This window comes from Cnephaeus nilssonii (genome assembly GCF_951640355.1).
Source record: "Cnephaeus nilssonii genome assembly, chromosome: 3".
NCBI lineage: Eukaryota > Metazoa > Chordata > Mammalia > Chiroptera > Vespertilionidae > Cnephaeus > Cnephaeus nilssonii.
Window position 1 is genome coordinate 65,660,506 of NC_137074.1, and position 72,089 is coordinate 65,732,594.

Below are 72,089 nucleotides of genomic sequence, written 5' to 3' on the forward strand. Positions count from 1 at the left end.
TGATTGATCTCTTATCTCCCCCACCTCTCCCTAACCTTCCCCTTGTAATTTGACAGTCTGTTTGATGCTTTACTGTCTCTGTATCTATCTTTTTGTTCAAGATTATAATGTTCTTTATTATCCATAAATGAGTGAGATCATGTGGTATTTTTCTTTCATTGACTGACTTATTTCACTTAACATAATGTTCTCCAATTCCTCCCAGGTTGCTGCAAATGATGAGAATTCCTTCTTTTTTATGGCAGCATAGTATTCCATTGTGTAGATGTACCACAGTTTTCTGATCCAGTCATCTGCTGACGGGCACCTAGGCTGTTTCCAAATCTTAGCTATGGTGAATTGTGCTGCTATGAACATAGGGGTGCATATATCCTTTCTAATTGGTGTTTCTAGTTTCTTCGGATATATTCCCAGGAGTGGGATTACTGGGTCAAATGGGAGTTCCATTTTCAGTTTTTTGAGGAAACTCCATACTGTTCTCCACAGTGGCTGCACCAGTCTGCAATCCCACCAGCAGTGCACGAGGGTTCCTTTTTCTCCGCATCCTCGCCAACACTTGTCGTTTGTTGATTTGTTGATGATAGCCATTCTGACAGGTGTGAGATGGTACCGCATTGTTGTTTTGATTTGCATCTCTCGGATAATTAGTGACGTTGAGCATGTTTTCATGTGTCTCTTGGATAAGACTACTAAAGGATAAAAACTCAGGTGAAAAACATTTCATTTATATATCACCAGTGTCTGAGGATCCAAAATTCCTGGTGTACTGATGCATACCTATAATGGTTTATCTTGGAGACCCTGTGCTCTATAAGCTTTTCCTTCCATATCATGACTCAGTCTCTCCCTTCTAAATAACTTGTGCCTTTAAAGACAGATTCAATTGTCTAGAATAAAGTAATCCTATCACTCAGGAAGTTCCTCTTGACTACAGCCTTTTGATGTATCTGATGCCTTTGTAATTTCCACTACACCCACCATGATGCAATATGCATACAGTAAGTGATGATTTAAGCACAAAAGAAATTTATTAAGGAATATTGGGTAGCTCACAGAATCTCTGTGGCTGGAAAACCAGTATTGGAAAATGAGCAGGAACAAACCAGTCCAACGAGGAAGGCCACTATCACTATAGTTGTTGGACCATAATAGTCACCATAGCTTACAGTACCACCATTACTGTGAGCAAGTGCCCCTGACAAACCATGCCTGGGTACCTGTCCAGCAGCTGCCAGAGGAACTTGCATTTTCTGGGCCTACAGTGGGAAAAAAATGCTCTGTCTGTCACTGAGATTCAGAAGAAGAGACTTCACAAGCACAGGAAGGAAGTTAAAAAGGCTAATGAATTGTTAAAATATAATACATGCTTATCACAAGATTGAGTTGTCCTTCCTTCCTTCCTTCCTTCCTTCCTTCCTTCCTTCCTTCCTTCCTTCCTTCCTCTCTTCCTTCCTTCCTGTCTTTCTCTCTTTCTCTTTCTTCCTTTCTACATTTATGAGCCTAGAGAAGCTGATAAACAATGGCTCTCTGAATATTGGTTTTCACATGCCTACCTGGGTGTATTCGTTTTCTATTTCTATATAACAAATCACCCCAAAACTTAGCAGTTTAAAACAAAAAAAATTTATTATTTCATACAGTTTCTGTGAGTCAGGAATTCAGAGAAAGCTTAGCTGCCTTGGGATTTCTCATGATGTTGCAAGCAAGATGTCAGCTGGGGCTGCAGTCATCTGAAGGCTTGACCAGGACTGGAGGATCCACTTCCAAGGGGCTCACAGCTCACTTACATGCTGACAGCTGATGTCTGGGGTTGGCAGAACTCTGTTCCTCCCCTATAGACCCCTCTAAAGGCTGTTTGAGCACTCTCATGATTGTTAGTGAGTCAGGAGAAAGCAAAGCAGAGCTTCAGCCTCTTCTATGACATTTCTGCACGATATTCTGTTGGTTATACAGGCCAGTCCTATTTAGTGTAGGAAAGGACTACACTAAATAGGCAAATGGAGGCACGAACACTAGGAAGACAGGATCAATGGAGGCTGGCTTATCACACTAAAAAAAAATTGCAAATTATCTACTTAATTTCATAATCAAAGTAGAAAGTCTAATGGATCCACTATCTGAGATATGTAGGTACATATTTAGAATGAAGTTATCATAATTACTTTATTTGAAGACCAAAATCTTAGCTGAATGTACTGTTATAATGATTAAACAAACTCCAGAAATGGAAAGCATCCCACAAAATATATTAAAGACTCCTTTTTCTCAATGAAGCCAATTTGGAATTTTTTCATCAAAAGGTACTTTCTCTTACTCTTCCAAAGTTGTCAGAATAGCCCTGGCCGGTGTTTCTAAGTGGTTAGAGCATCAGCCTGCCCACGTAAGGGTCTCAGGTTCGATTCCTGGTCAAGGGCACTACCCACCTCCAGTCGTGTTGCCTGTGGGAGGCAACCAATTGGTGTGTCCTTTAGGTGTGTCCTTGTCTTGTCGACATTTCTCTCTCTCCTTCCTTTCCACTCTCTCTGAAAAGCAAGAAAATTAAGGATATTTATTTTTCTTGATGCATTATTTGGCTGAAGTGCTATCTGATTGAAAAGTCCTTAAATTTTACTAAAACATTAAATTTTTTCACCCTAGAAATATGAGGAGTCATGAAGTTTTGGGTATTGGTAAAAGATAAGGACTGTTATTTTTTATGTTAGAATAACTCTGAGCCTTTTTCTTGTTTAACACTCACAAGATTGACTCACTTTCTTCTTATCCTACTGCTCTCCAAGTTGAGATATAGAATTTTATAAGTTTTCTCTTCTTTGGCCCTAAATGAATTTATTTGTATATAGATTCCTTTTGGTTTAAATAAGTATCACTGAATTTAAGATGCTAAAAAAATAAAAGAAAAGAAAACTAGACTTCTCAGGGAGATCACTTTGTAAGTTATATAAATGTCTAATCACTATGGTGTATACCTGTAACTAATATAACATTGTATGCCAACTGCAATTGAAAGATTAAAATATTAAATTAAAAATAAAGAAAGAAATGCTTCTTGATAGCCAGCTTTTCAGGGGTGAATGGCTTACCATCCTGAGGAGGTGAGTGGATTTATACTATAATCCTGGAAGGGCTTGGGAATTTACTTAGCGATAGGTAATGTCAATCATTTCAGCACTGCAAATGGGCTTTAAACTAGAAGTGTCCATTAACTGGAAAAAGGACATAATAGAAAGTCCTACAAAGTTTCTTGATGGCTACAGATACAGGGAAACCCCCTTAAACAGGGAAGAAGCTTTTGGCTGGAATCTATACCAGTCATGTGCTGAAGCCAGCTCTTACAACTTGTGAGAATGATTAATAAATGTTCAGGAAATTTATGCTCTGGTTGTTAAGCTATTGGTGCCTTGAAGTAGGACATAGTGGGACTATTGGCACCATTCTGTGAATCAGGGCTCCCTTGCCACAGAACCAGTTGTTATGGACTGAATTGTTGTCCTCAACATCCATATATTAAAACCCTAACTCCTAGTACCTCAGAATGTGATTATTTAGAGACAGGGTTTTTTTTTTTTTTTTTTTAAGAGGAAATTAAGTGAAAATGAGGCCATCATGTTAAGCTCCAATCTGATCTGAATGGTGTCTTTATAAGAAAAGTGAATTGGACTTACAAAAAGACACCAGAGGTGTGCATGCAGAAAGGAAAGACTGTGTAAGGACATAGTGAGAAGATGGACATTTGCAAGGAAGGGAGAGGTCTCAGGAGAAACCAGACTTTCTGACACCTTAATATTGACTCTCTAGCCTCTAGAACTGTGAGAAAATTTATTTCTGTTGTGTAAGCCATGAAATCTATGCTATTTTGTTAGGGCAGTCATAACTAATTCACCAGTTTACCAGGACGCATAGGAGGCTCATAGTGGAGACCGCCTGAAAATGTGGTACTATGATTTAGAGTTTGCACAATGGGTGGTGGTGATGGTGGTGGAGGTGGTAAAAGGTGAGCTTCATCTGAAGGGAAAGCTGCTTGGGCCAAGTGAAGGCAATGCTCACAGGACAAAGAGAACTAGTTCAGAAGTTATTTAGGGGCCAGAGCCACAGAGAGTTTTGTAAAAAGTAAAAAAGGTTACTGTCCAGTGGTTCTCAACCTTCCTAATGCCACGACCCTTTAATACAGCTCCTCATGTTGTGGTGACCCCCAACCATAAAATTATTTTCGTTGCTACTTCATAACTGTAATTTTGCTACTGTTATGAATCGTAATGTAAATATCTGTGTTTTCCGATGGTCTGAGGCGATCCTGTGAAAGGGTCGTTCGACCCCCAAAGGGGTCCCGACCCACAGGTTGAGAACCGCTGACCTAGACCTTCTTTTAGAAAATTGGGAAAGCAGAAGGGAAGCATAAGGGTAATTGTTCCAGGACCAGACATCTCCAGAGGAGCAGGAAGCTATCACTAGTTAGTTAAGAAATACATAAAATTTAAGGAAGGAATATCTAAGAGACGAAACCTGCCTCACCAAGAGAAGAAGGTTGGCTGACCTGAGAAATTAGTTCGTATCTAAGTTTCTACTAGAGAGCCAGGAAATTGTGTGTGTGACAAAGAGAACTGCAGTCTGACAGGGGCCAAAGGAGCAGTTTCATAAATTAGACCTGAGCCATCACAGGTAGTTTACAGGTCTACAGCCCTTATTGAAGGGCCCAGAGACAAAGCGCACATGCCCCTCCCCCTTTAGTAGGCTTGAGACTTACTAAGGGGGGGCAAGCACACTCGCTTTCAACTTGACTTTACTCCCATTACCTTTTTTAAGCTCTAGTTCTTCAAACTGATATTCTCTGTGCATGAAAAAGGGGCATGAAGAAATGAAACTTTTTCTTTTTAATTTTTATTGAATTTATGGGGTGACATTAGTTAACAAAATTATATAGGTCTATAGGTGTTATATAAATTATATAACAAAATTATATAGGTCTAATTAGGTGTATAATTTTATAATACATTATCTGTATATTATATTGTTTGTTTCCCATCACAAGTCAAGTATCCTTCCATCACTATTTATCCCCCCTTTACCTTCTCCTTCCTCTCCCCTCCCTCCACCCTACATGCTCCTGGAGGATAGGAATGTGATCTTCTTTGGTATGTTACATGACAGCATGACATATTGGATAAAAAAACCCTACTTTTTAAATAAATGTATTAAACAGACAACTAAAGTTTCTGCTAAAAATAAAATTAGCTTTAAATTCTGTAGTTCTACCTCTGAGGATTACAAATGGAACTCATGCAGGCTGTAAGATGGCTAAGTTGTGGACCCAGGAATAATCAGGAATTATTCATTTAAGCTATGTGGCTCTTAGCCCTGTAGAGTACTTTTCAATTCCTGCTATGTAACTTACCCTGCAGAGGATCTGAGAACTTAAGCTCAAACTTTATTAGGACTTCAAGCATTGTTTTTCATTGTGGTTCAAAATCCAGAAGACATTGAGACAAGAGCAGCCTTTGTTTGTTTATTTCAGTATTATTGAGTTATAATTGACAAATAAAATTGTAAGCTATTTGAAGTATGTGATATGATGATTTGATATATGTATATATGAAAGGATTCCTCCATAAAGTTAATTAACACATACATCACCTCACATATTTACTTTTGTTTTCTTTTGATAAGAACATTTATCTTTCAATTGAAAATTTCAATTATACAACTTTATCAACTGTAGTCATGTTGTTATATGTTAGATCCTCAAACCTTACTTATCTTATAAGTGAAAGTTTATATCCATTGACCAACCTTTCCCTATTTCCTCCACCTTGAAGTCTGGCAACCACTTTTCTTTTTTCTTCTCTCTTACTTTTCCCCCATTTACTGATTAAGGTATTACAAATGTGTCCTTATCCCCCCATTGCCCACTTTTCTACTCTGTTTCTATGTTTGACCTTTTTTTTTTTTAAGATTGTACATATGTTGTGGGGCCTGAGGATGGGGGTGGGGTGGAGGAGGTCAAAGGTGGTGGGGGGGAAGGGGACATCTGTAATATTTTCAAAAATAAAGATAAATTTTAAAAAGGAATATGTCTATGAATTATTTAGAATTTAAAGAGAGTTATTTTTTTTTCCAATGGAAGAAGATAAATTAATTTGAGCATTTGCTTTCCAAGTAAACTAATTATTCTCCTCCAGGCAATGCTACATAAACTTTCATGTATACCTCATGTTCTAGAATACCACCCAATTTACTGGTTCTGAACTCTTAAAATACTCAGGGTTTCATGAGCTTAAGCTTGATTTATCTAACAATACAGCCATTTGGCTATAATTTGATTTGTAGAGTGTTCTGAAACTATTACTCAGATTCTTAATAAAGGTAGTTCTGGGATTTAAATTATTATGGAATTATTCCATCTTATTGAACTTGAAAGTATAAGATCACAAAAGGTGGTGGCATTTCTCCAAAGATGAATAATTATCTTAACCATGGCTGTTACCAGTGTTCTGTTGTAAAGTTACTGTTTGCCTTTGCATATAAAATGCTCCCTTACAGAAGACTGTAGAATTCCAGAACCTAGCTAAAATTCTTTCACTCTGTTTCCTTTTGAAGGCAATCAACTCCATTAGAAGTTGGCAATTTGAGGGAACACATACATACTTAACAACGGTCATTAATTTTAGGAACAGAAGGAATGTAGAATCTGAAGATTGGGAAAACAGACAAACTTTTGCCCTCGCAATAATCCTAGAATGTACAGAGAGAATATATTATTATTATGCTCCATTTTGCACATTAAGAAAATAAGACTCAAAAAAGTTGAGGAACTGCACAGCAACTAGTAGCTACAATTTGTTATTTTATCTTGGCTCAAAGTCTAACACTTTTCCTACTATATTATCATCCCAACCATCTTGATTTGAAACTGGGATCTGAAATCTAAAAACACATGTCCAAATTGATCTGCTGAGTCAAATAATATTTCATTTAACATTTATTGAATGCATGACATGCATCTGGTTCTGTCCAAATTCCTTCATAACAATCCCTAGATAGACCATATATTGGGACATAGGCAAAGTCTCTTCAAATTCAAGAAGCTAGAAATCATATCAAGCATCTTCTCAGATAACAATGGCATAAAACTAGAATTCAACTACAATAAAAAAAAATCAAACACCTGGAGGCTAAATAGCATGTTATTAAACAATGTATGGGTTAACAAAGAGATCAAAGAAGAAATAAAAGGCATCATGGCAACAAATGACAATGAAAACACAACAATCCAAAATCTATGGGACACAGTGAAAGCAGCCTTGAGAGGGAAGTTCATAGCTCTACAGGCCTACCTCAAAAAACAAGAAACAATGGTAATGAATTATCTAACCCTACAACTCTAAGAGTTAGAAAGAGAGCAACAAGAATAGCCCAGTGTAAGCAGAAGGAAGGAAATAATAAAGATTGGAGCGGAGATAAATGACATAGAGACCAAAACAACATTACAAAAGATCAAAAAACCAAGAGCTGGTTCTTTGAAAGGATAAACAGGATTGATGAACCTCTAGCCAGGCTTACCAAGAAGCAAAGAGAGAGGAACCAAATAAACAAAATCAGAAATGAAAGAGGTGAAGTAACAACCAATCCCATAGAAATACAAACGAATTTGAAAAAATACTATGAACAACTCTATTCCAATAAAATGGACAACCTAGATGAAATGGACATATTCTTAGAAAAATACAAGCTCCCGAAACTCAACCAAGAAGAATAAAAAAACTTGAATAGGCCTATAACTACCAAAGAAATTGAAACAGTGATCAAAAGTCTTCCAGCAAACAAAAGCCCTGGTCCAGATGGCTTTACAAGGGAGTTCTACCAAGCATTCAAAGAAGAACTAAAACCTATCCTCCTCAGACTATCCCAAAAAATTCAAGAGGAAGACACACTTCCAAGCTCCTTCTATGAAGCAGGCATTACCCTAATCCCCAAACCCGATAAAGACACCACAAAAAAAGAGAACTACAGGCCAATGTCCTTGATGAACATAGATGCTAAAATCCTCAACAAAATTCTAGCAAATCAGATTTAGCAATATATTAGAAAGATCATACACCATGACCAAGTGGGATTTATTCTAGGGATGCAACAATATCCTCAAATCAATAAATGTGATACATCACATAAACAAATGAGAGACAAAAATCACATAATCATATCAATTGATTAAGAAAAAGTATTTGACAAAATCCAACACCCTTTCTTGATAAAAACTCTCAGCAAAGTGGGAATAGAGGGATCATACCTCAACATAATAAAAGCCATATATGACAAACCTACATCAATATAAAAAGCTTCTGCACAGCAAAAGAAACCATCAACAAAACAGCAAGAAAGCCCACTGCATGGGAGAACATATTTGCCAATGTTATCTCCTATAAGGTTTAATCTCCAACATTTACAGGGAACTCATACAACTTAACAAAAGGAAGATAAACAATCCAATCAAAAAACGGGCAAAGGACCTAAATAGACACTTTCGAAAGAGGACATTCAGAAAGCCAAGAGACATATAAAAACATGCTCAAAGTCACTAATCATCTGAGAGATGCAAATCAAAACAACAATGAGGTACCATCTCACACCTGTCAGAATGGCTATCATCAACAAATCAACAAACGATAAGTTCTGGAGAGGATGCAGAGAAAAAGTAACCCTTCTTCACTGCTGGTGGGAATACAGACTGGTGCAGCCATTGTGGAAAACAGTATGGCGTTTCCTCAAAAATTTAAAAATGGAACTGCCATTTGACCCAGTAATGCCACTTCTAGGAATATATCCCAAGAAAACAGAAACACCGATCAGAAAGGATATGTGCACCCCTATGTTCATAGCAGCACAATTTACAATAGCTAAGATTTGGAAATAGCCTAAATGCCCATCAGCAGATGAGTGGATTAGAAACTATGGTACATCTACACAATGGACTACTACGCTGCTATAAAAAAGAAGGCATTCTTACCATTTGCAGCAGCATGGATGGAACTGGAGAGCATTATGCTAAGTGAAATAAGCCAGTCAGTGAAAGAAAAATAGCACATGATCTCACTCATTTATGGATAATAAAGAACATTATAACCTGATGAACAAAGATAGATAGATACAGAAGCAGAGAAGCATCGAACAGACTGTCAAATTACAGTGGGAAGGATAGGGAGCGTTGGGGGGGGGAGGTAAGAGATCAACCGAAGGACTTCTATGCATGCATATAAGCATAACCAATGGATGCAAGACACTGAGGGGGTGGGGTTAGGGCATGTGCAGGGCGTGGGGGGGGGGTAAGGGAGGCTGGGGGTAGGTCAATGGGGGTAAAAAGGAGACATATGTACTACTATTTGTAATACTTTAAACAATAAAATAAAATTAAAAAAATAAAAACGATTCAAAGGATAAAAACAACAATCCCTTAAATATTACCAGAACTCTGAGATATATATTATTATCCCTGCTTTATAAATGAAGAAATGAAGACCTAGAAATTAAACAGTTTACTCATGCCACATTATAAGTTAGTGGCTCAAGCACATACTTTTCCCATTAATGTCAGAATTTTAGTATTCCCCCAAAAGAGCTCTCATCAGCAGACATGTAATCCTTGAACAAAGTTTAAACCCAAATAAGACACATGCACTTCAGTTAACTACCTTGTTGTGGGACACTTGTCAAGCAAATTGGTGTGGGTTAGAATGTTTTTATATATGGCTGCGAGCCATCTGGTCATACTACGAAAACAAGCCATTTCTAAATAATGTCATGTGTGAGCCAACAAGAGATCCATTCTTTCACTCCTGCTCAGGGGCCTCTCGACCCCTTCTGTCGGAATGAGTGTTAGGGCTCCCCTTACGCTGACCCAGAGTAATTTGTTTTAATAATGTCTGAGCACTCTGAGGTAATGGTTTCATGACCTCACCTAGGGCTTTTAAAGAAGAAAGAAACATGAATAAGTACAACATTTTTACTTCTTTTATTCCAAAGTTCAGAAATAACTAGAAAATGGATTATCAGAACAACAAATTAGAATGCATGTATTACCATAAGCCTCAGGAAAGTGATTTGAATGAAAGGATTTAATTACAGGGCACACTTGAAAATGGCAGCCATCTGGGGAAAAGTAAGAGTAAGAAAGAGAATCAGAACTAACTTTCCTAGATTGGTGATTTATATAAATCTTGACGACATGATTTTTGAGGGTTTATTGCACGCCAGACACTTTGCATGTGGTAGTTTCCATCCTTGTAAAAACCCAATGAGGCAGATTTGTCTTATTAGTTCCATGTTACAGATGAGGAAATTGAGGCTAGAAAGTGGCAAGGTTAGAATTCAAACCCAAGTCCATCTCTCTCTGGAAAGCCAGTGCCCCTTCCCCACTGTCTGCTAGGCTGAGGGCAAGAGCATGGAATAAATACCAGTGAATTTCTGAGTGTTGTTGAAGAGGGGCCTGGGTTGTACATTTGGGGCAGTGTGACATTCCTCCAGAACGAGACATTGTGAGTTGCTTTCATTGTTTCATCTGAGATATAAGTTCTCAGGAGCTCAGGCACAAGATGGTCAAAAGAAGGCAATGTGTTCCAAAGATGATGAGCAGGACTTTGCTTTAATCATTTGAAGGAGATATATTTAAAATTTCTGAACTCCAGTTTCTGTGTCTGAAAGTGTGACAAATGCTGCCTTTGAGCCCTTCTTGTACATTAAATGTGATCATGTCTGTATGGTACTTGTGCATAGTAAGCCGTCAGCTAACCGTTACTATTACATGGTCATAATGAAACAGCATCCAGTTGAAAAGTGTTTTAAAATGCTACAACTTCTCAATGGAAATTTACCCCCCCCCCCCCCCCCGCTTTTAGAGGAATTTGTTGAGGACTGAGAATTTTTCTGAAAAAGGTACAGTTCAGTGAAAATAGCAGAAAATTAGCTTCATAATAATCCCTTACATACTACCAAATATTTGGTAATATTGGAACTGTTGGTCTTGTTGGGTAACCCAGGTACACAAGAACAGAGTTTATTAGGCTGGGCCTTGAAGACCAATAGAGCCTGAAAATAAAACCTGTTCACATTGAGATGATAGAAGGCTAGCCCATGTTGCCCCTGGCAGAACATTTTGTTTGGCCACAATGTTTTTCAAAACCACAGAACACTCTCGTTGTATACAATGTGCTTATTCTTTGACTTTGCCCAGCTCTATATCAAAGCTTATTTGTTTACCCCATGGATACCTCTAACACACACACAAACACACCCACTGTACACACTAATGCTCACAGCTTATAAATAGGAAGTAAATCTTTGTAAAATAATTGAGAGACTTGTTTAGACTTCCCTTATCAACTGTGATCTATCGGTGTCTACCAGAGACAGATAATTTTGCTTAGAATGTCATGAACAACCTGTCTGGTCTTTCTAACAAGGAGTCAGCCTCTCTTAATGTTTGGAAGTTTAGGTCTTCTTCAAGCATCTAGCTTAGAATAACAAGTAAACCTAAGTGTTTTTGATGAAATATACATATTCAAAAGGCCACACATGGGTAAAGACAACCAGAAATCTTAGTTTGTAATCCTGGAGTGTCCAGTCTACTAGCTGTGGTACCTGAAATGAGCCACTTAATCCCCCGAGCCTCAGTTTACCTCTTGTGTAAAATGAAGCTGCTAAAAAGAATAAGAAGCCAGAGGTCCTTTCAGCCTTCCAAGTTTGCCATTCTGGACAGTAGAACCCCTCTGAAATCACATGTCAGAGCATAAGCCTCCCAGGCACCACGGCAGCGGACCAAAGCGTCTGCTTCTGAAGACCATCTCCCAGGTCCCTGGGCCTGGAAAAGAGGGAAGCAGCAGCGGCTCCTTGACCTCATTTTCCCTACGCCCTGCTGTCTGTAAACAAGTGGCGTGCAGGAAATGGGAGGTCCGGTCAGTGCCACGGGTCCTGCTGCTTCCTCCCGACACAGAAAGCTCTTGTTGCTGATTTCAAAGGCAGCTGCTCCTGGCAGGAGTCAGGTAGACCTGGGCCTGCCCTTGGCTAACTCACCAGAATTATTGCTGACATTCTTCTGGAGGGCAGGGGCCGGGGCAGGAAAATGTCTTCCTAAATGTTTGCTTCTAAGAGATGGTTCAGGACTGTGTCCTCGCAGGCTCCTCTCCTCTCCCAAGGGGTGACTCCAAGAACAACATCCCTAAACTCGGGATTTTCTCAAGTGCATTGTGCTTCTCAGGTGGTGGAGTCATTCCAGACACGGATCACTGTCCAGAACTGAGGAGTGCTAGAGGACTTATTTTAAAAGCCCATTCCTGTGGGTGAAAATATTACTACTTCTGGATATCTTTTTTAATTTTATTGGGGTGACAATGGTTAATAGGGTCATATAGGTTTCAAGTGTACATTTCTATGATACATGATCTGTATATTGCATTCTGTGCCCACCATCCAAAGTCAAATCATCTTATGTCACCATATATTTGGCCCCCTTTACCCTTTACTATCGCCCCACTCCCTTCTCTCTGGTAACCGCCATACTGTTGTCTGTCTATGAGTTTCAGTTTTATATCCCACATATGAGTGAAATCACATGATTCTTAGCTTTTTTCTGACTATTTTATTTCACATAGCATAATATTCTCAAGGTCCATCCATGTTGTCAAAAATGACAGTATATCATCTTTATTTATGGCTGAGTAGTATTCCATAGTATATATGTACCACACCTTCTTTATCCAGTCCTCTATCAAAGGACACATTGGGCCCAGCCAGTGTGGCTCAGTGGTTGAGCATCAACCTCTGAACCAGGAGGTCACGGTTCAATTCCAGGTCAGGGAACATGTCCAGGTGGTAGGCTCGATCCTCAGTGTGGGACATGCAGGAGGCAGCTGATCAGTGATTCTCTCTCATTATTGATGTTTCTATTTCCCTCTCCATTCCTCTCTCTGAAATCAATAAAAAAAATTTGTTTTAAAAAGGACATGTTTGTTGTCTCCTCATCTTGGCCACTGTGAATAATGCTGCAATGAACATGGGAGTGCATGTATTTTTGGGAATAAATGTTTTCGAGTTTTTTGGGTAAATACCCAGAAGAGGGATTGCTGGGTCATATGGTAACTCTATTATTAAATTCTTTTAGGAACTGCCATACTGTTTTCTTGTCAAATACATGTGTGAGTGTTTTGTGGAAGCATTAATTTGTATTTTCTTTTCATAGCATGTTTTCCTTTCACTTTTTCAGAAGGTAGCTTTGCCCTCTGAGCCCCTGCCTTGCCTCAGGGGAGATTTGTGTTGTGGGTACAGAAAGCAAAAATGACTATAGACAGTGGCTCTTCCTGGCTTTTATATCCCCAAGGACTCATTGATCTCCTTGAAAGGATTGTACTAGGGAAATGGGGAGAAGTGAGTATTCTTTGAGAAGGGTGGCTCCCCAAGCTGGAGGGAATGGAACTGTGCATGGAGAATCCCACACCATGGAAAGCAGGACCCTAGTTGAAGGCAGGACCCAGGAAAGCTGCACCTAAGGAGGCTGGATGGATGCTAGCTCAGCACTCCAGCCTTAGCTACAATTTCTCCACCTGCACCCAACAGAGGAAACTTTGGAGTCACCAAACTTGAGAGTAAGCCAATCAGTGCAATGTACATCAGCAAGTCAGGATGGGCTGAGGCCAGTGACTTTTGTCTCTATTTCCAGGAACCACAACAGGCTCCTAGATTACTTTTGGCACCTAAAAAAGGAGAAGACATTTTCCCACCAATCCCATTAATGATGAAAGTTGAAATTTTTTACAATTCCAGGAAGGAAGAGGCATAAACTTGGATTTAATTGGAAGAAAATAAAGAAATGGTAAACTTTCCTCATACCCAAGTTTGTAGGGCAAGGTTCCTATAGGCTATAGATGCAAATGACCCAGGGATATAAAATACATAAATACGTTCACTTATTACTAGTTATTAACAATTTAGGGAAGATTTGTTCATCAGAATAGAATCACAGCAGAACTTGTTTCCTACAAGTGGAACAAATGAGAGGAAAGTTGTGAAAGGGTTGAGAGAGATAGCAAGAGACAAAACTTCCTGCCAGCAGTTAGTAAAATCTTTGGGCCATTTTAATGGGACCCTTTTTGTATATTAACAGCACAATGTGGGGAAAAAACAGACTAATGAGTTTTTAGGAATTCCTGTGTGTACCTGTGCTTTCTCTCCATGGGCATAGAAGTGTGTATAAAGCTCTTTATTTAAAACTAGAGGCCCAGTACACGAAATTCAGCCCAGCCTGCATCCTCTCACAATCCATGACCCCTCGGGGGATGTCTGACTGCCGGCAGAAGGACATCCCTCTCGCAATCCGGGACTGCTGGCTCCTAACCACTCACCTGCCTGCCTGCCTGATCGCCCCTAACCACTCTGCCTGCCTGCCTCATCACCCCTAACAACTCGCCTGCTTGCCTCATTGCCCCTAACCCCTCTGCCTGCCTGCCTCATCGCCCCTAACTGCTCACCTGCCTGCCTGATCACCCCTAATCGCCTCTACCTTGGCCCCTGCCTCTGCGCTTCGTCCAGAAGGTCCTCCGGAAAGACATCTGGAATGACGTCCTGAAGGTCATTACGCTGTCCGGTCTAATTAGCATATTACACTTTTATTATTATAGACTAGAGGCCCAGTGCACAAATTCATGCACTGGGAGGGTCTCTCGAGGTGGCCTGTGCGGATTGGGCCGAAACCTGCAGTTCAATGCCACCTGCAGCTTCTACCTGCCACTACTGCTCATCCTAGCCCTACTGCACCTGCCGTGGGCTCGTGCCCAATCAGTCCTGATTGGGAAAGGCTTGCACTGCTGCAGTGAGCCCTGCGTCTGGCACCTTCCCGAGGGGAGTGGCCTGCATCAGGCCGAAACCCACTCTCCAACATCCCCCGAGGGGTCCCGGATTGTGAAAAGGTGCAGGCCAGGCCGAGGGACCCCACCGATGCATGATCGAGGCCGGGAAGGACTGCGGGAGGGCTCCAGGGCATGTCCAGCCCTGTCTCGCCCAGTCCCAATTGGGGAGGGATGTAGGAGGTTGGTCAGCCGAGGAGGGGCCATGAGAGGGCTCCAGGATGCATCTGGCCCATCTCGCTCAGTCCCAATCAGCCGGACCCCAGCAGCAGGCTAACCTACTGGTTGGAGCGTCTGCCCCCTGGTGGTCAGTGCACAACATAGTGACTGGTCAACTGGTCAACTGTCTGCCCCTTGGTGGTCAGTGCATGTCATAGTGGTTGAGCGGCCTTAGCATATCATTAGCATATTACGCTTTGATTGGCTGAATAGTGTACTGGTCTCTGGATGACCGGACACTTAGCATATTAGGCTTTTATTATTAGTATAGATGAGCCTTTCATTACTTGGTGATACCTTACGGTAAATGTTCTTTTCAGTTTCCTTTTCAAAAAAATGTTCTTTCCTTGCTATATCTTTACCAATGTGCATGTAACTTAGATATCTGCCGGTCTTCTATGTAGCCTTTTTTTTCATTCCCTTGCTAACCTCAACATTTCTATATTTCTGTAAACCAGTAGCAACATGAAAATTACCAAGTGATGTATAGCTTACCAAATTCTGGTAAAGAGAATAGGGGATCAAGTTATCTTTACACACTCAATAGCAAACTCTTTCAAGACATTGTTAAATAGCTCTGTTCCCCAAAGTTCTCATTTTGGCTACTCAGCAAACAGGGTGTTCTCCTTTTCCAAACATGATTTGGTTTCCTCTATTTTGCTGAGCAATTCTATTCTTGTCCTAAATTTGCATTCTCTACTCAGCTAGGCCCTCAACAAAGCCAAAAAGCCTGTAGTGAATAGGACCTCTCCCCATAGAATATTTATTACTATTTATTTGAACATGGACTTGAATGTCTCACTCTGCCCTACTCTCATCTCATCCCTAACATGTAGTTGATAAAGTATATTTTCCTAAACATACCAAGCAATCTCTCTTAGAAGAGTTCTGGTAAATATACACTGAGTGGCCAGATTATTATGATCTCTGAATGCATAATAATCTGGCCACTCTGTGTGTGTGTGTGTGTGTGTGTGTGTGTGTGTGTGTGTGTGTGTGTATAATTAGAGGCCCAGTGCATGAATTTGTGCATGGGTGGGGTCCAGCCAGCCTGGCCAGGGGGAGGGGACATGGGCAGTTGGCTAGCCTGCCCGCTGGTCGAACTCCTGGTCAAGGGGATAATTTGCATATTAGCCTTTTATTATATAGGATATACACTGAGTGGCCAGATTATTATGCGTTCAGAGATCATAATAATCTGGCCACTCAGTGTAATTTTCTCTGCTTGATTACATATTGTGACTGCTTATCAGGGCTATTAACTGTTACCAAATTCTAGGAACACCAGGATGTTGGAATGTTTGAGGTAAAGTGTTTAATAAAAGATGGTCCTTTCCTGAAGGTGTCCAGAAACTTCTGATTTTCTTAGATTCTGAAACAGACTAAAGAATAGGAAGTAAAAGTAATTCTGAAATAATTCTATTCTGGCTACTATTGTATAACCACTTACCACAAATTTCATGACTTAAAACAGCAAGTTTATTTTACTCATTATTTTGGGGGTCAGGAATTTCAGAAGAGCTTGGCTAGGAGGTTCTGGTTTGGAGTCTCTCAAGCAGTTAGAATAAGATGTCCCTGGGGCTGCTATCATCTGAAGGCTAGACTGAGCTGGATGTTTAAGATGACTCAACCCAGAGACCACACTTGGTATTGATTATTTGTTGGGAGTGCCACTGGGATGTTGAATACAGAATCAGCTTGTGGCCATTCCATGTGGTTTGACTTCTTGACAGCTTGGTGACCTCATGGTAGCTGGACTTTTTACATGGCAGTTATGGGCTCCAAGTATATGTGTTCTAGTGGAAAAGACAAAAGCTACGTCACCTTTTATAAATAATAAGAAGTCACACATCACTTCGCTCTACTTTAATAATAGAAGTAGCCAGAAGCCCTGCCTAGGTTCAAACCAAGAGAAATTGCCAAAGTTATAAAGCTAGAAAGTAGGAAGGATGGGAGATATTGTTACAGGTATTTTTGGAAAATATAATCTTTCTCGTTATGTGAAGGTCATGGCCAGAGGCTCAACCAAGCTGATTTAATAGCCACAATTTAATAAACAAAATGCAGTGTAGAATGGGTTTATCAATGTCCTTCCAGAAGATTCAATTTTATAACCCTTTTTCATCGCCTACTAAATCACTCATCATTGCACCATTGGAAATTCACCTGAGTAGATGTGGCATGAATTCTTATGTGTGTCAGTAGAAAGATAGTGTTAGACATCTGAAGATATAAAATAGATGGCCTCCTTGATATTTAAGTTCATAGTGTGGAATCCCTTGTCACGTCCTGCGTGATTCAGGGTTCCTGTTCAGGTCCAGTTTCTGGAAAAGGCCGCAATCAAAATGAAAAGAAGCTAGAAAAGAATCAATTTGGGTAAATGGGGGCCAGGCGGGAGCCCACCTCTAGTGGGAGGACTACTCACTGCTCTGGACTTTGCCATCCCTTTTATTGGGGTTCTGAGATACACACCCATATCCTTTAGGCAGGAAATTCCAATAATAGATAATCAGCAAAAATTTACATATGATTAACAGGTGAGAGTTGCTTTAACTACCAATGTCTCAACTAAACAATGAGTGACTAGCTCTGACCATTCAGAGCTATTAAGGTTGACCAAAGCATTCCGGATTCCCTTTTTCATATTTAAGTTCCAATGTCTCAACTAAACTATGAGTGAATGGCTCTGACCATTCAGAGCTATTAAGGTTGACCAGCCTTCCGGATTCCCTTTTCACATTTAACTACAAAGTGTCAATGTTCAGTTTCCGACACATAGAAATAGGAATAATTTTGTTTGGGTTAAAGTGGTTGATTTGATCTAGGTGTACCTGGACATGGTCCTTCTATTTCATTACATTTGTCTACTTAGGATGCAGGCAGTATTAAACCTTTAGTCTATGGAAACCTACTTAGTAGAGATGTGCCACATTATCTATAATATATTTCTCAAGATATCTATTACTAAGCCCAAAAAATACCATATTCTCAGATTGCCTGAGCTAATTGTGTATTGGAAAAATGGTTTAGAATTGTTTCTGCGAAGTTTAGTACCAGGTTTGTCCTGTGCTATGAATGAATATTTAATGTTCTCACTAGTTTATCCACTGAAAAACTCTTCAGGCATTATTGATTATTAAGTGGGCTACATGAATAGCTAGGATACAGAAAAATGGAAAAATCTGTGTGTGTGTGTGTGTGTGTGTGTGTGTGTGTGTGTTGTTTTGAATATGTAGTGCTTTTTTTCACTAAAGAAATTTTAGAATTTCCTCCTTTATCACATACAGATTTCTGAGTTATAGCGGGTCAACATTGTTTAGTATTTGATCACTATTTTTCCTAAGTGAAAATATAACTCCAAATCATAGTGAGAGGTCTTTTTATGTTTCTGCATAACTAAAGAGCTCAACTTTATTTAATGGGATCTTTGAGCTCAGCATAGTGGGAAAACAGGATACTGTCTCTGGCAGAGCTATGTGGCAGCCTTGCAAAAGAAACCACTGATAAGGCTGTAATCCCTTTGTTGGTTTAACCATGATTAGAGTTGAGACTCTGGAAAAGTCCACAAAGGATTTTCATGTAACATGGGGGGAAAAAATTATTACTCACATATTCATAGGGACATCAGAGGGAAATATGTTGGTCCTTTGCTAAATGCACGATTTCAGCAAAGCTTTAAAGTCAAATTGATGTACCTCTAATTCTTAGAAATTTGAAGTCCTCATCGTACTACTCCTCTTAGAGTCAGATGCATGTGGTTGGAATAGCAATAAGGGAAGAGGTAGTATATCTTTTAGGTCTACCTGAATTATGGGCAGAAGGTGTATTCTCATGATTTGGTTATGAGTGTGAATTCAGTTTGACTGAATATGATGTCCAGGAAACAAGTAGCAGATAAAGAGGCATTCATCCTTGGCCCATGAATCCTACCTACTTGTTAGTTGGAGGATGGAGAGGTTTTGATAAGTCTTTGCAGTTTTGATCCAAAATGTGGGGTTTTGTATTGCTGGAAAATAAAGCATACTAGGGTGAATGTCCATCCTCAAGCCCCAGTCATTATTTAAAGAAGTGATGTTCAGAGCCACGGTAGGCCTTACATGGGCAAGACCATATTCACTGGCACCTGTTCAATCCTGCCCCATGTGTCCTCTGGTCTGCAGGTGTGGACCTCAGATGTGGCATTCTCTAGCAGTGGGTCTCAGTCTTGTCTACAACTAGAAAAACCTGGGAGGAGTTTTAAAATTCTGATTCCTAAGCTCACCTAACACAATTAATACAGAAATGCTGGGGGCTGGCGCCCAGGCATCAGTAATTTTTAAAACTCTCAAGGGATTCTAATATGCGTCTCAAGTTGAGAAACATTGTTCTCAAATTTTACATTCAACGTTAGTGAACCAACACTATTCATCTCTAGACCTGTGGTATGTGGCATTTGTTGGAGGCCTTAATAAGGTCTGGGGAAATGTACTATAGTGAGAGTTTGGGGATTTAGAATAACACTGATCTTCATTGTAGATTGAGCACAGCTGGAATCTGCTGAACTCACAGATTCCATCAATAGCGGTCAGGTCACAGGCATTAAAAAATAACAAAGAAGCCAGGCCCCCTAGAGCTGAGTGTGGCCATTCTCTCTAGCTCCCCTTTTTAAAATAGTGTTCTTCATCCTTGCATTTACCACCCTAGGCCCAGACTGCTGTCTGGCTATGCTTTTATTTTTAACTAAGAAAAATAAACTTTTGTGCCGCCTATTCCCTGCTCCGTCTGATAAGGCAATCAGCACCTGTGTTCACAAAGATGTGGAAAATGGATCTGTCCCAATAATCAATCTAAGAAAATTATGTTTTTGGACTCTATGTGATGGGGCCAAATGAATGAGGGTGATAAAGTCCATGGTATTTCCTTTTTTGAAACTGGATGAAGGGACGTGGAAAAAGGGATCAAAGATTCTTAGGCAATGATATTCATAGTTTTGTTGCTACTTGTCTCCTAACTTAAAGATAAAGAAATTAGGAAACAAGGGCCTTCAGAGTTGAAAGCTCTTCAGCCTCCTCTCAGCCTTGAGGCTGGCCCCTGGAAAGCTGGCTAATGGGAAGATCATGAGTGAGGCCTGTCTTCAAGCGCTTTTGCGTTAGGTTCTGGAACCTTGCAGTTCCCTTCATTATTTTTACATCAGTTTCACTGGCAGAAAGCATCTTTCTCACTTAGAGAGGAAGAAATAGTAAACAGCTCAAGATCTGAAAAGCCAGGAAGTCTGAAAATCCTGTGGGAAGCAAAGTGGGCAGAAGTTTCAAGTGGAAGTAATTGCTCAGATTCTTACGGCTCCTTGGAAGGCTGGAAAGAGTATTCTACTCTGTTCTTAAACCTCTCCCAGTGCTAATGCTCAAAGCATACAAACCGTGATCCTGTTCTTAGAACACACACACAGAAAGTGGTTTGTGTCATGTAATGGAAAGTCCAACTAAGATGCTAGATCAGTCAAGATCCAGTCAGGAAAGCCCAATCAATGCCAGGTAATCCAATAGCAATAATTTAATACAGGGACTAATGACAAAAGGGCTGAAAAAGCTGAGAAGCCTAATAAAGCATCTCAAAGGTCAGCTGTAGCAGAAAGCCACTAATTCACAGGGCTCCAGGAATAAAAGAAGGAAATGGTGTTGCCAGAGCTTAGGAGCCACTGCCACTTGACCCTCAATCTACAAGATGGCCTCTTGTTGAATGATAGGACCATGGAAGAGGGACAGTCAGCAGGTATTGAGATTACGGAGGAGACATAGCCGATGTGTAGATACTGCCTGAAGCAGAAGAGAAGATAATTCCCTGGCTTTCCCATTCCTCTCATGCTCCAATTGCGGGCTACTGCTGCCAATGGACTACATTAGTTTAAAGCCAGCTGGCGAGGGAGTTTGGAAATGTCATTTGCACAGAAGGATGTGAACTAAATCTGGAAATTAACAGGTAAACGACCAGTAAAATGGATGAAATAGAGAAGATTTATGCTTCTTATTTAGTAAGAGATCCTGAGTTTGACACTTGTTAGTATTAGTTCAGTGTCTATGAAATAAAGGCTGATGAATCTGAAATAGCCTTGAAATGGCCTGTGGACCTCTAGTTCTTATGTCCTATGTTCAAGGCAAAAGGAAAATGGAAGGACCATGCCAATTCTTCATGTCTCTCTTCCCCCTCCTCCCTTCCGAATATGCCCGGTTAACGTCTACTTATTGGTAATTCTCCCTGGTCTAGACTGAGGAGCTGAGAAACTAGAAAAAGAATGGTCATAATTGCCTTACACAATCATGGTTCCCTATCTGAAGTTGTACACAATGTCATTATAAATAAAATAGTATTTCAGATGTTAATTCAGAATGGGGAATAGAGAGTGCATAGGCAGCTATTAGTTAGGGTCAAAGGTCTTTTGGACTCCCATTCACTGCTGATGTGGTTCTGGTTTCAAACCTTCACAGCAACTCATATTATTGGGGCTCACTGAATTTCAACCCTTGGTCCATTTCTCTTAGATATTTCACTACTTGCTCATAACTTACTTTGAATCACTAATACTTATATTTTATTTTTATATATTTTTTAGCAGGCTTAAATCATCACTTTACTTTTCTTGTATGAAATTATGTGGTGGCCACCGCTGGAGCCTGGGTCCTCTGCACAGAAACTCTGGTGTGGGTCTTTACAAGATGGTCAGTGAATTCCTGATAGGGAGACTTGGTGAACACAGTCTCTTTCCAGAGATCCGGGGTGAGATAGCTGTAGGTCTTAGAGATGGCATCAAAGGTGGCCTTGGCGAAGTTGCCCAGGGTGGCAGTGCAGCCCCTGCCCGAGGTGTAGCAGTCATCAATACCAGCCATCATCAGCAACTTCTTAGGCACAGGGGCCGAGACAATGCCCGTACCCCTGGGGGCAGGGATGAGACGCACCAGTACAGAGCCACAGCGGCCAGTCACCTTGCAGGGAACCGTGTGGGGCTTGCCGAGCTTGTTTCCCCAGTAGCCTCGCCGCACGGGCACAATAGAGAGCTTGGCCAGGATGATGGCTCCACGGATGGCTGTGGCTACTTCCTTTGAGCGCTGAACACCCAGACCAACATGTCCATTGTAGTCCCCAATGGCGACAAATGCCTTGAACGGGTCCTCTGGCCAGCACGTGTTTGCTTTTGCACAGGCATGATCTTTAACACCTCATCCTTGAGGGATGCCCCCAAGAAAAAGTCAATGATCTCAGATTCCTTGATGGGCAAGGAGAATAGATAGATTTCCTCTAGGGATTTGATCTTCATGTCCTTGACCGGGCGGCCCAGCTTGGTGACAGGGATCCACTCCTTGTCCTCGGCCTTGCCTCCACGAGCTCCGCGGCCTTGGCCCCTGCCCCGACCCCGGCCTTGACCCCGGCCCCGGCCCCGACCCCGGCCCCGGCCCCGGCCCCGGATGCCGCTGCCAAATCCTCCACGGAAGCCGCCAGGACCTCCTATTTCGGGGCCCCGGGGGCCCCCGGGCCCTCCCGCAGCACCAGCGTCATCCGCCATTTGGTGTTTGGTCGGAAAAGAAGCACTAATACTTATATTTAACATGCTGACCTTCCCTACAGGTATGCTGTCTTCTAATTCTGTTTAGGTAGGACTCAGACAATACATATCCAACACACATTTACTCAGCATCTACTGTGTACCAGGCACTGTTCTAGCAAGTTGAGGTACATCAGTGAACAAAACTGGCAAAATCTTTAACCCTTGTAGAGTGTCCATTCTGGTGAGGAGAGATAGAGGATAAAAATTAAATAATAGTCTGTTAGGAGGAGATCATGTTATGAGAGAAAGCACAAACAAACAAATTAAAAAAATAAAACAAACAAATAAACAAACATGAACAGAGCAAAGTGAAGAGGGTTAGAAATTCCAGGACAGGGGTATTTGCTATTTTCAATTGGATGTCCTGGCTAGCATGGTTTTTACTAGCATGGTTCTATTTCTTTGAGAAAAAGTCATGCAGGCTTTTCTCATATTTAGGGATCCTCATACGTCCTCTGGATCTAGGTCAAAGCCATGAGAGTTTTTTGATTCAGAGTTTCTCTCTCTTTCAAAGAGTAGTAATTCTCTGTTCTTTGAAGCTAGAATTTATGTTAGATTGCTGAAGAGAGCATACTAAACAGAGAAATCATTCAGGATTTTTTTTAAAAATCTGCTTTCACTAGGAGTTTCAGAATTTGATTAGTTTTCATCAACGTATCCCTTAGCTAAATATTTCTGAACTAAATAGTTTTTAAAATAGATATGTTATTGTGAAATAGAGATATACCTTAAGTATTTCCAACTATTGACGTCATACAAATTTTATGCTTACCCACATAATTCCTCTGATTTAACATCATGATCTTCTGAGTATACTTTTTCCCCCAAGAAGGTGGTACTATATAAAAATGACTATAAGGCTGCAAGGCTAAGTGTTGCTGACTTTTTGCATAGATATCCATCCCTGATCTGTTATTCCATCTCCTTTCATCAACTCCAACTGGGCCAGCCCTCATCTTGCTTCCTATTTCTATCCTGCCCAGTAGTCACAATTAGTCAGTGCTAGGTACCTAGATGCACCCTACTGTATACTGAATACATAACCAGCTGCCTCCTGCTGAATCCTAAACAGAACAGCCCAGATTTCCATGTAATCCATTTTTCTCTGAGAAGATTAAGTTCATTTCTTACATAAATCAAAGCCATAGTGTTACCTCAATTTGCTTTGTCCTTTGTTTACTGATTACAGTCTCATTTCTAATTACACTCTCTTATAATTTCTTATTAGAAATCTTCTTCCTTCTATAATTCTAGTAATAAGTCAGGACTACTTGTATGTTTTGAAATAATTTAGGATTTGTGTTTAAGGATAAAAACAAAAGTAATTCAAGTTCTGCTCTATTTTCCTGGTGATGGATAATATTTTAAAAATTGGACTGCTCTTCAAGTCCTCAATCATCTATGTGCTGATGATAGAAAAAGCCATTGGCTATTTCAATAGAGAATACAGTTGAGGAATTCATTGGCAAGCTTTGTGTTTTTGAAGTATTTAATTATGAAATGTAAGTGAGTCATTGCCAGATTATTGCTACAAGACTATAATATTCTAAAAGGATTTTTATATAAGATTTCAAATTGGGTCAAAACAAAGACCTGGGAAGAGACACATGTAAATCAATGGTGGCATCATGTGGTGCTATGTGGGAGAATCCTGGTACAGCATTATTCCCTCTTGGAAAGTACTGAATTTATGGAACATGGAACATTTTTGTTAGAGCCTGCATATTCATTCTGAATATAACACCACCACCTGACTGAGACTAAAGTTTGCTCCAGTATTTGCTATGGGACTATAACACTATCAATACAACTATACATCATATGGAATTATTAGCAGAGACAAGTCATTAGCAAGCCAATGCAAAGGTGGAACCCTTGAATAAAGGTTTACTGACAGAATTACTCTGTGTCAAATACTTTCCCAGGTATAGGGGATGCAGATATGAATAAGCACAGTCCCTACTTTCAAGAACTTTACAACACAGGCCAGGAGCGCCAATAGATGGCATGTGTTCTGCTGTTTCACCCAGGGCAGACATTATACTTTTTTCCTTCCAAGCCTATATGCTCAGCGGACACACTCTTCCACACAGCCTTCTAGGAAACAATTACCAAACTATTGGTGTGGGCATGCAAGATAATCCTAATGTTCTGTTACTACTACTAAGTTAATGGTGATGAGGCTGACACTCTAGCCAGGGTGCTATGATGCGAACCCACAACCCAGGTACATGCCCAAGACCAGGAATTGAACCTGCAATCCTTCAGTGTCCAGGCTGACACTCTAACTACTTAGCCACACTGGCCTGTAAAGATGATTCTATTTTTTTCTATTCTGCAAATGGGAGAATGTGTCTCATGGAAATCAGCTAGCTTGTCTAAGTTCACAGAGCTAGTAAGTGGGCAACCTAGATGTGAGCTTTCTAGCCTTCTTGATGCATGAATATTTAGGTGTTTGTAAAAAAAAAATAATCTTAGTGTGGAAAATAGATTTATTTTATCAGATGATAACATAAATAAATAGTTTTTTTTGCAGATTCTAGATATCACCTCTCCTGGCACCCCCTGGTTCACTGCTCTAGGACAAGATGGATGGGAGAAGCAGAATGTGAAATTATTCCCACCCACATTCAATGGGAATATACGAGAGAACAGTCCCCGCCTCGGGGAAGGAGGCCTATTGGTCTAGCAGAGAGGGATCAGCAGGCTCTAACTATGGGACTAGACATACTTATGGGCTTTCCTGAGATGAGGGCAGACCTAAATATACAGAAAGCAGGTCTCTTCCTGGAAGAAGTTCAGCAAGAGCAAGTCAGAGCCTCCTTACAGGAGCTACTGACATTGTAGGCAGGCCACTTCGGTGAGGCTCAGTACAGAAAGTCAGAGATCCAAATACTCTTTCATTTAGTTTATAAGTAAAATGATGGTCTGAATTGGTATGCCAGAACAGTGTCAATTTATAACCAATGAGTCCTCAATTTTGGACAATAAATACATATGGTCACCTAAGTTACAAGGCCAGTCATGATCTGGATCCTACTTACTCCTTGAGTCCCATCTCTGTGGCTAAAGCCATATTGAAAAGTGTTCAGATCTTTGATCCTGTCCTGCTTTCTTTAATCTCTGAGCCATTGAACTGATCCTTCCTTCCTCCAACATCTCTTCCCACCCATAACCACAGTCCTCTTCTTTGCTGGGTTTACTCCTACTCGTCCTTTGAGTCAGGGCCTAGCTGTCACTTCTTAGGAAACCTCCGTGTGCCACCCTCCCTCCCACAGTGTGCGTTAGCTGCCCTCCGGCATGCCTTCATTTCCCCATCCCAGTATTTCTCACAGTTCACTGCAACTTCCTCTTTACTGGACCCTATCTCTCATCAGCCTGTAGTCTCCGTAAGATGAGGGCCAGTAACTTATTTATAACTGTGTCCCTAGTAAGGACTTGAGTGTCCAGTTCATACCAGGGGTTTAATAACTGTTTTTGAGCTAAGGCAGGGGCCCAGGTTTTACAGTTAAGAATCAAAGTTGGGGACAGAATAGGGGCCATAGTAATTGGACGCAGGTGGCTGGGCAAGAGTGGCTTAAACTTCTCCTTTTGGGCCTGTTTCCTGTGGAGCAAGGCAAACTTTTAGATGGAGATTGAGAGAGCCCCCTTGGAGGATGGGACTCAACAGGGCCCAATTTCAGAAGGCAGAGAAGGGACACTCATCAATATCAATTTGGCACCAAATTTGGGAGATAAAACCTCAGAAGATGCATTCATTCCCTCCCCTGGGTCCAGTGGGCTCTAGGTTCAACTTTGCTCTCCATATGTGGGAGTGGGAGGTGGGATGGAATGGAATATGCTATAGAGGGAGAAAACATGCATACAGAGAAACTAACAGAACCACCCTCTCTGGCCTATAGACCCGGTTCTCAAGTCTCAACCTCTTATCCTTTACTATTTTACTCATCCCAACCACTCCCATCCTTGCATACCTAATCCCTGCCCATGTCTTCTGCCCCCAATCTACCCTCACTATCAGCATTCAATCTGGCTCTTCAGGCAGATTCTCCCTGTTTAATTCTTCCTTGCCATTGCAACATCAGCCCTTGCCTTCTACGGGTTCATTGTAAGCATCATTCCTCAGGCTGACCCAGGATCCACTTTCTAACAATGGAGCTCATAAGGATTTGGTCTCTCTTTTTCTCTAGCCTGCTGATGACCCCACATCCAGCCCCTCAGATCCCCATCCTGCCATGCCTCATGCTAGCTCTCCAGCGGGGGCTGGACCCGCCTCAGCTGGGATTTTAATAGCACACTCCAATATGTTTTTATTTTGACCAGTATGCACTGTATAGAATCAGAGGTTATGTGGAAGGTGAGGCTGGTCTCCGCCAGAGTGACATCTGGAGAACAGCGTGAGGAGCTCTGTCTGCTCTCTCCTGACTAGTCACTTATGCAACAAATATTTATTGAGAACCCACAAGGTGTCTGTTTATTGGTCCCTGGAAAAAAATCACAGAGTAAAAAATAGTAAGGAGGACACAAACAATATTTAAAAATTAATTACCTGTCACCATGCCAATTTTAATATTTTTCTACTACCTTCTCTAGCTTCCAAAAATTTGAATTCCTTGGCAGACATTGCTGAGAGCCTCAAGCAAAATTTCATCACCTAATCATTACTTCCCAGAGCAGAAAACTGCCCATGGCCTGGTTCAGAGCTTCTTTCAACCCTGTGGGCAGCAAACCTGCACATGGTCAAGTGCCAATTTCACTCTGGAACAGCTTCAGTGAAATTGATAGCCTGTGGTTTCTTTTTAGAGGGAGAAAAGGAACAACTTACCAGTGAAGAGGCAATGGATGAATTACATACTTGATTTCTGCTTTTGAAGTTCAATGAACACTTGTGAGGGAGACACAGAGAGACAAAATTTCACTGACTCGACTCTCATAAAAAAAAGAGTATTTTGGAAGCTATTAAATTCCAGACCTAGATCTGGCATTACTGGCAGTCAGTAAGTGTACTGTTTAGCCTCTTTATGATGATGTGGGTGCCAGGCTGGATTTAAATGACACATTTAGGAGGCCTGAATATCTTCCCTGTAGTTGTGCTCACTATCCCTGGGGAGCCTGAGACACTCATCTCCAAAATCCATCAAACATGTGTCACACTTTGCCTACCCAACATTTCTCATACATCCAAGATTTTCTGGGACTCCTGCTTAGACGCTTACACCTTCCTGTACTAACAGGTATTGGGCTTTGAGTCCAGGTAACATGTTGATAGTGCATAGTCTTCCAGAGAAAAGACAGTTCAAATTCAAATGATGGTATTAAGTAGTGACATTCCTGGTATTATCCAGGCCATAGAGAGATCTTTGACAATAGAAGACTTTTTTAGACAAGGGGACCTCTCTGCTCCATCAGGTTGCATCCAAGGCCTCCAGCAACACCAGAACCCTGGGTCACTGCAGGCCTTCCTTCCCCCAGTGGTTCTCCACCTTTTGTCCTGTGCTGACATCTGTCCATCAGTGAAAGTGGTTCACAGAGGCAGGGACTCTTACTTGGGGTTAGGGAGAGTGTTAGGGTACATTCTCTCCTAGGGTATGTGTGTGTGTGTGTGTGTGTGTGTGTGTGTGTGTGTGTGTGTGTGAGAGAGAGAGAGAGAGAGAGAGAGAGAGAGAGAGAGAGAGAATCCTCCCCTGGGGAAGCACTTTGAATGTCCTTCAGGGTGATTCTGATGCCCCCAGGTGGTAAACCCACTGGTTGATACACAGAGCTTAGGGTTCTGGAGTGCAAAACAGCACAGACTCCTAAATCGGCCATGTGTCTTAGAGCTCTTTCCCCACCCAACTTGGACAGAAGTCTCCCAGACAGATGATGTCAGTGCAACTGGAGAGGAGACTTGTTAAAGTCTGTGCTTTCACTAGCTGAGAAAACTTTTCCCAGAGCCCTCAGGAACTGATGGTGGGAATGTAGACTGGGGCACTCATTATGGAGAGCAGTTTGTCAGTACCTCATAAAATTAAGTGTGCTTACACCCTATGACCCAGCCATCCCTCTCTGGTGTCTACACCTCAGAGAAACTCAGTCACAGGCACCTTATGGGATGTGTATGAGGGTGTTCAGTGCAGCACTGGGTGTGGGAGTAATTATAATGACAATGATCATAATGATGGCTAACACTTGCTGGATGCTTCTGTGTGTTCAGCACTTTATAAGTTCTCAGTACTCTATATGAAGTAGATACTATTGCTATCTCTGTTTTACAAATGAGAACACTGAGGTATGGGGAGGTTGAGTCAATGGACTAAGTTCACACAGTTGTAAATAGGATTGATGCCAAGCAGTCTGGCTCCCGAGTGTGTACTACTAACAATTATGCTTTATCGTCTACTTCTGGGGAGTGAGTAGGTGAATGTGGAATATTATTATTTTTTATCTCTTTAATATCCTGTTTTTATTTCCTTTGGATAAATATCCAGAAGTGGAATTGCTTGGTCATATGGTAGTTCTATTTGTAATTATTTTAATTGCTTAAAGTATTACAAATAGTAGTACATATGTCTCCTTTTTCCTCCATTGACCCCCCCCCCCCTGCCGACCTCCCCCAACCCCTGACACATGCCCTAACCCCCCTGGTGGTTGTATCCATTGGTTATGCTTATATGCATACATACAAGTCCTTTGGTTGATCTCTTACCCTCTCCCCTAACCCTTGCCTGCCTTCCCACTGAAGTTTGATAGTCTGTTCAATGCTTTTTTGTTTCTGTATCTATTTTTGTTCATCAGTTTGTGATGTTCTTTATATTCCACAAATGAGTGAGATTATGTGATATTTATCTTTCTCTGACTGCCTTATTTCTCTTAGCATAATGCTCTCCAGTTCCATCCATGCTGTGGCAAATAGAAGGAATGCTTTCTTTTTTTATAGCAGCTTAGTATTCCATTGTGTAGATGTACTATAGTTTTCTAATCCACTCATCTGCTGATGGGCACTTAGAATAAATCTTAGCTATTGTAAATTGTGCTGCTATGAACATGGGGGTGCATATATCCTTTCTGATTGGTGTTTCTGTTTTCTTGGTATATATTTCTAGAAGTGGTATTACTGGGTCAAATGGCAGTTCCATTTTTAACTTTTTGAGGAAACTCCATACTGTTCTCCACAGTGGCTGCACCAGTCTGCATTCCCACCAGCAGCGCACGAGCTTTCCTTTTTCTCTGCATCCTCGCCAGCACTTGTCATTTGTTGATTTGTTGGTGATAGCCATTCTGACAGGTGCGAGATGGTATCTCATTGTTTTGATTTGCATCTCTGGATGACTTTGACCATGTTTTCATATGTCTCTCAGCCTTCTGTATGTCCTCTTTTGAAAAGCGCCTATTTAGGTCCTTTGCCCATTTTTTGATTGGATTGTTTATCTTCCTTTTGTTAAGTTGTATGAGTTCCCTATAAATTTTGGAGATTAAACCCTTATCTGAGACAATATTCATAAATATGTTCTCCCACGCAGTGGGCTTTCTTGCTGTTTTGTTGATGGTTTCTTTTGCTGTGCAGAAGCTTTTCATTTTGATGTAGTCCCATTTGTTTATTTTCTCCTTAGTTTCCATTGCCCTAGGAATTATATTGGTAAAGATATTGCTACAAGTGTCTGTTATTTTGGTGCCTATGGCTTCTTCTAAGATTTTTATGGTTTTCCATCCTAAGTTTAAGTCCTTTATCCATTTTGAGTTTATCTTTATGTATGGTGTAAGTTGGTGGTCTAATTTTATTTTTTAACGTATCTGTCCAATTTTCCCAACACCATTTATTGAAGAGACTGTCTTGACTCCATTGTATGCTCTTGCCTCCTTTGTCAAATATTAATTGAGCATAATAGCTTGGGTTGATGTCTGGGTTCTCTATTCTGTTCCAGTGGTCTATATGTCTGTTCTTGTGCCAGTACCAGACAGCTTTGAGAACAGTGGTTTTGTAGTATACCTTGATATCTGGTATTGTGATCCCTCCAACTTTGTTCTTCTTTCTCAAGATTGCTGCAGTTATTCGGGGTCTTTTTTTATTCAAGATGAATTTTTGCAGAGTTTGTTCTAGGTCTTTGAAGTATGCCATTAGTATTTTAATGGGGATTGCATTGAATTTACAGATTGCTTTAGGTAGTATGGACATTTTAATGATGTTGATTCTACCAATCCATGAACATGGTATATTCTTCCATTTGTTTATGTCTTCCTCTATCTCTTTTTTCAGCATCCTGTAATTTTCTGAGTACAGGTCCTTTATCTTCTTGGTTAAATTTATTCCTAGGTATCTTAACTTTTTTGTTGCAATGGTAAGTAGGACTTTTTTTTTTTTTTTTTTAGTTTCTCTTTCTGTGAGTTCATTATTGGTGTATAAAGAAACCATAGATTTCTGGGTGTTAATTTTGTATCCTGCTACATTGCTGAATTAATTTATTAATTCTAATAGTTTTTTTCTTATATTATTATTTATTACTCGTTGTATTATTTTATTTTTCAGTTATTTTTATCTTAAGAAAAATGATTTTAAATATAATAATGTTACATGCAATAAACACCAAATATTCAAGAAAAATAATCTTACATATAATATTACATGCAATAAACTATAGTATTTTTTTTGATGGAGTCTTTAGGGTTTTCTATTACAATATCATGTAATCTGCGAATAATGACAATTTTACTTCTTCTTTTCCAATTTGGATACCTTTTATTTCTTCTCCTTGCCTGATTGCCATGGCTATTACTTCAAGTACTATGTCAAACAGGAGTGGTGAGAGTGGGCATCCTGTCTTGTTCCTGTTCTTAGGGGAAATTGTTTTAGTTTTTGTCCATTGAGTATGATGTTGGCTGTAGGTTTGTCATATATGGCTTTTATTATGTTGAGGTATGACCCCTCAATTCCCACTTTTCTGAGAGTTTTTATCAGGAAAGTGTGTTGGACTTTGTCAAATGCCCTTTCTGCATCAATGATATGATTATGTGATTTTTTGTTTCTCAATTTGTTTATGTGGTGCATCACATTTATTGATTTGCAGATGTTGTACCATCCTTAAGTCCCTGGAATAAATCCCACTTGGTCATGGTATATGATCTTTCTAATGTAATGCTGGATTCAATTTGCTAGAATTTTGGCATCTATGTTCATGAGGGATATTGGCCTGTAATTCTCTTTCTTTGTATTGTCTTTATCTGGTTTTGGGATTAAGGTAATGTTGGCTTCATAGAAAGAGCTTGGAAGTGTTCCTTCCTCTTGAATTTTTTGGAATAGTCTCAGGAGGATAGATTTTAGTTCTTCTTTGAATGTTTGATAAAACTCCCCTGTGAAGCCCTCTGGTCCAGGGCTTTTGTTTGTTTGGAAGTTTTTTGATTACTGCTTCAATTTCCTCCATAGTTAATGGCCTATTCAGATTTTTTTTATTCTCTTGGTTGAGTTATGGAAGGTCATATTTTTCTAGGAATATGTCAATTTCCTCTAGGTTGACCAGTTTGTTGGAATAGAGTTGCTCATAGTATTTTTTTATGATTCTTCGTATTTCTGTAGGGTCTGTTGTTATTTCGCCTCTTTCATTTCTCATTTTGTTTATGTGGGTCCTCTCTCTTTGCTTCTTGCTGAGCCTGGCTAAAGGTTCATCAATCTTGTTTATCCTTTCAAAGAACCAGCTGTTGATTTTATTGATCTTTTGTATTTTTTTTTTTGGGGGGGGGGGTGTCTCTGTGTTATTTATTTCTGCTCTGATTTTTATTATTTATTATTTCCTTCCTTCTGCTCATCTGGCCTTTTCTAGTTGCTCTCTTTCTAATTCTTCAAGTTTCAGAGTTAGATGGTTTATTACCAGTTTTTCTTGATTTTTTGAGGTAGGCCTGTAGAGCTATAAACTTCCCTCAGAACTGCTTTCACTGTGTCCCATAGATTTTGGATTGTTGTGTTTTCATTGTCATGTGTTTCCAAGTTGTTTTTTGTTTCTTCTTTGATCTCTTTAGTAGCTCAACCATTGTGTAATAGCATGCTATTCAGCCTCTAAGTATTTTAATTTTTGTGATTGTTTTTATTGTAGTTTATTTCTAATATTATGCCATTGTGATCTGAAAAGATGCTTGGTATGATTTCAATCTTCTTGAATTTGGAGAGACTTTGCCTGTATCCCAATATGTGGTCTATCTTTGAAAATATCCCATGTGCACTTGAGAAGAATGTATATTCTGTAGCTTTGGGGTGGAATGTTCTGAAGTTGTCAGTTAAGTCCATCTGATCTAGTGAGTCATTTAGGATTGTTGTTTCCTTTTAATTTTTTGTTTAGAGGATTTATCCAGTGATGATAATTGGATATTAAAGTCTTCTACTATGATTGTATTGCTATCAATCTCTCCCCTGATATCTTCCAGAAGTTATTTTTAAATGTATTTTGGTGCTCCTGATTTGGGTGCATATATGTTTACCAGAGTTATATCCTCTTGTTTTATTGATCCCTTTAGAATTATGAAGTAGCCTTCCTTGTCTCTTGTTATGGCTTTCACTTTGAGGTCTATTTTGTCAGATGTAAGTATTGCTACAACAGCTTTTTTCTCATTTCCATTTGACTGAAAGATATTTTTTCATCCCTTCACTTTCAGTCTGTGTGAGTCTTTTGTTCTGAGGTGGGTCTCTTGTAGACAGCATATATATGGGTTATGTTTTCTTATCCATTCAGCCACTCAATGTCTTTTGATTGGAGTATTTAGTCCATTTACATTTAATGTTATTATTGATAGCTACTTGTTTGTAGCCATTTATAATCTTTATGACTGTGTTCCTTCTTCCTTTTCTATTTCTTCTTTTTACAACAGTCCATTTAGTATTTCTTGCATTGCTGGCTTGGTAGTGATAAATTCCCTTAACCTTTTTTTTTGTCTGCAAAGCTCCTGATTTCTTCTTCAATTTTTATTGATAGCTTTGCTGAATAGAGTAATTTTGGATTCAGTCCCTTGCTTTGCATCATTTTGTATACTTCATTCCATTCCCTTCTGGCCTGATGTGTTTCTGTTAAGAAATCATTTGATAATCTGATTGAAGATTTTTTGTTCTAACTCTCTGGCTCTCTCTTGCAGTCATTAAGATTCTCTCTTTGTCCTGAACATTTGCCAACTAATTACAATGTGTCTTGGTGTGGGTCTTTTGGGGTTCATCTTGCTTGGGACCATCTGTACTTGTGTGAATTTTTTCTTCCCCATATCAGGGAAGTTTTCTGTCATTATTTCTTCAAATAAATTCTCTAATCCTTGCTGCTCTTCTTGTCCTTCTGGAACCCCTATTATACATATGTTACTTCATTTCATGTTGTCATAAAGCTTCCTTAGGCTCTCCTGCTTTTAAATTTTTTTTCAATTGCTGTTCAGATTGGGCTTGTTTCTCTACCTTATTTTCTAACTCACTAATTTGGTCCTCCACTTCTCCTAGTCTACTCTTGGAACCTTCTGTCCTATTTTTGATTGTAGCTTTATCACTTTTGATTTCCTCCTGATTCTTGCATAGGTTGTTGATTTTCTTGTCCTTCTGTTTTATGAACTGTGTGACCATCACTCTGAATTCCTTTTTTGACATATTGCATGCCTCTTTTTCATTTAGTTCCTTTCTTGGCAATTCCTCTTTTTCTTTCCTTTGGGGATTGTTTTATTGTCTCCTCATTTTTGCTATCACCAGAAAGTCCAAGTGCTGAGTTGTAGGTGCCTGAGCCCTGTGCAGCAGTAGTGTCATGCACACTGAGCATCACTGAAGAGTTCAGGCACAGAGACATGTGGCTGCTGTGGGTCGGTGGGAGTAGCACCCACTAGAATTAGAGTTCTCATGCGCATTGAGAATGAGAATTCCCACGGGCGTGCACCAAGCATCAGAGTCATGGGCGTGGGTGCAGCCTCACACATGCACTGAGAATCAGAGTTCTTGCATGCTCGCACCAAGCATAAGAGTCACTGGCGCTCAGTGTAGCCTCACATGCACCCCAAGAATCAGAGTTCCCGCATGCACTTGCCGAGAATCAGAGTCACTGGCACTTATTATGGCCTCACGCACACACTAAGAATCAGAGTCCCTGCACGTGTGTGCCAAGAATCAGAGTCACAGACCTGCTATGTGGCCAGGTTGCACAGCTGCCCTGTGTTGGTGGGAGGCTTGCTCATGTGTCACAGGTCACTCTGATCCTATGCTACTGTGGCGGGCCAGTGGGCAGGGGGATGTGCTCTGTGACTCACAGGAATCTGCAGCTGGGATGTCTGGAGTCTTGGTGTCCATGGGTCTGCAGCTGTGGTAGCAAGTCTTTGTCCAGTGTGGCTGGAGGGTCCTGGTTTGCATCTGAGGCCAGTCTGGGTGGTGGTGAGGCTGGGTTACCAGTCACAGCAGTTCTGTCCTTCAAGATAGCATGGTATCTGTGCCAGTGCTGCCTTCCCAGGAGTGTTTGCAATGGCAGCGAGGTCTTGCACTCTAAGACTGTCCAATCTGCCAGCCCTCGAAAGTCCTGCAGGATCTAACTATCCCTAGTTCGTTTGCTTTCTCTCTCTCTCTCTCTCTCTCTCTCTCTCTCTCTCTCTCACACACACACACACACACACACACACAAGCACACACACACACACAAGCACACACACACACACCACATCCACACACTCCCCTTTCTTTGCCTCACTCTCTCACACTCTCTTCCTCCCTTCCATCCTGCCGGTCACCATCTTTAATCCCTCAAATGTGGAATATTATTAATCAAGCACATGAACAAATCTTAAAAGCATAGAACTGAAGTGAAAAAAACAACAACAAAGAAAAACAATAAGTCCATAGTCTACTATTTTACACACAAACACACACACACACACACACACACACACACACACACACACAAATGTATGCAAAGACAATAAAACATCATAAAATTTCAAATATATACACACATCCAAGTACACATTAGTGAGTATCTGGGGTGAGGTAAGTAGGAGCCAGGAGTGAAGAGGAAAGGTATAAAGCAAAACAAGACAAAAACAAAAACAAGAAAAGGCCTTGCCCAGAATGGTGATGATTGGGTACTGTGAATTGAGGAGTTGCTTAACTCTGTTCTCTTCATATTTCTCCCCTGTAGTTCCCTTCATAAAATTACATGCAAAGCTCCACTCCACCTTTAGGGAGGACCAGAGAAGGCAAATTCAGTCTCATTCTCTTCCTCAGGCCTCCATCTGGTGAGCATCTGAGCCTTGCAATGTATGTGGTCTACCTGGTATTTTACTCCCCCTTAAGGTGATGTGAGTTTACTTCTTCCTATTTCACAGATGCAAAGAGAAGCAGTTCAGAGAGGTAGTGACCCTGCAGGTTACCAGCGGAAGTGGCACTTGACCCAGGTTCCCAGTGTGGAGGTTCAGCACTGTGGTTTATTTCACACCCACTGTAGTGGTCCAGGTAACCACCAGTTTCCTCTGTAGAAACAGCCATTATTTCCACGAATCAGAATAATTTCCCTAGAATTGTTTAATGAAGACCTCAAAGCAAGAACCATATATTTAGGGATGGTAATACAATAGTTTAATGAAATTTTTCCTAGGGTTACATAAAAATAGGGTATTGTTGCAAGGCTTTGAGAAACTTATTTACATTTCATGTATCTCTGGCAGGGGCTGATCCTAAGACTTGGCCTTGTTTGGGTCATGCCCACAATTCCGAGGCTTGTTGTTCTGTAAATGAGCATCTCTCTCTGTCCATTCTTGCTGGAGCATCTTAGACATGTGAATTCAAGATATTCTAAATGAGTTTAATATGGGCATAGCTCACATTACTGCCTATCATTGTTTCCTATACAGATGGAGAATTAATTCATAGTTAACACCGTAATCAGACCGACCTCAGGAAATGATTCAATAAGACGTTATTTGGCAAATGCACAATGACTATAAAATGCAGTTACCTCATTTGTGCTCTTTTGAGAGTCTGGTTGGCATAAGAATTTGGCTTCTTTCAACCCTTGGAGGTTTTATTCTCAAAACACTTATTCATAATTTGCCCACTGTCTGACACTGACAGAGATAATTCTCTGATTGGGGAAGAAATTGGCCATGAAACTGACAAGACAAAAAAGTCTATGGGGACGAACACACAGAATTGTGCATCCCAAACTATGATTGCTGGTTAGAGCATGGATCTTCATTAATTATGTATTTGCCCCTCCCCCTTAAATTTTTATTTATTTGGGTTGACTCTCTTTTTCTTATTGACATGTATGATTTCTTAAAATACTTTTTATCTAAATCCTTTGTTGAATACATGAGTTGCAAATGTCTTTTCCCTGTCTGTCACTTGTCTTTTCATGCTCTTAATGATGTCTTTTTATGAGGAGTTGTTAGATTTAATGAGGTCTAATTAATTTTTTCCTGTAGAGCTAATTATTCTTGCAATCTTTCTGAGAAATCTTTGCCTACTTGATAGAGACAGTTTAAATTTTACAACTGATACCTCAGTGCTGGAGACTAAAAACTAACAAGAGTTTGCCATATTAGCAATTCTGGTAAACTATTTGACAATCCAAACCATTTGTGTTATCCTTGTAAATGGCATAAATTATCTCCTCTCCATTCTCCAAATCTTTTTAATCTCATTAAAAACTTGTCACCTATCTACTAGCACATTTTCAGATGAAAACAAACAAACAAAAAAAGCCACCGAGGATTAAGGCTGCCAAGGTTCTAGCTAGAAAGCTACAGAACCAAAATTCAAGCTGAAGTCTACCTAACCCAAAGTTGATGCCCTGCACCTTTACATCATACACTCCCTCCTGGCCTTTAGGTTAGCCTTTTAGCTCTGATGGGAGCCCTACATCTTCTATCTAGGACAGGAAGGTCATATATAGAATTGGTTGTTTTTCCTCGCAATAAATTTAACCAAAGAGGTGAAAGACCTGTACTCAGAAAACCATAAGACATTGAAGAAAAATATTGAAGAAGATACAAATAAATGGAAGGTAAGGATAAACCATGTTCATGGGTTGGAAGAATTAATATCGTTAAAATATCCTTACTACCTGAAGTAATATACAGATTCAATGCAATGCCTATTAAAATGGTGTTCTTCTCAGAAGAACTTCTCATAAAATTTGTATGGAACCACCAAAGACCCTGAATAGACAAATAAAGCACAGGTGGGAGGTATCGCTCTCCCTGATTTCAAGCTATACTACAGAGCTACCATACCAGAAACAGAGCATGAGGAAGGCTCTCTGAGTGACTTGCGGAACCATGCTGTGGAATGAGGGGACATTCCTTTAAAATGGTCTTTTACAGCATAAAAGCATTTCTATTGTTACTGCACCAAGAGTGGTGCAAAGGTCCCATCCCTGGCTTCCTGCAATCCCATCCAGTCCCAGACATGGATGTAAGAGAAAGGATTCTGATAAAACCAGTTTTATGTTTGTCTTGAACTTTCCACTCTGACATGCTTTTATGTCATAACCTCATCTGACCATTAGAAGGATCCTTGTGAGGTCAAGAAGGCAGGTGCAGAGGGGTCCATTTTATAGTTGTATGAGGTGATGTATAGAGAGGCCAAATAACTTGCTTGAGTCAGTTCAGGTAAATGGCAATAGGCCCAGGACTGGAATTCCAGTCTCCATATTTCTAGTCCAGTGTTTTTCTACTGGACCTTGCTACCTCTATAACAAGGGACACTAACACTTAAATGAATGCCTCCTAATAACTCTTTAAGTGCCAGGCATTTTTTTATAAGTTAGGGTGAAAAAGAAACTATTGTTCTCAGGAAAAAAAAAAACGTCTAGTGGAAAAGATAAGGCATATTTAAAACTTTATTGAAATAGAACTAATGTACAGGAAAACACTCCAATCACAAGTACTCAGCTGAATGGACTATCACACACTGAACACACCCATGAAATCACCACCCAGATCAAGAAAAAGAACAATATTGACACCCAGTAACCTCCTTTAGGTTAGTGATGCTAATTGCTAAATATGCTAAGGTCGACCCAAATTAAGGTAAATAGTTGTAGATATTAAATTTTCAGAGGGCAGTTGAAAAACAGAAGGTCATTGAGGGAGTTTTCCAGGTGAAGTGACCTGAACAGCAGCCTCGTGCAGAGAACTGTCACAGGAAATTGACAAAGGGTTGGTAAGGAAGGGAGTGATGGCAGGAAAGAAGCTCAAAGAACAGGGAGAAGCTTCCTCAGCCTCATAGAGGTAGGGAAGGGCTGGGCATCCCACACCCCACTGAGGGCCTGAGCATCCCAGCAGCTGAGGAGACCCAGGGAGCTGCTGTAACCTCTCACCCTCACGGCTCCTGGTATGAGGGCAGTGTCTCCATGGCTGAGCGCTTTTCAGTTCCCCTCTTCCCCAGTGCTCTCAACCTCATTGTCACACTCTCTCTGTGGTGTTCTTATGTGGGCAAGAAAGGTGAGAAAATGTCAACTGTACTCTAATGAGGGGAGTTAGAAGAGATGCTTTTGGCTTTAGCCGATCTGCTCAGGCTGCAGCCTCCCTAAGGTACTGTCTGAGATCAAGCACAAGGTGAAGGACTTACACACACACTCTGTACACAACTTAGAGAGAACTGAGTGGTGGATGTGGTTTAACTGGACACTTCCTTATGAAAGACTGTTGCAGTTTTTGTAAAACAAGTGATACAAGTAACTGAGAACATAAAACTTCAGGTTTTCTCAAGTTTGAATAGCAACTACTCATTACCTAACCTGAAAGTGGGGGCTCTGTCTATGTATGCTATTATTAATATAAATATTTCGAAGCAGGAACTCTTACACTAGGAAGCTATGTGAGGAAACAGGTCGGTTGATCACCCCTTCGTTAACATGTTTACATCCAACGCAGGAAAGAAACAAAAGATCACGTTGTTCTTGATCTTCTTCCTGTGGACATCCAGCTGGGCTGAAATTTTCTAAGAAGACTCCTTCAGATCAAGGGTAGAATCTATGGCATTTATGCCAGAGGCAGCAGTTGGGAAGTTTTTAGACATTTAGGAGAGAGATGGAAAAATGTGCATGCAGGTTGTGGTGTGGTTTTGTGTGTGTGTGAGTTTGACACGAACTCTGAAGGACTAGTCTATTGTTGGTACCTGCCCAGGCATCCACGTTTCCCCATCATTGCCCTACTCGTCCCAGCCTGCCTCTTTCAACTTTCTAGTATTACTCCACTCTCACCCTGGACCAGGTTCCTTTCACAAGGATTTTTGAACATTTCTAATTGTGATCACAAGAAAAAATGATTTGCTTACAAAGACACACACACACACACACACACACACACACACACACACACACATATTTGCACACATTTTTAAAACTTTGTGAAATAATATCTACCTGTCCCATCTATTTCATACTTTGATATTTTCTATTTTATTCTATTCTTTATTTTAGAAATGTAGAACCCCACCCCCAACCCCCCAAAAACCTAATTTTCACAACCCATGGCTTTTCATCTCATACCAGGAAAAATATTGATAAATAAGGTAAATTTTTGCTTTGCTTTGCTTTGGTTTTCAGTAAGCATTAAGGTTTCTCCACTGCTTGAGCTTTCTGATTTCTACCCATGAGCTCCACAAGGCTCTCTCAGCAGCCTGCATGAAGAACAGAGGTTCTGTGCCGGCCCTCAACTCCCTCCCATCTAGGAAGGTGGTCCCCAGGACTCTTGGGTCTTGCAGATATAGGGGGTGCCATCCCAAAACATGTAGAAGCCAGATAAGAGGGTATAATGGATAGGTGATGCAGTGGTTTTTCCAGTATTTAAATTCTGACATAATCATGTTGATATAATACTATAGTAAGTTTTTTAAAAACTCAGCATCAATATGATTCATCATAGCCATTTCTATTTTTAAAAATATATTTTATTGATTTTTTTACAGAGAGGAAGGGAGAGGGATAGAGAGTTAGAAATATCAATGAGAGATAAACATCAATCAGCTGTCTCCTGCACACCCCTTACTGGGGATGTGCCCCCAACCAAGGTACATGCCCTTGACTGGAATCGAACCTGGGACCCTTTAGTCCGCAGGCCGATGCTCTATCCACTGAGCCAAACCAGTTAGGGCCATTTCTATTTTAACCCTCATTTACTTCAAGAACAACAAAAGGCTTAAAGGCTCATATTCAAGGGTTGCCCATCCTCTTTCTAAATGGAGAGTGAGACGTGACTGGTGTGGCTGAGACGGGGAGATAGAGGTTAAAAATACAGCTTAAAGGGTTAAAGGAGGGCTTCTGCTGGAGAAAGGTATGTACTAAAATCAGAGGAGTTATGGCAGTAACTAAAAATACGGTTGTAATGGGAGTGCTAAGGCACAAAACTAGGAATGTGGAGTTTAGCTCATAACAATGAAAAAGAAACAAGCCAAACAAGAGCATTAAAGGCTGATCCTAAACTAGTGCTGTATATGAAAAAGAGGGGGGAGTATCTTTGCCAGTGACTGTAATATGAAAAAATAATCAGTTTTGTACTTGCTGTCCGATTTGCATCTATTAAACCTTTGCTGAAGTTAAAGGGATTTGCCCAAGGTCACACAACTTAGAACAGAATTAAATTCAGGTCTTCCTGATCCCAAATACCATGTCCCTTTCACAAAATCCCACTGATTCCCCAAATGACTTCCAATCCAGGAGGGCTGTAGATGAGTCTGTTTTTGTGGGTTGTTTTCCTCCCTCCTTTATAACATTTTCCAGGGGTTTTTTTTTTTTTCTAGTGATCATGAGTTGCTTTTATAATAAAAGCAAGTTTATTATATTTTATTAAAACAAAAAACAGTACTCACCAGGGAATTATTACCAGTCTCATAAGAAAACATTACAACTATCTCAAACTACTTTGCCAGCTCTAGTTTATTCTGTTTCTAAATATGTTTTTCAGGTTGAAATGCATTTTATATTTGGGAAGTTCCTTCCTCTAATAGCCAGTCACCTGGTCCATAGATTGATGCTCAACCACTGAGCCACACAGGTCGGGCAACAGTTATGATTTGAAAAGCCTATGTCCATAGGACAGCTTGCTCTTTGTAATAAAAGGTGCTATAAGAAAGTGGATCCAATAAAATTGAATCTAAAGTTCAGAAGAGGCTGCAAAAACAGAGAAGCTGGGCTTGACCTTAAAACTTACCTTCATTACTTTTTTTTAATAATTGGCCTCAGTTCTGGATGATTCTTCTCACTGCTATCATCTTCACATGTGAATTGAGCAATCATGAATTCATGATCTTTGGGTCCAGAGGTCATCCAAGAAGACACTTGCCTGTCTAAATCATGTACTCTGAGACAAGCTCACTAATGTGAACACAAGGAAAGCAAGTGTGCCTTAACTAAACTGGCATGTATGAGCATGATAATTGGGTCAAATGAAACCATCTTCTTCCCCTCCCTATGTCTCCAATGGAACTCTACTTTTAAAGTTTTATTCTGTCTGTACTATCTTGGTCCTCAAGGTATAACAGGGACAGAGGGATTGATAGCCTATTCAAAACTTTGTATGCTTTTTGGCATCAGGCAGGGATGGGTAAGGAGAGTACCCCTGTGGCTCAAGGTTTACTGATTTTCTCATAGACAAAGAGACGAAAGAAAAGACTCCAGACAGGTTTTGTGGACTGAACAACCAAATCTGAGGGCACAAATCATCTGTAAAGGATCACAAGAAAACTAAGCATTTGGCAACGTATATTGCAGCATTTTATTAAGTGAATATCAAAACTGCATGCATAAGAAATGCTGCTGTAGCTTCTTGTCTAACGAGGGTGTTGGGAAAGTGCCATAGAAGTGGTCAGGATCTGGGTAAGTCTCCCATATTTTTGTGACCTTGGGGATAAACAATCCTAAGTAAAGAAATCTCAGAACCAAGATGGTGCTGTAAGTAAACACTAGTACTCACTACCTCCCATGACCATATCAAAATTACAACTAAAATATAGAACAACCATCATTCAGAACCACCTGAAATCTGGCTGACTGGAAGTCCTACAACTAGAGAAGTAAAGAAGAGAGTACATTGAGACTGGTAGGAGGGACAGAGGCGAGGAATGGGTGGCATTTTTTTAATCGGAAAGGATATCTCCAAGGCCTCCTGTGAGAAGCAGGGGAATTCCAGCCCCACACCAGCCCCCCAGCCCAGGGTTCCAGAGCTTGGAAGAGAAGTCTTTGTAACTTCAGGCTGTAAAAACCACTGTGGATTATGGCTGAGTGACATGGAGGCTGCTGAGTCCCAGGTATTCCTCTTTAAGGGGCCCCACATGAATTTACACAGTCCCACTTCCTCTGAGCTCCAGCACTGGGTGGCAGCTTTGTGGGACTCCAGGGACATACAGGGAGGAACTGGACTGTCTGGCATTGGGGCAGGAACTCAGAGGCAATTTTCTCCCTGACAGGGGTGCTTGCAGGGTTTATTGTTCCTGTGCTGGGAACAGACCTAATTGGCAGCCATATCTGGGTTTCCATCAGCATGGCCCATACTGTTTGCTCTGTCCTGGTGATTCCCTGTGATCCCTGCTCCATCCAATTTGCAGCCCCACCCAAATTGTTTGCAGTTGCTTTTCCATATGAATGTCCTGTCCTGTCTCAGGTTTCAGACTTTCCTAAAATCTCTTATACAAGCAGCAGCTGGAGTTAGCATGCTCTAAACCAATAAAAGACCCAAGGCCTGGCACTAGCACCAGACTGCCTTGCTTCACAGCTGGGCCTTACCTGGGCACTTCCTAGCCCAATACAAATAGCAAATAGCAGTCGTCTGCAGATTCTCCTGTAGCTCCTACACCTACTACACAAGGCCACTTTAGCAATTTCAGGAGACATAATAGCTCTACCTAATACATAGAAACACAGGAAAACAGCCAAACTGTGGAGACAAAGAAACATGTTACAAATAAAAGAAACAGAAGCAAGCAACCTACTGAATCCAGAGTTCAAAACAATGGTTATAAGGTTACTCAAGGAGCTTAATGAGAGCTTCAAGTAACTTAGAGACTTTCAAGGATCTTAGGGAGAATGTCAAATACATGAAAAGGACCAATCAGAAAGTAAGCATACACTAACTAAAATAAAGAATAATTTACAGGGATTCAACAGTAAAGTAGAGGATTCTGCTAATCAAATCAATGAGTTGGAATACGAGAAAGCAAAAAACACTTGATCAGAAGAGCAAAAAGAATAAAAGAATATGAAGATAGTGCAAGGATCCTCTGGGACAACTTCAAGAGTACCAACATTCACATTATGGGGGTACCAGAAGAAGAGGAGACAGAGCAAGATATTGAAAAAATAATGAAGAAATAATGACAGAAAAGTTCCCCTACTTGCTGAAATAAATAGACTTACCAGTCCAGGAAGTGCAGAGAGTCCCAAACAAGAGGAACCTGAAGAGGCCCACACCAAGACACATCATAATTAAAATGCCAAAGGTTAAAGACAAAGAGAAAAATTTAAAAGCAGTAAGAGAAAAGCAGTTAGTTACTTACAAGAGAGTACCCATATGACTGTCAGCTAATTTCTCAACAGAAACTTTGTAGGGAGTGGCAAGAAATATTTGAAGTGATGAATAACAGGGACCTACAACCAAGATTACTCTACCCAGCAAAGCTATCATTCAGAATTGAAGGTCAGATAAAGAGCTTCACAAGAAAAAGCCCTCCCCCCACCCACAAAAAAACAACTCCCCAAAAAACTAAAGGAGTTCATCACCACTAAACCAGTATTACATGAAAAATTGAAGGATATTCTTTAAGAAGAGGAAGAGGAGGAAGAGGAGGAGGAGGAAAAATATTAACAATAAAATGTTAATAAATACATCTCTATCAACAAGTGAATCTAAAAATCAAAATAAACAAACAAGAAATCTAATGAACAAAATAAACTGATGAATAAAATAGAATCAGAGGCATGGAAACATGGAAGAGACTGATAAATTTCAGAGGTAAAGGGGGGTGGTGGGAAGAGATTAACCAAACATCTTATATGCATATATGCATTACCTATGAACACAGACAATAGAGTGGTGAAGGCCTGTGGTAGGGTGGGAACCAGGTGGAGGGGGGGCAATGGAAATAAAAAGGGGAGACATCTGTAATATTCTCATCAATAGAGATTAAAAAAATATCTCCAGGTAACTACTTGGAAGCCTTCTACAATATGAGAGAAGGCCAAAGAAGAATTATAAGGGAGATAAGGGCATAAGAAGACTTGCTTTGGGGGGATGAAATGCACTGCTATAGAAGGACTAAAAACCACAAGGCAGCTTCATATTTGGTGTAATGCCAAGTTCCCCCAGAGAACCATTCTTAAAGGATATAATTATCTAGTGAATTCATGGCCTCACATCAAATACAACCAACCACTTAAACATGGATGAGGACCAGAGGCATTCTGGTCATGATAAAAGCAGGGAGAATCAACCAGGAAGGCATCGTCATCTGTGTCTAGAAATGCAACTTTAAGTTGGAATCTGAATCAAGGTCTTTCTCTGAAACACCCAGCCCTGGCTGGCTGCTTTGGCAAGTTAGGCCTTGAATCAGGCCAGACATTTACCTAATTCAAAAGGTATAGACTCAGTTACAGAGAACAGACTGACAAGGGGATGGGAGGAGCGGAAGGGGCTGGATTAAAAAGGTGAAAGGATTAAGCAAACAAAACAAAACAAAACAAAAAACTCATAGACATAGACAACAGTATATTGATTACCAGAGGGAAAAGGGATGAGGGGAGGTAGAAGAGGGTAAAGGGGGAATAAATGGTGATGGAAGGCGACTTGACTTGGAGTGGTGAACACACAATACAATATACAGATGATGCATTATAGAATTGTATACCTGAAAACTATATAATTTTATTAACCAATGTCACCTCAATAAATTAAATTAAAAAATGAATTACTCTTTTATCAAATAAGAAAAAGCTTCTCTTTTAGCTAGGAGAGAACGTGGAGCTCTATGGGAATTAGTCCTTATTTCTCGGGGCTCCTTAGTTAGCCTTACAGGAAAAAAGAAGTGCTAATTTTTCTATAGGGCTTATTAATTGAGTCCAATTTTTGGATTCTTCATTGTCTTTTGGGAATTATTTGGGATGTTAATTACTTGATACAGTGAAAGTTTCTTTTATGCTCCACATTCACTTTAAGAGTGTCTGGCCATAGAAATCAAAGAGAGATTAAACTGGCCAAAGTTCACATTTATGTATATTACATAAAAAGGTTTTAAAGGGTCAAGTGTCACATGTCTTAACTCTGCTACGTTCCTGTAATGTCATCTCCCACACTGTGCATCCACACCAAAGGCAAAGGAAATGATGGCATTTCCTTTAACTGTGAGTGGGATTTTAGGAGACTTCTTGCTGTTGTTAAAACTGCTCATATATGCTAAGTACATCTCCAAGAGGGTGATGGCATCACGTCTGCTGCTGGGCTTGTACCTCACCAGTGTCCTGGATCAGTTCCCCATGCACCTGTTAGTAGGTTACAATCAGGTGGGCCGTGGGATATCATCTGTTGTTGTGTCACTAGCTCCTAGTTCATTTTTTTTTTACATAGTATAAACTCCACAAGCATTTTCTTAATTAAATTAATTATGGACTGTGGTATTCTAACCAGCCCCAGTATGTAGGAAGCTGAAGATGACTCAAATAAATCCAAAGGAATAGGACACAGATCTGTAGTGGGGTGAAAGGTGCCCCTGACCCGCTCCCCCCCCCGCCCCCTGCCCCCCCAAAAAAGATATGTCACATACCTGTAAATGTGACTTTATTTGGAAAAAAGGTCTTTATAGAAGTAATTAGGTTAAGGGTCTTGAGATAATATCCTGGATTATCCATGCGAGCCCTCAATCCAATAAGTGTCCCATAAGAGACACAGAGAGGAGCGGCATACACAGAAGGGAAAGTGATGTGAGGACAGAGGCAGAGGTTGGAGTGATGCTTCTACAAGTCAAAGACCACCTGTGATTGCAGGCAGCCACCAGAAGCTGGGAGAGGGGTATGGAGCTGAGCCCCCAGGCAGAACCAACCTGCTGACACTTGGACTTCGGACTTCTGGCCTCCAAAACTGCGAGAGAATAAACTTCTGTTACTTTAAACCGCCAAGTTTGTGATCATTTTAAGTGGCAGCCACAGCAAACTCATGCAGGACCTGCAGAAGGTCCAGAGAAAGCAGAGCATCAGAGGTCGAACATCCCCGAGGAGCTGACAGTTCCTGCTCCATTGTCTGGGGGGGCAGAAAGGCCAAACTTTCAGGCCACACCCCGGGTGCCACACTCTACTGAGCAGTTCGCTCAGTGAGGACTTCCTGCTTCTGAACTGTGGTCCAGCTTCACCCTGGGCAAGTTATCCTCTCTCCCTGGACTTCAATAGCCCCGTTATAACATGGAGGTTCTCTCACTGCCTCCCACACACCTCACAGAACTGTCTGAGACAGGGTGGAGGGGCCTGAGTTTGTACAAGGGGTGTATGTGAAAGAGAATAACTTGAATGGCACAATTTGAAGCCTGCTGGTAAAGCATTAAACAGTGCAAGGCATTTAGGTGTAGTAGTTGCCTCCTGAAGAGTGGGTTTACGGCTCCTATGTAATTTGGGGGGAGGAGGGCACGTTCTCACTTATTTTCCAGACAGACTCAGACTGAAGCTTATACATCATTTCATTTATGTGAGGAATTAACTGTCTTCAGCTGACAACACAGCTGTGGCAGCTAGAGGACCTGCAGCTGAGTCAATATAAATTGCTACCAAGAATACTCGAAGCCAGAAAAAGGGCCTTTCCGGAAAGAACATCAGTCCCAAGAGAGGCCACCTGGTGCCTTGGGCTTTCCCAGGGAAGGTTAGTTTCCTTCCTGGCCCCATGGACTGAATCGTCTTTCTGTTCCACAGTCACGTTGGGCCCAAGCAGTCGCACTGTGAAGTGATAGGGATGCTGTGGAGCCTTCCCTTCCTCATCTGGGCAGGACCAGGGCAGGCCCAGGGCCCAGAGCAGAAAATGATTCTGAGCTCCTGTGAGAGCCCCGTTCTCGCCCTTGTCCAGGTGCCAGGGAGTTGTTAACGTAGACCGAGCAACACTTCCTTGATCACCTAGTGCCGTGGTCGGCAAACTGCGGCTCGCGAGCCACATGTGGCTCTTTGGCCCCTTGAGTGTGGCTCTTCCACAAAATACCACGGCCTGGGCGAGTCTATTTTGAAGAAGTGGCGTTAGAAGAAGTTTAAGTTTAAAAAATGTGGCTCTCAAAAGAAATTTCAATCGTTGTACTGTTGATATTTGGCTCTGTTGACTAATGAGTTTGCCGACCACTGTCTAGTGTGTACAGAGCCTGTTAACAGAATTTAGTTTTCTGAGAGATACACTACACAGGTCATGGGCAGCAAATATACAGAGGTCTGTGAAGCAGGCAAAGCTTATCTCATATGGCCCCTTCCAGCACAGGATCTAGCATCTGATAGTCTTCATGGCTCTGTCTTTCATCACTGTGGGACATCATATTTATTTATTTTTTATTTTTTGTTAATCCTCACCCGAGGAGGATATTTTTTCCCCATTGATTTTTAGAGAGAGTGGAAGGGGGAGGGAGAAAGAAGGAGACATTGATTGGTTTCCTCTCACACTCATCCTGACCAGGACCAGGGATCGAACCTGCAACCCAGGTATGTGCCCTTGACCAGAAATCAAACCCGTGGCATTTCAGTGTGCAGGCCCATGCTCCAACCACTGAGCAACACTGGCCAGGGCAGGACATTACTTTTCTAAGTCTGTTTCCTCTTTGGAAAATAATACTATTTAACACCTGTGTAGTTGTAAATATGAAATCAGCTAATGCAGATAAGTGGATTAGCACTGGAAGTAAAGCAGTAAGGCATAGTAAATACTCCAAAAATGTGAGCTTAAAAAGAAGGCCTGATTTCTATATCCTTTTTTTTTTCTTCTTGTTTGGTGTCTTTCTACCAGGGCTCATAGCCCTCAAAACCTTCAGTGCGCACATTTCTGATATCCTCAGACTTATTTCCCCTAACTAACACCATTGCCTACCTCAGGCAAAAAATAATAACTTACCCTTCCCTGTTTGTCCTTACTGCCTCTGAAAGAGACATTGTCAAGGCCCTCCATACATCTCTGTGGCACTCATTCTTCTGTTAGGGGCAGAAATAGAATATTGGGGACCAGCTACAATTATAAGAAATATTAATCATGCTGTTAACCATAATGGTTAATCTGTTCTGATTAGAGAAAGCACATGCTAACCTCACTGAGAGTTGTATGCCCTGGGACATGGGAGCTAACATAGGAATGCAGTCCATCCTCCTTTCCTGAGAACTGCCTATTATTATGGAAAGATTTACAACCTCGTGGCCAAAACAATCTAATCCAGGAGGCACCTGCTCTTTACACCCCCCAGCCCCTATTACCTGCAATCTGGTCCCCCGATGCCTGGAGGCACCCCGCCCCCTCTTGCGCCCCCCTTTCCCCGAGCCTGCATGATTTGTAACCTGTAATGATTGTACTGTGGCTACTTTTCCATTCCTGTAATTCCTACTTCCCCACATAATCTTTGTCCTTCTAATCAATATAAGCAGCTGGCTTATGGTGGGGTGCAGAGCAGGTTTTTGTTGATGACCTGCTGCTCTCCCGTACTGCTGGCTCATATGTGATTTAACCCTGTCTCTGCTTAATTGACTCAAGCAGTAACAGGCAGTATGGACCCATTGATTGTCAGGTTATACTTCCTCTACATGCCAACAGCTTCTTACTGCAAGACCATGCTCAACATGGCAGGAGGGACAAAACAAAAATTCAGGGAGTTAATGGCCCTGGGAACAGCCTAAATGGTAGGTAGTAGATAACTTTAATGATCTAAATGTAACAGTTAAAAAGCAGAGATGGACAGATCAGATTTCAAAGGCAAGACTACAGTACATGTTTCTTACAGAGATACATAAAAACATTCAAACCTGTAAATAATTTTTGTGGGCTTATTTGAGCCAAACTGTTGACGATTGCCAGGAAGCAGAATCTCAATGGATTGGGATAATGCTCTGGAGAATAGCAGTTTTTCACCTATTTATTTATTTTTTTTCACATTACAGTCAAAGGAGAGAGACATAGGTGGGTTACATGAAATCCATTGGCGATAGATTAGGGAGACAGGAGAAAGCAAAGAGGAGGGAGAACCTCTGGGACTGGATAAAAAGTAAAATGATAGACACATACTTCTTTCATTGAGGTGGGTATAGGATAGTTAAGAATCAACAATTAACATGATAACAATAACAATGAAGGAATTTATGGTCTCTGTCCTCAGGCGCATTTGGTTGTGCCCTGAGGGATCCAGAGAAAAGGGAAGTTACAGGTTACCCTGACAATTCAAGGATATTGTTATCTACTAGAGGCCCAGTGAAACAATTCATGCATGGGTGGGGTCCGGCTGGCCTGCACCAATGGGGGGTCAATCTGGGGCCAGAGCAGCTGGGGGGGGGGGCAATTGGGGGCGGGGTCGGCTGGGGGGAGGTGCCATGGGCGGTTGGCTGGCCGGCCTAGCCCCCGATCGAGGTGGGAGTGCCGATTGGGGCTGCAGTGTGCATCAAAGCAACCAGTTGTTTCGATTGTTCTGGTGTTCACGTTGCTTGTACACTGAGTGGCCAGATTATTATGATCTCTGAACGCATAATAATCTGGCCACTCAGTGTGTGTGTGTGTGTGTATATATATATATATATATATATATATATATATATATATATACACACACACACACACACACACACACACACACATACTAGAGGCCCGGTGCACAAAATTTGTGCACTGGTGGTGGGGGTGTCCCTCAGCCCAGCCTGCACCCTCTCCATCTGGGACCCCTTGAGGGATATCCAACTGCCTGTTTAGGCCTGATCCCGGTAGGATGGGGCCTAAACGGGCAGTCGGACATCCTTCTCACAATCCAGGACTGCTGGCTCCCAACTGATCGCCTGCCTGCCTTCCTGATTGCCTCTAACCATTTCTGCCTGCCAGCCTGATCACCCCCTAACCACTCCCCTGCCAGCCTGATTGATGTCTAACTGCTCCCCTGCCAGCCCGATTGCCCCTAACTGCCCTCTCCTGCAGGCCTGGTCACCCCTAACTTCCCTCCCCTGCAGGCCCAGTTGCCCCAAACTTCCCTCCTCTGCCGACCTGGTCACCCCTAACTGCCCTCCCCTGCTGGCCTGATTGCCCACAACTGCCCTCCTTTGCAGACCTGGTCCTTCCCCTGCTGACCATCTTGTGGTGGCCATCTTGTGTCCACATGGGAGCAGCCATCTTGTGTGTTGGAGTGATAGTCAATTTGCATATTACTCTTTTATTAGAAAGGATAGAGGCCTGGTGCACGGGTGGGGGCCAGCTGGTTTGCCCTGAAGGGTGTCCCGGATCAGGGTGGGGGTTCCCTTGGGGTGTGGGGTGGTCTGGCGAGGGGCCTGTGGTGGTTTGAAGGCCGGCCACGCCCCCCACCCCCTCCCCAGCGACCCAAGTGGAGGCCCTGGTATCTGGGATTTATTTATCCTCTATAATTGAAATTTTGTAGCCTTGAGTGGAGTCCATGGTCGACCAGGGTGTGTGGGAAGCTTGGCTTCTTCCCTTGCTGGGGAAACCCAAGCCTCCTGCTCGCTCCGTGGCTGCAGCCATCTTGGTTGGATTAATATAGGGTATATATATATATATATATATATATATATATATATACTGTATATATTAGAGGCCTGGTGCATGAATTCGTGCATGGGTGGGGTCTGGCCAGCCTGGCCAGGGGGAGGGGACATGGGTGGTTGGCCGTCCTGCCTGTTGATTGAACTCCTGGTCAAGGGGACAATTTGCATATTAGCCTTTTATTTTATAGGCTATACACTGAGTGGCCAGATTATTATGCATTCAGAGATCATAATAATCTGGCTACTCAGTGTATGTTCTCTATGTTATTATAGATGCAAAAAGATAATAAGCTCAGTTAAGGTAAAGATTGACCTTGTCAGGGAAGATACCAGCCTAGGAGATGACTACCCACCATAACTGCTTTTAGTTAAAGTTTCATTTCAGACCATCCTTTGTGGTTACTTTAGGTCTTTGAGTTTGCAAGACTGCCATGCAGGCCTTCCCTGAGCTTGTCAGGTTAGCATGTGCCCCCTTTCATCCACACACATAAAATATAAAAATACAGGCAGGTGGAAAAAGATAAGCCATGCAAACAGTAAGCAGAAGGCTGGAGTGGCTATGTTATTGACTTCAAACTAAAGAGTATTATCAATAATAAAAAGGGATAATTCATAATGATCAAAAGATCAACTCATCAGAAAGATAACAATTATAGATGTGCATCCACCTATTAACAGAGATTTCAATTGCACAATGCACAAAGCAAATACAGAGGAGGAACCTCAGTTCGAAAATTTAATTCATTCTGAAAGGCTGTTGGAGAAGTGATTTCTTTTAAAAAAAATGAATAATTTAAGCTTTTGCACAACAAAAGAAACCATCAACAAAACAACAAGAAAGCCCACTGCATGGGAGAACATATTTGCCAATGTTATCACCAATAAGGGTTTAATCTCCAACATTTACAGGGAACTCATACAACTTAACAAAAGGAAGATAAACAACCCAACAAAAAAATGGGCAATGGATCTAAATAGATACTTTTCGAAAGAAGACATAAGGAAGGCCAAGAGACATATGAAAACATGCTCAAAGTCACTAATCATCTGAGAGATGCAAATCAAAATGACAATGAGGTACCATATCACACCTGTCAGAATGGCTATCATCAACAAATCAACTAACAAGTGCTGGTGAGGATGCAGAGAAAAAGGAACACTCGTGCACTGCTGATGGGAATGCAGACTGGTGCAGCCACTGTGGAGAATAGTATGGAGTTTCCTCAAAAACTAAAAATGGAACTCCCATTTGGCTCAGTGATCCCACTTCTAGGAATATATCCCAAGAAACTAGTACACCAATCAGAAAGGATATATGCACCCCTATGTTCATAGCAGCACAATTTACCATAGCTAAGATTTGGAAACAGCCTAAGTGCCCATCAGCATATGAGTGGATTAAAAAACTGTGGTACATCTACACAATAGAATACTACACTGTGGTTAAAAAGAAGGAATTCTTACCATTGGCAACAGCATGGATAGAACTAGAGATCATTATGCTGAACAAAATAAGCCAGTCAGAGAAAGATGAATATCACATGATCTCACTCACTTATGAAATATAATGAACAACATAAACTGATAAACAAAAACAGATCCAGAGACAGAGAAGCATTGATCAGACCGTCAAACCTCAGAGGGAAGGTAGGGGAGGGTGGGGGTAAGGGGGAGAGATCAACCAAAGGACTTGGATGAATGCATACAAGCCTAACCAATGAACACAGACACCAGAGGTTGTGAGAGCATGAGTGGCGGGGGGGGGGGGGGGGTATAAGGGGGGCAATAGGGCAAGAAGGACACATATGTAATACCTTAATCAATAAAGAAAAAAAAGAATAATTTTTCCCCATTAGAAATAATGTAAATTGAATTAATCTGTTCCAGATCCCCAAATGATTCCCTGTTTTAACCTATCTTATATACAGTACATGTCTACATGTCTAATATACTGTTTAATCTATAAATAGATAGTTCTCTTCTTAAATTTATCCAACCATCCCCTACTAACCTTAAACAAATCACTTTCAGTACCCTTTCCGGGGTGTCTCTTCAGGAGGTCAGTATGCAGCTGTCTTTGCTGTATTACATATCATTTTCTCAGAAATGCTATCACTGCTAACTGCTTTTTGTTTATCCAAATCAACAACAATTTTTCTACCACTTCAATTGCCAGTGGTCATTGTTTCCTGAGCAGTTTCACACCTTTAGCAACAATAGCACTCTTGATGGTCTCTTTATGTGTTAAAATTGGGCTGATTGCCCATTTAGCCAGCAATAAAAACAAAAACAAAACACAAAAATATTCACAGCACAATTTCCTGATATGTAAACGATGGAGGTTTAGTGGTAAACTGACTCATAGTGGCACATTCTTTCCTCTATCATGCTGATGTATTAGCAGGAAAGAGTTGTCAGGTCAAGAACCTGAGTTTTGTTGCACAACAGAGACATTTTTTCCATGAACAACTTCGCCGAGAACCAAATTTTTCAAGATGGGAGACCTTGGAGAACCAAAGTTTGACTGTATTGGGAGAGTAAAGGGGAAAATAGACACTACAGCATATAATATGAAATTTCAGTTTCCCTCCATCCAATAGCTAATCACCCAAACCAAAAAAATTAATAAAAACGTGGAGGATCAAAACAGTATTATAAACCAACCTGACCTAACTAGCATTTATAAAGCATTATATACAACTGCAATATACACATTGTTTTCAAGTACACAACACTAAAAGAAATGGAAGAAGACCTAAATAAATGGAGAAGTACCATGCTTATGGTACTTCAATAAAATACCAATACAAATTCCAGCAAACTTTTTTTTTTGTAGAAAGTAGGAAACTAATGAAAATAATATAAGGAAGCAAAAAAGACCTAAATAATCTAAACAATTTTTAAAAAGAGAGAACAAAGTTGGAGAACTTATCCTACTTAAAGACTTATAAAGCTGCAATACTTAAAACAGTTTGGCATTAACAAAAATACTATATACTTATTTTATTTATGTCTATTAGTGGAACAGAATAGAATCTAGAAATATACCAACCCATATATAATCAATTGATTTAATACAAAGGTGCCAATGTGATTTTTTAAAAATATATTTTTATTGATTTCAGAGTGGAAGGGAGAAGGAGAGAGAGAGATAGGAACATCAATGATCAGAATCAGCAATGATGAAAGAAAAAGAATCATGATCAACTGCCTCCTGCACACCCCCTACTGGGGATCAAGCCTGCACCCAGGCATGTGCTCTTGACCAGAATCAAACCTGGGGCTCTTCAGTCCACTGGCCAACGCTCTATCCAATGAGCCAAACCAGCTAGGGCTCAAGGTGATTTAATGGAAAAAAAAAAAGTCTTCTTAAAAAAGTAGATGCTGGATATCAATATAAGAAAATTTAGGAGAAACCAAGATGGCAGCATAGGTAAACACCTAAACTGCTGCCTCGCACAACAATTTCAAAACTACAACTAAAAGACAAAACGGACATCATCCAGAACCACAGGAAGGCTGGCTGAGTGGAAATTCTACAACTAGAAGGAAAGAGAAAAGCACACTGAGACTCAGAGGAGCTGCAGGAGGCAGAGGTACTGAGACGTGTGTGTGTGGAGAGGACTGGCAACTGAGTGCGCAGCTGGCTTTCTCAAGCGGGAGTGAGACAAAAGCTCCTGACTACGCTGAACTCTAGTTCCGGGCGAGACTCTGGGGACCCAGACTCATACGGGGTGAAACTGGACTGTCAGGAAAGAGAAAAGCACACTGAGACTCAGAGGAACTGCGGAAGGCAGAGGTACTGAGGCACGAGCGCAGAGAGGGCGGGCAACTGAGTATGCGGCTGGCTTTCTCAAGCAGGAGGGAGACAAAAGCTCCTGACTGCACTGAACTCCAGTTCCGGGTGAGACTCTGGGGACCCAGATTCATTCAGGGAGAAACTGGACTGTCTGGCAGCAGGCAGAACTTGAGGGCGGCTTTCTCTCAGAGGTGTTTGCAGCGATTACCATGGGACACTGAGACACAGGGGCCTATTAGGGCAGGACTGATGGGAAACCAATGCTGTCTGCTCTGCCCTGAGGCTCCGCCCTGAGACTCCGCCCCATTCAAGCTGAGCACAGAGGCTTTTGCAAGTCTTCTCCCATAAGGGTGTCTCCAGCACAGAAGTTCTCCCAGCGTAGACACAGCTGATCCTCACAGCCAATTGGCCTGGAGGTCAATTCCTCCCAGTGATACCAACAACAATCAAGGCTTAACTACAACAAGACTGTGCACACAGCCCACAAAGGGGTGCACCAAGAGTGTCAACCTCAGGTAACTGGGGAGGCTGAGCCACTGGGCCCTATAGGACACCTAGCACACAAAGCCACTCTATCAACTCAGGGAAGCAGGCAAAATGTGGAGACAAAGAAACAGATCATAAATGAAAGAAATGGAGGAAAGCAAATGACTGGATATAGAGTTGAAAACCACGGTTCTAAGGTTTTTCAAGAATTTTCTAGAAAAGGCCAATAAATTTAGTGAGACCCTCGAGGATATGAAAAAGGACCAACTAGAAATTAAGCATACACTGACTGAAATAAAAAATATTATACAGAGATCTAACAGTAGACTAGAGGATCACAAGAATCAAGTCAAAGATTTGAAATACAAAGAAGCAGAAAACACTCAACCGGAAAAGCAAAAAGAAAAAAGAATCCAAAAATATGAAGATAGTGTAAGGAGCCTCTGGGACAACTTCAACCGTACCAACATCAGAATTATGGGGGTGCCAGAAGAAGAGAGAGAGCAAGATACTGAAAACCTATTTGAAGAAATAATGGCAGAAAACTTCCCCCACCTGGTGAAAGAAATAGACTTACAAGTCCAGGAAGCGCAGAGAACCCAAAACAAAAGGAATCCAAAGAGGACCACACCAAGACACATCATAATTAAAATGCCAAGAGCAAAAGACAAAGAGAGAATATTAAAAGCAGCAAGAGAAAAACAGTTAGTTACCTACAAGGGAGCACCCATACGACTGTCAGCGGATTTCTCAACAGAAACTATGCAGGCCAGACGGGAATGGCAAGAAATATTCAAAGTGATGAATAGCAAGAACCTACAACCAAGATTACTTTACCCAGCAAAGCTATCATTCAGAATTGAAGGTCAGATAAAGAACTTCACAGATAAGAAAAAGCTAAAGGAGTTCATCACCACCAAACCAGTATTATATGAAATGTTGAAAGGTATTCTTTAAGAAGAGGAAGAAGAAGAAAAAGATAAAGATAAAAATATGAACAACAAATACATATCTATCAACAAGTGAATCTAAAAATCAAGTGAATAAAAAAACCTGATGAACAGAATAAACTGGTGAATATAATAGAATCAGGGGCATAGAAAGGGAGTGGACTGAAAATTCTTGGGGGGAAAGGGGTGTGGGGGGCAGGAAGAGACTGGACAAAAATTGTACACCTATGGATGAGGACAGTGGGGGGGTAAGGGCAGAGGGTGGAGTGGGAACCAGGTGGAGGGGAGCTATGTGGGGAAAAAGAGGAATAATTGTAATAATCTGAACAATAAAGATTTATTAAATTAAAAAAAAGAAAATTTAATAAATATCAACCCTTACCTCATACCATACAAAAAATTCTGAAATGGATCCAAGACCTAAATGTAAAATATAAAACTTAGGGAAGAAAAACAGAAGAAAATCTTCATTATCTTGAAGTAGACAAAGATTCCTCAGACTGCAAAAAGTACAAACCATAAAAAAATTATAAAATTGAACTTCATCCAAATGAAAAACATTTATTCTTCAAAAGAAAGCAAAAAGGGAAGCCCTCAAATGGGATAAAATGTTTGCAACACATACATCTAACAAAGGATTTGTTTCCAGAGTGTAAAGTCTGAGCTGTTCATACTCATCATACTTCTGACACCAAATGTGTGGTGTTGTTTTTTTTTCACACCAACAACCAATTCTCTAACTCTTCAGACACCAACTGTGTGTCCTACAGTCCAGTCTGACACTAACAACCCATAGTTAGTGTCAGATTCTATGGGTTTAAGGGCCCAGTCCCACAAGGCTGCCCTAACTTCAGAAGCCAGTCACAAGTCCTAGGTTGCCACCTGTACTTCTGACCAACAGGCTATAAATTGAGGATTCAAACAATGTCCTCCCCAGGTTTAATAATTTGCTAGAATGGCTCACAGAACTCAGGACAGTCCTTTATTTCCCATTATTGGTTTATTATAAAGGATATAACTCAGGAAGAGACAAATAGGAAAGATGTATAGGGCTAACTTTCCCACCACCTCAATGTGCTTACCAACCTGGAAGTTCTCCCAATCCCATCATTTAGAGGTTTATGGAGGTTTCATTTTGTAGATATGATTAATTAAACCATTGGGTACAGTGATTAAATCTATATCCAGCACTTCTCCTCTCCCAGGAGGTTAGGAGATAAGCTGAAAGCTCTAACCCTCTAATCATGCCTTAGTCTTTTTGGTGTCTAGCCCCATTCTGAAGCTATCTAGGGGGCCCCTTTCACCAGTCATTTCTTTAGCATATGAAAGATACTCTTATCACTCCAGAAATTACAGAGGTTTTACGGGCAATGTGCCAAGAACCAAGGACAAAGATAAAATATTTATTTTCTTATTATATTACATATATACTAGTGGCCTGGTGCATGAAATTCGTGCATGGGGGTGTTCCCTCAGCCTAGCCTGCACCCTCACCAATCGGGGACCCCTTGGTAGATGTCTGACTGCTGGACATCCCTCTCGCAATCTGGAACCGCTGGCTCCTAACAGCTCAACTGCTTGCCGGCCTGATTGCCCCTAACTGCCTCTGCATGCCTGCTTTATTGCCCCAACCCCTCTGCCTGCCTTCCTGATCACCCCTAACCTCTCTGCCTGCCTGCCTGATTGTCCCTAACTGCCCTCCCCTGCTGACCTGATCTTGCCCCCAACTGCCCTCCCCTTCCAGCCTGGTTGCCCCCAATTGCCCTCCCCTGCCGGCCTGATCTTGCCCCCAACAGCCCTCCCCTGCCAGCCTGATCTCGCCCCCAACTGCCCTCTCCTGCTGGCCTGGTTGCCCCCAACTGTCCTCCTCTGCTGGCCTGATTTGGCCCCCAACAGCCCTCCCGTGCCAGCCTGATCTTGCCCCTAACTGCTCTCCCCTGCTGGCCTGATTGCCTCTAACTGCCTCTGCCTGCCTGATCGCCCCTAACTGCCCTCCCCTGCCGGCCTGATCTTGCCCCCAACAGCCCTCCCCTGCCAGCCTGATCTCGCCCCCAACTGCCCTCTCCTGCTGGCCTGGTTGCCCCCAACTGTCCTCCTCTGCTGGCCTGATTTGGCCCCCAACGGCCCTCCCGTGTCAGCCTGATCTTGCCCCTAACTGCTCTCCCCTGCTGGCCTGATTGCCTCTAACTGCCTCTGCCTGCCTGATCGCCCCTAACTGCCCTCCCCTGCCGGCCTGATCTTGCCCCTAACTGCCTCTGCCTCAGCCTCCACCACCACGGCTTTGTCCAGAAGGAAGTTGGACATCCGGAAGATGTCTGGTCAACCCGGTCTAATTAGCATATTACCCTTTTATTAGTATAGCTAGATTATATAGAATAGGATTGCTTAAATGGGTGGGGGGGGAGCCTCTTTCAGCAGGAGGAGATGCTCTTGCAGACAAAAATACATAATCCCTATATCTGGACTGATAGCCAGCCATATGCACTATACTGCCAAACTGGTCATTAAAAAATTGAACTGCTTTCTTACACCTTACACCACACAGCTGTTGCCCTTAAAACCCCTCCTCAGCCCCCACCTTAGGTTTTGCCTTCAGAGTTCACCCAGATTAGGTTCTGATTGGTTGGTTTCTATGCCAGTCAGTGTCAAAAGCTCTACCTCCTAGGCAGCCATTGGCTCCTCGCACTTCACCCAGATTTGGTTCTGATTGGTCAGTTTCTATACCAGTCAGCGTCAAAAACTCCACCTCCTAGGCAGCCATTGGCTCCTCACTGTTCACCCAGATTTGGTTCTGACTGGTTGGTTTCTATGCCAGTCAGCATCTCCAGGCCTATTTCTGGGCCTGATCAGAGAGGCGGGGCTGATCAGCAGCCCCAGCAGAGGCCCAGAGAGAAAGAGAGGTGCGGCTTCTGGCCAGGCCTGGAGAGAAAGAGAGAGGCAGGGCTGATCAACAGCTGCCATGGAGGCTACAGATCAGACCCTGATTCTCTCTCCAGGCCTCTCTCTGGGCCTGATCCGCAGCTCCCTCAGCAGTCAGTGCTGGGTAGCCACAGCAACCCAGCACTGACTATAGGACTGACTTCTGGTTGGTTGAGCGTTTTGGACATTACAGACCCTGGGTTTTTATATATTAGGACTAGAGGTCCAGTGTATGGGTTCATGCACTGGTGGGGTTCCTCAGCCTGGCCTGCAGGGGTCGGGCCAAAACCGGCTCTCCAACATTCCCCAAGGGGTCCTGGATTTCGAGAGGGCACAGGCCAGGCTGAGAGATGCCATCGGTGCATGATTGGGGCTGGGGAGGGACTGCGGGAGGGCTATAGGGCATGTCCAGCCCATCTCGCCCAGTCCTCATTGGCTGGACCCCAGCAGCAAGCTAACCTACTGGTTGGAGCATCTGCCCACTGTGGTCAGTGCGCATCATAGCGAATGGTTGAACGGTTGAACAGTCGGACACTTAGCATATTAGGCTTTTATTATATAGGATAACACTGAAAGCTCAATAAGAAGACAACCCATTTTAAACATGGGCAAATGACTTGCACACACATTTTATATCAGAAGATATATAAGTGGCAAACAGATATAAAAATATGTTCAATGTCAGTCATCGGGGAAATGCAAACTAAAACCATAGTGAGATACCACTGCACACCTATTAAAATGGCTAAAATTAAAATAACTGACCAACCAAGTTTTTATGGGGATAAGGAGCAATTGGAACCCTCTTTGGACTACTTGTGGGAAGGTAAAATGGTACACCTACTTTAAAAAAAAAGTTTGGCAGTTTCTTAAAATGTTAAAAATATACCAACCAAATAACCCAGCCATTCCATTCCTAGAGAATCAAAGACCTATGTCCCTTCAAAGACCTGGAAATAGTCCAAATATATATCAGTACGTTTGGACTATTTCCAGGTTTGGCTACTAAAAATAAAGCAGCTGTGAGTATTTGTATACAAGTCTTTTCATTTTATATATGGTGATAATCATGAACAGGCAATTTATGCACTCAGTTTGACAAAAGCATGATAATCAAGGGCTTAGGTTCCTGGGAGATGGAGGTCTAGGTTACCACAACAAGGAAGAAACCTAGACCAGTTGAACTGCTAAACAAGTGGTAGAGGATGGAGGTGATAATTATCAGTGATGACTTGGGGACCAACTGTACCAGTGGAGACTATCTTGCCCCATCAATCTTCCTGTTGTCTTTTTTCTTTTCTCTTTTGAAGTTCTAGCAAATCACCTCTTTGAAGAGTCAACGGAGGAAGTGAGTCAATTTAACATAGGGCCCAAGTTGATCTGAGTGATACAAAGAGTGGACTATAGCAGACACTGTTGGAACCCAATCCACCTACCCTAAGCACTCATCAGTCTCTTATATGCTGATGGTGTTCTTCAGACCCCTGAGTCTCAGGTCACAGCTCCATACAAATGGAATAAAAGTGCTTGGGGAGATAATGTCCTGGACCCTCTCTCAACCAATGATGAAAATGAGTTGGTGAATAAATACCCCAGCTCCTTACACCTTGGTTTAGAAAACTCTGAGATGTGCTATGCAGTGTCCTAGAGGTCCCCCATGGGATAAGCCCCAGTTGTCACAGTAGTAAATTGCTCATTATCACACCCTCTATTGTGTTCCTCTTTTCCCTATTTCACTTCCCCATTTCCCTACTCATGATCTCTTTTATCTGACCGCAAGTAAATTACTATCACTTAATTCTTTGTCTCATCAAGCCATTTCTCGGAGAACCCAATTTAAGACAACCTCATACTCACTGAAACTTTATTTGATCTGGGTGTTATTACATCAGTTATTTCCTCTAAGTAATGGTTACAGTAAAAGTGTTTACAAGCTACCTCATCCATATAATGGTTTAAAGTTATAGTGGCCCTAAGTAAAATAAATAAATGTGATGAGGAAATGGAAGGCAGTGGGTGGCTGAATGGGTAACTAAATGGGTGGGGGAGATATGTGAAACAGGAGGGACTTTCTTACTCTGTTATGAGTAGGAGTGACCTTGGCATGTGGACCGGTCACTTTTTGAACTACTTCTCCTTTTCATTTTCCGTCATCCTTGAGTTCTAATGTGTTAGCATCCTGCTTCTGAATGCTTTTTATTCTATTAAATTTTTTTTTAAACTTTATTTTTATTGTTGATACTATTACAGATGTCTCCATTTCCCCACTTTGCCCACCTCCACCCAGCCCCTGCCTGTCCCCTTTCCCTCACCTGTTGTGTTTAGTAATATTTAGGATTTATTTTTTAAAAATAAAATTATTTTTACTAAAAGCCAATGTTTAGCCTCAGAGATCTCTTCCTACTTGTTTATTCTTGTAACATTCTTTTAAATATATATATATATGTAAATATATATACATATATATTTAATTTCAGAGGGGAAGGTGGAGGGAGAGATAGAAACATCAATGATGAGAAAGAATCATTGACTACCTGCCTCCTGCATGCCCCCTACAGGGGATGGAGCTCACAACCTGGGCATGTGCCCTGACTTGAAATCAAACTGTGACCTCCTGGTTCATAGGTCAATGCTCAACCACTGAGCCACACCGGCCAGTTGACATTCTCTTTTTAAAAGGAAATGTATATTTGGACTTGGACTAGAATTATTTGAAGATAAGAGTAAAACACATATTCTGTTGCATTGTGCCTATTCTTCTGGGTAAAAGAAAAGTGTATATTTGGATTGGTTAAGAAAAAGAAAAAAGAAAGGATATAGAAAATAGCTTGTAAAATTTTAGTTATAAGCCATAACTGATAGTCCAAAATAACCACTATATATGCATTTGTGTTTGTATGAAGTTTGTTTCATGATACTGTAAGTGATAGGCTACCATGCTGCTAGTTTTGGAAAATTAAAGGTATTCCTAGAACAGTGTTTTCTGTTTTTATCTTGATCATAATCTTTTGTAAATTGCATTAAATGCAGATTCCTGGGTGCCACTCCAGACTTACTGGATCATAATCCCTTAGAGTGAGGCCCAGAAATCTGCATTTTTAGTAGCCATCCCTGATAATTCTAATGTAAAAGGTTCTTGGGTCAGACTTTGAGAAACACAGCCAGAGGTGAGCTTTCTTGAACAGAACTCTTACGCTGAAATTTATCAAAGGCCTTAAGAGGTAACTGCAAAGGGCAAAGATGTTTGTTGTGTTCACTGGGGAGTCAACTTAGGAAGGTATTGGTACAGATGGGGGAAAATTCCCCCTGAGGTCGCAGATACCGATTTGGAGATGGTTCCACTTATGTGAACACTGGGTGGCAGATGGATAGGACCGATTCTCCTCGTATTCAAGACTGTTTTCCAATTACTCTACATGACCTTCTACCCACCCCTTCCACCACCTCCCCTTTTCCCAGACAATTGTCCCCATTCAGTAACTCCCATTTTTCTTGCCCACTGCCCCCTGATTTTAGTACTTTCTGGATCTCCAGCCCTAGATCCTCTATTTACTTTTCTTTTAATGAAATAATCTTCAATAGCTATGAATCCAGAACCCAAATCATTAGCAACGTAACACTGGTTTCTCTTTCCAGAGTGGGAGGCTTAGTCATCAGACACTTCCAGGGGCAAAGGAGAAATGTTTGCTTTCCCTCCCGGGGGTGGAGAGTGCTGGGAATGAAAGAAGGGCAGGGCAAGTTTCCTTCCTCCTACAATGGGTTGAATCACTCCTTCCAACGCAGAGAAGCAAAGACAAACAGACAACAGGTAGTGGCGTTTCCATATTAAAACAGGTTAAAAAGTCATATCTTGCTACCTTTATATAACTTTATATACGTATTACATTACTATATATTATGTCTTGTATTGTAGAATAACTCCTTTAATTAAGGGAGAAAATGATGGTGCCCTGAGAGCTCCACGAGTCTTGGCTTCTGTTTGCCCTCTGCATGAGGGCCTCTGTGTGGGCTGCTGGAATTGAACTGTGTCAGTGATTCCACTATAAACTTCTCTTTTTTATAATCTGGGACCTGGTCACCGAATATCCTGTGCAGTCTCAGATCAGGAGCAGAGCTAATGGAACTTTTTAACAACAAGTAGCTTGGATATCTTTACAGCATGGAAATGCAAAATGAGTAAGAAAAATCCATAGATAGTACAATGTGCAATCCAGAGGCTTATGGGAATTAGTGACAAAAGAAAAATGTTTTGCCATCTGTTGAGCCAACACCTGAATCTTTCTGGGGTAAAATTTTTACTTGGTTTACATGGGGCAAAAACTTAGTTTCATGTTTGCTTGTCTCTTATTAAGAGGAAAAAAGACTAAATTCTCTCCTTCCCACATTCAGCCAGTTCATTTTAAACCACAGAGTTTATTAATATTCAGTAATATGTCTGGGGTTGAGTGGATAAAAATAGCCAAGCCATTTCGTTTAGAAACAGAGTTCTGTAAGCACAAGCTTGTTTTCCCCACCACCGCAAGTGAAAGCGTCCATCTGAGGAGAGAGGATACTTCCCTACCAGTGATCAGCATGTGGGATGGTGGTCACCATCTCCACTAATTTATTTTGTTTTCTGAATGGCTGTGTCCTTTTGGGCTCTGCCTGTCAGCATCTCTATCTGTTTCTCTTTTTACCACACAAAATATTAAATCAGGTTAAATATCTGTTAAACATCTCTTCTATCTGTTGAGAGAAATAGTCTCTTCCAGTAAAAAATGTAAAATTCTCTGGTCGTCCACATGTTCCTATGACCTGCCACACTATAAAGGATATTTAATTTTAAATTCAATACAATACAATAAAACAATTCAGTTACCCAGTTTCACTAGCCACATTTCAAGGGCTCCATAGTTTCCAGTGGCTAGTGACTACCATATTGGACAGCACAGAACATTTCTATCTTTTCAGAAGGTTCTATCGGAGGCCACGGCTATAGAGGCTTAATTGAGTAAAGATGCCTTAGAGAAAATCATTTCAAATTCCAGCTGGCTATAACTATTATTTCTATGCCAGTTTAGGAATTGTAATTGGGTATAACTAAAAGGATCTTGTTCTTTTGTTTTTCAAAGAGCTCATTCTTGGATAGACAACTAGGAAGTAATGATCCAAAAGTTAGATAGTCCTGGGTCTTGTTCAGATGTCACCATTACCAGCTATATGACCTACCCTAATCTCTGCGTGTAGATTCTTTCCTGTAAAATGGAGACAATTACATTGCCTGCTCTGCTATTTTCATCATCAATATTGAGGCAAAGATTGTGTATTTGTCAGTACCCACAAAGCTTTGAACAGTAAGTAGTACACAGCAGGTGCACAATAGGCATTCATTGAGCTAAACAATGAGATAATTTACATATATTCCCTTTGTAACTTCAAATTGTTACAACTGAATATATCATTATATAACTAGATGGAGAAATTTATTCACTGAAATTTGAGGGAAGGCATCCTTGGCAATATGAAACCTGGGGAGAAGAAAAGATTTCTAAAGAGGATTTTTAGAAAGTCTTAGGGAAAGAACAGCAAAGATCTAGTAAATTCTTGAAAGTTTTCTGAGTCATAGTGATGTGGTTTAAATGTCTTGACTGCACCTGGCTTCAAAGAGTAACAAGGCCTCCCTTTATATGGGTTATACTCGTATGAGAGATTAAAAAAGATCATGTAAATTAGTTTTCCTTAGGACCCTTAAATCATAGTCTTCTTCTCTTTTACCCCTTGTTCCCCACACTCACACTATCTCAAGTCTGTATTAAAGTCTGTGTTTGCAGCATTAGCTTTGGGAGAGCTTACAGAGAGGACAATAACCCCCTATTGGAGAAGCCTGCTTTCCTGATAGGCATTATATACAAAGCCACACCTTTTTATGAGCACTCACATAGCAAAAAGATGTAAACCACTGACCAAACACATAATAGAAGTCATTTTTTAAGCATATAATTATTTTTCTGTTTATTTTTCACTTATTTTTCTCACTTACTCTTTTTATAAAGCCTTCAGCTTGCAAGGTAAGTATTACCTGCCTCCTTCAGATAAGGAAAGCAAACCTCAGAGATTAAGAAAATTCTTCATGGTCACTAAGCCAATAAATAGCTTTATATTTTCTCCTGGCCCTCTCTAGCTTGTCACCTCAGACAGGGCAGACTGCCTCTGAGCTCAGCTAAATCACATGTAAAATATAGGTCATAGTTTCTTTCCCATCTCACATGGTTGCAAACATTAAAATGAGCTAATGGGCAATAGCACTTTTCAAGGTAAAAAAAAATTATACTGATATTAGTTGATGGATTATTTTTTATTGGACATTGTACCTGACTGCATTCTGAGCATTTCTAACCAGAAGGTCAGAATCAATCATCACATAATTATGGATCAAGAGCAAGGCAAAAAATTGGAAAGACAAGTCAGGATAGTGCTTCTCAGACTATCTGGGGTTGAAAACCAGTCAGTTCTTTTAAATTCCCAGTTTTTCATGGATGAATACATAAAACATAAGCCCCTCTTTTTTATGATCAGCTTTGAGAGAGTTAAAATTATTGTGACCAACTGCTAAAAATTTTCTAAATGTTATTTTTAATTTCTGTATACTCTTGCCCTGGACTGATAAGAAAAAGTCAACAGTGGTGTGTAAACATACTTTCAACTGTGCGAGGTTAGGAGAGCAGGGATTGGTAGGAATTTTAATTTTCAAATTTCTGTACCGAGTTGTTCTGGAATCTACAAATATGAGCCAAAATGACCACCTGAAGGAAAGAAAGAATGGAAAGGAGAAAAGGTTCTTCATACTCTATTCTCTCTAGTCTAGAGAAATAGAAAAGGGAAAATTTGTCCAATAACAGTCATCCCATGCTTTCTGCAACAGAAATATCTAAATCAAGGAGGTCATAAAACCAATTTTTATATAGCAGGTTTTATGCACATTCATTAAAAAACTCATTTAAAGTTTAACTGAAATTGAAATGAAGGTGAAAGATTTTTGTTTTCTCCTCTGTAAAGTGGGAGGTAATGCTATTGTTCATCCTAAAGCTAATATTTTTCCATTTGGACTTGGAAACAAACTCTGTGCCTGCACATTGCAATGAACCAGAGGCAATCTGGTGGGAGCTCTGGGCTGCCTCTTCCTGGCCAGGGGGCCTCTCTGCTGATGCTGTTCCTGTTACCACTCATGACTCTTCACAACAACTCCCACACCTCACTTTTCTTCTTTATTCTGCTATTTATAGAACGTCTAGTAGAGTCACAAGCCGAAGTGTCATACTTTGTCAGGAGGTGTCATTGATGAATGTGTGCAGACAATAGGCCTGAGTTTGGCACCTTAGGTTAATACAATGAGCAGCTTGGCAGTTAACGCTTCAGAAAATTCAGAGCTGTTTAGACAAAATGTATATTTTTGGCTGCTGGTTGGCTTCATGCTGAGCAGGGGTTATAGTCAGCAGGTTTAGAAGATATATTTTTGGAGCTTTCCAGAATGAAAAATTTGAATGGTTCCAGCAGACAATTCTTTGTGAGCTGAGGACTTGATGCAGTCTCTAAGGCTTGTTCCTTTAGAAGTAAAAGCGGATTCTTAGAGGCCACATCCTGCCTTTCAGATAGAGATATCAGCTTCTACCAGAAAAGAGTTCCTTTCATACCACCCATACATAGGTAGTAATCATGAACACTAACGTTGTTCCTTTGATTATCTATTTCTTGCTACTGCAGCATGTATTGTCATGGCTTTACTCCAATAGAAATGTCTCTGGCTGCCCTTCCTCAATGATCCATGAAGACCCATTTCACAGGTGGGCTAAATAAGGATAGGAACTAGAATGGAACCATAGGCTACTTTTGCAGGCAGATACGCTCCTACCAGGCTGAGGCTCCACCTTCATGGATCACCACAGCCCTCCTGTTTTACAGCTGGTGTCTGTTCGGACTGGCTGGTGCCTGTACCATTCCAGTTGTGTAGGATCTTAAGTACCAACTCTGGGTGCACAGTGACCCTCTGAGAGCTCAGTTGGTGAAATATAACACATAAAGGGAATGCAATGAATTATCTTAAGAAATAATGCAAAAGAATTTTCATAAATGTGGGCCTGAGAAAATATAAAAGCACCCAAATTCAAGGTGCCAACAAAAGGAAGCAAGTCTGGAATGTGACTAAGACTAAGAAAGCCCACACCTGGAACAGTTATATTTAAAAACTATGTCTAAATGGGAAGGAGAGAGGATTGTCCAGGGACCTAGCCACAGGGACAGCCACTTCCCTCTGAAGTTCGTATGGGAAGTAGGCATCAAGGCCAAGACCAGAACATTCTTGCTTGCCTCTGTGAACTTTTGCCCCAGATTCCGATACGGTGGCCTGGTGAGCCAGGCTGAGGATCTGGAGGCCTCCTTCTGATATGTTTAAGGAAGGCCTGTTTTTCTCATTTTCTTCTGGGCTCAGACCAAAGCCTCTGTCTCATTAATTATCCCACACTGATGGCAAGGAAAAGCAGCACAAAAGCCTGACAAGGGAAAGGGAGGGCCAGCCTGCATCTCCTTAAGGGCTACAGGACGCTGGTGTATCTAAATGGCCCACCTCGTGCTCTCTCAGGGCAGGGTGGGCCACAGCCAGGAGCTGCTCCAGATCATTGTTCTAGGTGATTAGAGGGAAGACAGGCTCCCAAGAAAGGAAATACTAGGAAAAGGACACCACAGTCTTAGTCCAGTGGCTCAGTGTCTAGATGTGTGTGTGCTCAGGTGTGGTGGGGTAGGGGTAAGGAGAAGAGGAGTGAAAGCAGAGGCCAGATCTTCCCCGAGAGGCTAATGGCATTTTACCCTGGCTGAACAGGAAACCTGGTATTAGAAGGCTGGGACTCATGAAGCTTGAAATAAAAGAGTAAGAATCAGCAGTATCCTGTCAGTACTACCCGGGAAAGAGAGAGGTACTCAACTTAGTGAACAAAGCTGAATACTTGAAAAGAAGTGTAGCCCTAGCCGATTTGGCTCAGTGGATAGAGCATCGGCCTGCAGACTGAAAGGTCCCAGGTTTGATTCAGGTCAAGGGCATGTACCTTGGTTGCGGGCACATCCCCAGTGGGAGGTGTGCAAGAGGCAGTTTATCGATGTTTCTAACTCTCTTTCCCTCTCCCTTCCTCTCTGTAAAAAAAAATAAAAAAAATAAAAATTAATAAAATATATTAAAAGAAAAGAAAAGAAATGTAGGCCCAGAATCTTGTAAACAATTCCAAAATCCAAAAAACTCTGAAAATGGATGTTGCTTTATGATTTATTTCATAACAAAATGTGACCTGAATTGATATGAGGCAATTTACAGTCTTTATTTATCTCAGTGTGAATCTTGGTTTTGGTTTTTATTACAGATAAAGTCATGTGTTGATCATGAGATGCTACCCCAATCCCTACTAGGGGTGTTGTAATGTACATAAATGAATTGTGTACTTCTCTAAAATCTTAAAAATTATGAAATCTGAAATACATCTGATCCAATCAGCTAGGGGACTGTGGACCTGGACATCTCAATGCTTGATACTGTGTGAGCCTCAGTCTCAGCTCAGCCACTCAAGTGCCATGTGACTATGAACAAGTGACTTTCTGGCTCTATGGTTTGGTTTCTTTTTTAGTAAGATGAGGGTATTTAGTAAGTTCAGATATTAAAAGAGGTTATGCACAGTGTTCAGCACAGGGCCTGGCAAGTGATAAATACCTAATAATGTTGGTGTTTACCATCTTACTTTATCTAAAAGAGTGCATACCTCACCTTTCTTTGATTCATAGTCAACAAGGAGTCATCTGCCTACCAGCTAGCTACCAGGCCTTCTGTACCAGGAAGGTGGAACCTTGGCTAACGAACCTGAGCTTTTGAGTCACTGATGATCCATTATAAATCAATAACTTGACACTCTCTATTCAATCTCAATCTCTTGAATATTTTTAAAAAAATCAAATGAAACAAAAATCAGAGATAGCTACACTTCTGAGACACACCTATACACTTCTAACTCCTGGCTGTAAGCAAGTTTTAGTTAAAGACATACAAGAGCATTTTGAAGTTGGGTAAACTAAGGCAGAGAAACTGAGAGAATGAATATTTTGGCATGAACGTTATAATTTTAGGAGTGTCTTGGCTACTGGTTTGCATTAGTTTATAATGTGGCAAGAAGCCAGTAATCTAGAATAAAAATTTCTAAAATATTTTACATTAACTACTAGTCCTGTGAGAGATTCTGCAAATAAAATATTTCCCCCAAATTACTTTGAAATGAAACCATTCTTTCAGGGAACATTTATTAGCACCCACAGAATTAGTGTTAGATCAAGTGAACTTTGGGAAATACTGTTTAAGAGAATATCAGCTTCTGGTACATTTTCCAGGCACATAGTGGTTGGCTATTCAGTGATTTCAAGGGTGTTAAAATTTAATTTTTAAAAGGTAAAATTATCATGCTCCTACAGATATAAAATAAACAGGTCTAAGATTTAATTTAATAATGGAAGAATTCACAAGATGTTAAAACTGATATTTAATATCTATAGGGCAATAAAATGTAGTTTGGATTCGTCTTTTCTATAGGGCAGAAATAATTGTATATCTATTAGACAAAATTCATTTGTACTTCTATAGATAAGAATTATGTGCATTGCTCTCAGTTTCTCTATTTACAGAGTTGTATAATAACCTTGTCAAAAATACGGAGAACATCCATATAGAATCTGATAATGCCCAGAGTGTCCACTAGGTAAGTAACAATGAACATCCCACAGAAAGGGCACTATGCTAGAAAGAATAATGCCCCGCTGCCCCAGATGTCCATGTTCTAATTCTCAGAATCTATGAATTTGTTTTGTTATGTGGAAACAAGGAATTAAGGTTGAAAATGGAATTAGGTTTGCTAATCAGATGCCAGTAGGATAAGGAAATTGTCTTTGGGTGGGCCCAATGTAACTACAAAGTCCCTTAGAGTGGAAGGGAGAGGCAGAGGAGAGGTTACAGTCAGAGATTTGAAGATACTACACTACTGGCTTTAAAGATGGAGAAAGGAGACTCAAGCCAAGAGATGCAGGAGGCCTCCAGAAGCTGAACGAGGCAAAGAACCAGAGTCTTCCCAAGATGCCCCAGAGCAGTGCAGGTCTGCTGACTCCTTGATGTTGTCCCAGTAAGACCCATTGCAGACTTCTGATCTCCAGAAGGATAAGATGGTAAATTTGTGTTGTGTTAATCCAGTAGGCTTGTGATCATTGTTACAATATCAAGAGAAAATCAATAGAGGCATCTAGTAATTTCTGCCCATTTCAAAATCTTTTACAAATTTTCCTAATAAGGAGAAGTACCAGACTTTGTAATAAATTAATTAAAAAACCCCATAAAGGTGTCCTTCAATGTTTATACATTATTATGCATAATGGTGTATTATAATACAGACAAAGATATTTAAAATATATATATCAAAAAGGAAAGTGACAAGTACAGTAAAAAGAAGTCATTCAAACTATTTGAATTGGATTATGAAAAACCAGGAAATTTCTTCAGACTTTTAACAGAAATAGTTTTTGTTTAGAATCAGTAAACACTTCTCATATTACAAAGCCCTGCTGTATAGCATTCTATAGGGGCTGAGCCAGACCCTGTGCTTCAGGCTTTTTGCCTAGACTGGGTCATGCTCTGAATTCAGTAACTTCTGCTTACAAGCTGGTGGGTCTTTTGAGTAGTGCTAATCACCATATTTCAGAAGCACTCTAGTTTTTCACAAAATGAAGCTTAACTGGCTGTGAACTCTTAAAGAACTCACTTGCCCAGATAAAATGTCTCATCCATTGCTTGCAGGTCTGTCTACCAGCAGACTTTCCAGAGAGATAGGCTTCTACACATGAGAATGTAGCAGGGTGATGGGAAAGTAGTTATGGAATATGCTCCTACCAGTCCAGTTCTCCACCATGGGGAAGTTTATATGAAAATGGATGCTGTGGATGCAAGTTATCCCAATGATAATGAATGACCCAGAGTCAAAATTACAAAATTCAAAGGAAGTTCTTATAGAGCCTGCTCTACCCACACCCCCTGCCCTGGGAGGGGATACTGACAAGCTTCAGGAGAAGGCAGAGAAAGAATGCTTTAAAATGCAAAGAGAAAGGGGAGTTGGTGGTGGAGGTGATGATGATTGTGTGTGTGTGTGTGTGTGTGTGTGTGTGTGTGTGTGTGTGTGTGTGTTGTGTGGGGTGGTTATTAGATAGGTCTCTCTGTACAGAGCAGTATATAAAGCAATACCACCCCTTGGGTGAATTTCGTTGAGTGCAGCCCTGGAATTGTAGGGCTATGTGGAAACAGGGCAGCTAGGCTCAAAGGGAATGAAGATTCCCCCACTTCCTACTCCCCTTTCCCCGACAAGGTTGGCAATTTGTGAGACTTTGTAATTTGCTTGTGGCTCCAGAAAGTCTTGGATGTTCATTGGTAGTGTCATTTTTTGCCAGCTCTAAGAGGTCACTTGGCCATTCAAGAGGACAGAAAGACACCAGGAGATGCTCCTTGACTTCTACCTGGGGTAAGAGGCAGAAGTGGCTGTAGCTTCCTGGAATCAGTTAAGC

At 41.1% G+C, this 72,089-nt stretch overlaps 1 pseudogene across 1 annotated transcript; it reads right to left on the bottom strand.

Moving 5' to 3' along the window:
• Positions 1-21,724: 21,724 nt before the first annotated feature.
• On the bottom strand, positions 21,725-22,643 carry LOC307096899 (small ribosomal subunit protein uS5-like; annotated as a pseudogene). Its single transcript has one exon. The product of its transcript is annotated as a small ribosomal subunit protein uS5-like (transcript).
• Positions 22,644-72,089: the final 49,446 nt, after the last annotated feature.